The 72,089-nt window shown below is 47.0% G+C and overlaps 1 protein-coding gene across 1 annotated transcript; it reads right to left on the bottom strand.

Moving 5' to 3' along the window:
- Positions 1-16,755: 16,755 nt before the first annotated feature.
- Positions 16,756-66,646, bottom strand: LOC311591829 (gamma-tubulin complex component 3-like; the record flags this gene model as incomplete). The annotated part of the gene is made up of 22 exons (XM_084803447.1): positions 16,756-16,887; positions 17,573-17,689; positions 22,138-22,278; positions 25,415-25,546; positions 25,630-25,718; positions 31,332-31,467; positions 35,590-35,658; positions 36,537-36,672; positions 38,407-38,596; positions 39,783-39,885; positions 40,111-40,221; positions 48,236-48,402; positions 49,455-49,587; positions 49,844-49,912; positions 52,993-53,118; positions 53,742-53,860; positions 54,833-55,005; positions 57,063-57,274; positions 57,900-57,977; positions 60,555-60,622; positions 63,600-63,707; positions 66,574-66,646. The coding sequence occupies 22 exons, from the start codon at positions 66,644-66,646 to the stop codon at positions 16,756-16,758; spliced, it is 2,682 nt and encodes an 893-aa protein (XP_084659573.1).
- Between the last annotated feature and the right edge of the window lie 5,443 nt (positions 66,647-72,089).

Genomic DNA, 72,089 nt, shown 5'->3' with positions numbered 1-72,089 from the left:
TAGTGTTAGTGATAGGGTTATGGTAAGGGTTAAGTTAGGGTTATGGTTAGGTTAGGGTTAGAGTAAGGGTTTGGTTTAGGCTTAGGTTTGTGTGTGTGGTTGGTGTTAGGGTTAGGGTTATGCTTAGTGTTAGGGTTAGGATTAAGTTTAGGTTTAGTGTTAGGGTTGATTTTGGAGTCATCGTTAGGCTTAGGGTTGAGTTTGAGCTTAGGGATAGTGTTAGGTTTAGGGTTGGGTTTGGGTTAGGATTATGGTCATGGTTACGGTTAGGTTTAGATTTAGGTTAGGGTTAGGGTAGGGGTAAGGTTAGGGTTAGGGCTAGGGTTATTGTTATGTTAGGGTTGGTGTTAGGATTTGGGTTAGGGTTAGGTTAGGGTAAGTGTAAGGGTTAGGCTTATGGTTAGGGTGAGGTTTAGGTTTAGCATTTGGGTTAGTGTTAGGGTAATGTTTATGGTTATGGGTAGGGTTAAGTTAGGGTTAGGGTTAGGGTTAGGGTTAGGGTTAGGGTTAGGGTTAGGGTTAGGGTTAGGGTTAGGGTTAGGGTTAGGGTTAGGGTTAGGGTTAGGGTTAGAGTTAGGGGTTATTTTTATGGTTAGGTTTAGGGTAGTGTTAGGGTTATGTTAGGGTTACGGTTAGGGGATATTTTTATGGGTAGGTTTAGGTTAGGGTTAGGGTTAGGTTTGGGTTATGGTTATGGGTAGGGTTACGGTTAGGTTAGGGTTACAGTTATCATTATGATTAGGGTTAGGGTTAGTGTTACGCTTAAGATTAGTTTTAGTTTTAGGTTTAGGGTTAGGAATAGTGTTAGGGTTAGTTTAGGGTGAGGGATATGTTTAGGGTTAGGTTAGGTTAGGTTAGGGTTAGGGGTTAGATTCCGGGTTAGGGTTAGCGTTAGGTTAGGGTTAGCATTAGGGTAGGGTTAGGGTTAGAGTTTGGGTTAGGTTAGGTTTAGGGTTAGGGTTAAGGTAAGGTTTAGGTTTAGGTTAGGGTTAAGGTTAGGGTTAGGGTTAAGTTTAGTGTTAGTTTTAGGGTTACAATTAGGGTTAGGATAGGGTAAGGGTTAGGTTAGTGTTAGTGTAAGGGTTTGGTTTAGGGTTAGGTTTGTGGGTGACGTTGGGGTTAGGGTTAGGATTAAAGTTAGGTTTAGTGTTATGGTTGATTTTGAGGTTATCGTTAGGCTTAGGATTGAATTAGAGCTTGGGATAGAGTTAGGGTTGGGTTAGGATTAGATTTAGGGTTAGGGTTGGGGTTAGGGTTAGGTTACGGTTCGCATTAGGGTTAGCTTTAGGGTTAGGTTTAGCTTATGGTTAGGGTTAGGATTAGGGTTTGGGTTAGGGTTAGGGTTAGGTTAGTGTTAGGGTTAGGGTTAGGATTACAGTTGAGTTTGGGGTTAGCGTTAGGTTTAGGGTTAGGGTTATGTTAGGGCTAGTGTTCGGGTTAGGGTTAGGGTTAGGTTTATGGTTAGGATTAGGTTTAGGATTAGGGTTATGGTTATGGTTAGGTTTAGGTTAATGTTAGGGTTACTGTTACGGTTAGGGTTAGGTTTAGGGTTAGAGTTTAGAGTTAGGGTTAGGTAAGGGCTAGTGTTAGGGTTAGGGTTAGGGTCAAGGTTCGGTTTTAGGGTTAGTGTTAGGGTAGGGTTTGATTAGGCTTAGAGATAGGATTAGGTTTCGGTTTGGATAAGGTTATGGTTAGGGTTAAGGATAGGGTTAGGGTTAGGTTAGGGTTAGGGTTAGTATTGGGGTTAGGGTTTGGTTTAGGTTTATGGTTGTGGTTGTAATTGGGGTTAGGGTTAGGGTTCCTTTTAGGATTATGGTTAGGGTAAAGGTAAGAGTTAGGTTTAGGGTTAGGTCAGGTTAGGGTTAGGGTTAGGGTTAATATTATGGTTAGGGTTACAGTTAGGATTAGGCTTAGGGATATGCTTAGGGTTAAGGTTAGGGTTAGGTTAGGATTAGGGTTAGGGTTAGGTTAGGGCTAGGGTTAGTGTTAGGGTTAGGAGTTATTCTTATGGTTAGGTTTAGGTTAGGGTTATGGTTAGGTTTGGGTAAGGGTTAGGGTTAGGTTTAGAGTCATGTTTAGGGTTAGTGTTATTACGGTTATCATTAGGATTAGGGTTAGGGTTAGGGTTAGGTTAGGTTTAGTGTTAGGGTTAAGGTTAGGTTTGTGTTTTGGTTAGGCTTAGGATTCGTGTTAGTGGTAGGGTTAGGTTAGGGTTAGTTTTAGCGTTAGGTTTAGGGTTTGGGTTAGGGTTAGTGTTAGGGTAAGATTAGTGTTAGTGATAGGGTTATGGTAAGGGTTAAGTTAGGGTTATGGTTAGGTTAGGGTTAGAGTAAGGGTTTGGTTTAGGCTTAGGTTTGTGTGTGTGGTTGGTGTTAGGGTTAGGGTTATGCTTAGTGTTAGGGTTAGGATTAAGTTTAGGTTTAGTGTTAGGGTTGATTTTGGAGTCATCGTTAGGCTTAGGGTTGAGTTTGAGCTTAGGGATAGTGTTAGGTTTAGGGTTGGGTTTGGGTTAGGATTATGGTCATGGTTACGGTTAGGTTTAGATTTAGGTTAGGGTTAGGGTAGGGGTAAGGTTAGGGTTAGGGCTAGGGTTATTGTTATGTTAGGGTTGGTGTTAGGATTTGGGTTAGGGTTAGGTTAGGGTAAGTGTAAGGGTTAGGCTTATGGTTAGGGTGAGGTTTAGGTTTAGCATTTGGGTTAGTGTTAGGGTAATGTTTATGGTTATGGGTAGGGTTAAGTTAGGGTTAGGGTTAGGGTTAGGGTTAATGTTAGGGTTAGGGTTTGGTATAGGGTTAGGGTTCTGGTGGGTGTTGTGGTTAGGGTTAAGGTTTAGGTTAGGGTTAGGGTTAAGTTTAGGGTTAGGTTTAGAGTTGAGTTTGAGCTTAGGGTAGGGTTAGGGTTAGGGTTAGGGTCGAGGTTAGGTTTTGTGGTTAGGGTTAGGATTAGGGTTTGGTTAGGTTTGGGGTTAGGGTTAAGTTTAGGGTTCAGATTAAGGTTAGGGTTAGGGTTAGGTTAGGGTTAGGGTTTGGGTTAGGTTAGGGTTAGTGGTAGGTTTAGGGTTTGGTTTAGGGTTAGGGATGTGGTGGCTGTTGGGGTTAGAGTTAGGGTTCTGGTTAGGGTTAGGTTTAGGCATAAGGTTAGGGCTAGGTTTAGGGTTAGGTTGGGGTTAGGTTTAGGGTTAGGTTCATGGTTGGGATTAGGGTTAGGTATACGCTTAGGGTATGGTTAGGGTTAGGTTTAGATTGGGGTTATTGTTAGAATTAGGGTTAGGGTTAGGTTAGGGTTAAGGTTAGTGTTAGGATTAGGGGATATTTTATGGTTAGGGGTAGGTTATGGTTAGGGTAAGGCATGGGTTATGGTTATGGTTATGGTTGAGGTTAGAGTTAGCGTTAGGTGTAGAGTTAGTGTTAGGTTAGGGTTATGGTTATCATTAGGATTAGGGTTAGGTTAGGATTTGTGTTAGGGTTAAGGTTAGGGTTAGAGTTAGGATTAGTATTAGGGTTAGGGTAGGGATAGGGTTAGTTTAGGGTTAGGGATAGGATTAGGGTTAGGATTAGGCTTTGTGTTAGGCTTAGGTTAGGGTTAGGGTTACGGTATGGTATAGGGGTATTGATAGGGGTTAGTTTTTGGGTTAGGGTTAGGGTTAGGTTTATGGTTAGTTTAGGGTTAGTGTTAGGGTTTGGGTTAGGGTTAGGCTAAGGTGAGGGTTAGGTTTAGGGTTAGGTTTATTGTTAGGTTAGTGTTAGGTTAGGTTTAGGTTTGAGTTAAGGTTAGGGTTAGGTTTGGTTAGGGTTAGGGTTAGGGCTAGGTTTAATTTTAATTTTAGGGATAGGGTTAGGTTTAGGGTTAGTGTTAGGTTGTGGTTAGGGTTAGGCTTAGGTTAGAGTTAGTGTTAGGGAAAGGGTTAGGGTTTGGTTTAGGGTCAGTTTTGTGGGTGGGGTTTTGGTTAGGGTTAGGGTACACTTATGATTACTGTTAGGATTAAGGTTGGGTTTAGTGTTAGGGATGATTTTGTGGTTATCGTTAGGCTTGGAGTTGAGTTGAGCTTACAGATAGGGTTATGGTTAGGGATGGGTTAGAATTAGGGTTAGGGTTCATGTTAGGGTTAGTGTAAGGGTTATGATTAGGGTTTGGGTTAGGGTTAGGTTAGGTTAGGGTTAGGGTTAGGGTTAGTGATTAGATTTCTGGTTAGGGTTAGGGTTATGTTAGCGTTAGTGTAATTGTAGGGTTAGGGTTAGGGTATGGGTTTGGGTTAGGTTAAGGTGAGGGTTAGCTTTAGGGTTAGGGTCAGGTTTAGGATTAGTTTAGGGTTAGGTTTGTGTTAGGTTTAGGGTTCGGTTAAGGTTATGGTTAGGGTAGGCTTATTTTTAACGTTAGGGTTAGGGTTAGTGTTTGGTTAGTTTAGGATAGGGTAAAGGTTTGGTTTAGAGTTTGGTTTGTGGGTGGGGTTGGTGGGTGGGGTTGGTGTTAAGGTTAGAGTTAGTTTAGGTTTAGGGTTTGGATTAAATTTAGGTTTAGTTTTAGGGTAAGTGTTAGTGTTAGTGTTAGTGTTGGTTTAGAGTTAGGGTTAAGTTAGGGTTAGGGTTAGGGTTTGGTTTATGGTTAGGTTTGTGGGTGTGTGGGAGTTAGGGTTAGGGTTACCCTTAGGGTTAGGGTTAGGATTAAGTTTAGGTTCAGTGTTAGGGTTTATTTTGGGTTTATCTTTAAGCTTAGGCCTGAATTTGAGCTTAGGGATAGAGTTAGGGTTTTGTTGGGATAGGGTTAGGGTACTGCTATGGCTAGGGTTAGGTTTAGGGTTAGCCTTAGGGCTTAGGGTTGGGTTAGGTTTAGGGTTTGGTTAGGCTTAGGTTTAGGATCTTGGTTAGGGTTAGGGTTAGGATTAGGGTTTCAGTTAGGTTTAGGTTAGGTTAGGGTAAGGGTTAGTGTTAGGGTTTGGTTTAGGATAAGGTTTGTGTGTGGAGGTGTTATTAGGGATAGGGTTATGCTTAGAGTTAGGGTTAAGATTAAGTTTAGGTTTAGTGTTAGGGTTGATTTTGGGGTTATTGTTAGGCTTAGGGTTGAATTTGAGCTTAAGGATAGGGTTAGGGTTAGGGTTAGTGTTAGAGTTAGGGTTAGGGTCAGGTTAGGTTAGGGTTAGAGTTAGGACTAGGGTTTGGGTTAGGGTTAGGTTAGGTTAGGGTTAGTTTTAGTGTGAGTGTTAGGGGTTAGATTTCAGTTTTGGGTTAGGGTTAGCGTTAGGGTTAGGTTAGTGTTAGGGTTAGGGTTTGGGATAAAGTTATGTTAGGGTGAGGGTTAGTTTATAGTTAGGGTTAGGGTTAATTTAGAGTTAGGTTAGGTTGAAGGTTAGGGGTAGGGTTAGCTTTAGGATTAGGTTAGTGTTAGGGTTAGGATTAGTGTTAGGGTTAGGGTTATGTTAGGGTTAGATTAGTGTTAGTGTTTGTGAGAGTTTAGGGTTAGGGTTAGGGTTAGGGGTAGTGTTAGGGTTTGGTTTAGGGTTAGGTTTGTGGGTGGGGTTGGGGTTATTGTAAGTGTTACTTTTAGGGTTAGGGTTAGGTTTATTGTTAGGGTTGATTTTGAGGTGAGGGTTAGGGTTAGGGTTGAGTTCGAGCTTAGGGATAGGGTTAGGGTTAGGGTTAGGTTTAGGGTTATGGTTAGGTTATCAATAGGGTTAGGGTTAGTGTTATGCTTAGGGTTAGGGTTACGTTTAGGCTTAGGGTTAGGGTTGAGTTAGGATTATGATTAGGATTAAGGTTAGGGTTAGGTTAGGTTTAGGGTTAGGGTTAAGGTTAAGGTTAAGTTTGGGTTAGGGTTAGGTTAGGGTAAGGGTTAGTGTTAGGATTAGGGTTAGGTTTAGGTTTAGGGTTAGGTTTAGCGTTAGGGTTAGTGTTAGGGTTAGGTTTAGGTTTAGGTTAAAGTTAAGGTTAGGCTTATGGTTAGGGTTAGCATTAGCATTAGGGTTATGGTTAGGTTTAGGCTTACTGTTGTGGTTGTGGTTGTGGTTAGGGTTAGGGCTCGGGTTTGGGGTAGCATTAGGGTTAGGTTTAGGATTAGGTTTATGTTAGGGTTAGGCTTATGGTTAGGTTTAGGGTTATGTTTAGGGTTAGGGTTACGCTTAGGGTTAGGGTTAAGGTTTTGGGTTAGTGTTAGTGTTTGGATTATGGTTAGGTTTGTCGTTGAGTTTGTGGTTAGTGTTAGGGTTATGCTTATTGTTAGATTTAGGGTTAGGGTACGGTTAGGGTTAGAGTTGAGTTTCGTCTTAGGGTTAGGTTTAGGTTTAGGGTTAGGGTTAGGGGTATTTTACTGTTAGTGTTAGGGTTAGGGTTAGGGTTTAGGGTTAGGGTTAAGTTTGGGTTAGGGTTATGGTGAGGGTTAGGGTTAGGTTAGGGTTAGTGTTTGGGTTAGGGTTAGGGTAAGGTTAGGGTTAGGGTTAGGGTTAAGCTTGGGGTCAGGGTTAGGGTTAGGTTTATGTTTAGCATTATTGTTAGTGTTAGTGTTAGTGTTAGTGTTAGGGTTAGGGTTAGGGTTAAGCTTGGGGTCAGGGTTAGGGTTAGGTTTAGGTTTAGCATTATTGTTAGTGTTAGTGTTAGGGTTAGAGTTAGGGTTAGGTTAGGGTTAGGTTTAGCATTAAGGTTAGGGTTTAGTTAGGGTTAGGGTTGGGGTTGGGGTTATGTTCAGGGTTAGAGTTAGGGTTAGGTTAGGGTTAAGATCAGGGTTATGTTTAGGATCAGGTTAGGGTTAGGGTAAAGCTTAGGTTTAAGGTTAGGGTTCAGGATAGGTTTAGGGTCAGGGTTATGCTTAGGCTTAGGGGTAGGGTTACGGTTAGGTTAGGGTTAGGTTAGGGTTAGGGTTAATGTTCAGGGTTAGGTTAGGGTTAGGGTTAATGTTCGGGGTTAGGGTTATGGTTAGGTTTAGGTTAGGGTTAGGGCTAGTATTAGGTTTGGGTTAAGGTTATGGTTTTGTTTAGGGTTAGTTTTAGGGTTAGGTTTAGGTTAGGGTTACGGTTAGCATTAGGTTTAGAGTTAAGGTTATGGTGAGGGTTAGGGTTAGGGGTTAGGGTAGTGGTAGGTTGGGGTTAGAGTTAGGTTTAGTATCAGGGTTAAGGTTAGGGTTAGAGTTAGGGCTAGGTTAGGTTTAGTGTTAGGTTTAAGATTAGGTTTAGTTTTAGGGTTAAGGGTTGGGGTTATGGTTAGCTTTAGTTAGTGCTAGGGATAGGGTTAAGGGTTATATTTAGGGTTAGGGTTACAGTTAGGTTAGGGTTTAGTTATGGTTAGGGTTGAGGTTGGCGTTGGGGTTAAGTTTAGGGTAGGATTAAGTTTACAGTTAGGGTTAGGCTTAGGGTTAGGTTAGGGTTAGGGTTTGAGGTAGGGTTAGCTTAGGGTTAGGTTTAAGGGTAGGGTTAATTGTAGGGTTAGGTTATGGTTAAGGTTAGTATTAAAGTTAGGGTTAGGGTAGGGTTAGGGTTAAGTTTAGGGGTTAAGGTTATGGTTATGGTTAGGGTAAGGGTTAGCGTTAGGGTTGGGGTTAAGGTGTGGGTGATGGTTAGGTAGGGTAAGGTTTAGGGTTAAGGTTAAGGTTAGGGTTAGGGGTTAGATTTCGGTTTAGGGTTTGGGTTACTGTTAGGTTAGGGTTAGAGTTACGGTTATGTTTAGGATTAGGTTTAGGGTTAGGGTTAGGGTGAGTGTTTGGGTTGATTTTGGGATTAGGGTTAGGGTTAAGGTTGGGTTGGGGTTAGGGATAGTGTTAGGGTTCAGGTTAGGGTTGGGTTAGGGTTAGGGTTAGGTTTAGGGTAAGGTTATGTTTAGGGTTATGTTTAGGGTTAGGGTTGGGTTTGGGTTTGGTGTTAGGGTTAGGTTTATTGTTAGGGTTGAGTTTAGGGTTAGGGTTAGTGTTCAGGTTGGTTTATGATTAGGGTTAGGGTTAGGATAGGTTTAGAGTTAGGTTTAGGGATGGGATTAGGGTTAGTGTTAGGGTAAGGGTTGAGGTTAGGCTTAGGGTAGTGTTAGAGATATGGTTAGGGTTAGGTTAGGTTTAAGTTTGGGGTTAGGATTAGGATTATGCTTAGAGTTAGGGTTAGTGTTAGAGTCAGGGTTAGGTTATGGTTATGGTTAGGTTTAGGGTTAGGGTTAGGGTTTGGTTTAGGGTTAAGGTTAGGGATAGGGTTAGGATTAGGGTTAGCATTATGCTTAGGGTTTGGTTTAGCCTTATGGTTAAGTTAAGTTATGGTTTGGGTTAGGGTTTGGATTACAGTTAGGTTAGGGTTAGGGTTAGGGTCATGGTTAGGGTTAGGTTATGATTAGCGTTAAGGTTAGGGTTAGGGTTAGGGTTAGATTAGGGGTAAGATTTAGGGTTAGGGTTAGGTTTAGGTTAGGGTAGGGTTAAGGTTAGGGTTAGGGATAAGGTTACATTTAAAATTAGGTTTAGGTTAGCGTTAGGATTAGGGATTGGGTTAAGGTTAGGTTAGTGTTAGGGGTAGGAGTAGGGGTAGGGATACGATTTGGGTTAGAGTTATGCTTAAGGTTAGGTTTATGGTAAGGATTATGGTAGGGTAAGGTTTAGGTTTAGTTTAGTGTTAGTGTTAGTGTTAGGCTTAGGGTTTAGGGTTAGGGTTAGAGTTAGCTTAAGGTTAGTGTTAGGGTTAGGGAAAGTTTAGGGTTAGGGCTAGGGTGAGGGTTAGGGTTAGGTTAGGGTTAGGGTTTGAGTTTGGGTTAACATTAGGTTAGAGTTAGGTTTAGGTTTAAGCTTAGGGTTAGGGTTATAGTTAGGTTTAGTTTTAGATTTCGCATTAGGGTTAGGGTTAGTGTTAGTGTTATGGTTAGGGTTAGGTTAGGGTTAGGGTTAGGCTTACGTTAGCGTTAATCTTAGGGTTTAGTTTAGGGTTAGGTTTGGGAATGGGGTTGTGGTTAGGTTTAGGGTTCAGGTTCAGGTTAGGGTTAGGGTTAAGATTAGGGTTAGGTTTATGGTCAGGTTAGGGTTAGAGTAAGGATTAGGCTTAAGGTTAGGGTTAGGTTTAGGGTTGGGTTTGGGGTTAGGGTTACGCTTAGAGTTAGGTTTAGGATTAGGGTTAGGTTAGGGTTAGGGTTAGGTTAGGGTTAGGCTTAGGGTTAGTGTTAGGGTTAGGTTTAGGGTTAGAGTTAGGGTCACGCTTAGGGTTGGAAGTAAGTTTGGGGTTAGGGTTAGGGTTAGGTTTAGGTTGAGTGCTAAGGTTGATTTTGGGATTAGGGTTAGGGTCAAGTTTGAGTTTGGGTTTATGGTTAGGGTTGGGGTAGGGTTAGCGTTAGGGTTAGGGTTAGGGTAAAGTTAGGGTTATGGTTAGGTTAGGATTAGGTATTGGTTAACGTTATGGTTAGGGATAGGTTTAGGGTTATGGTTAGTGTTTAGGTTAGGATTAGGGTTAGGGTTAGGGTTAAGGTTAGGGTTAGGGATTCGATTTCTGATTAGGGTTATGGTTAGGTTTAGGGTTAGGGTGAGGGTTAGGGCTGATTTTGGGAGTAGGGTTAGGATTAAGGTTCAGTTTGGGCTTAGGGATAGGGTTAGGGATAGGGTTGGGTTAGGATTAGGGTTAGGTTTATGGTAAGGCTAGAGTTAGGGTTAGGTTCAGGTTATGGTTAGGGTTAGTGAGGGCACACAGAACTGACACAGCTCTAAGGTTCTGCCATCTGGAAGTCTAGTGAGTTGGGGGGGTGGGTCTCAGGGGTGCTGTGGAGGAGGCAGGAATCCCCATCACTCACACAGACACCAAAGGCACCCTGATTCCCCGCTGCACAGGATGCCAGTTCTCTTTGAGACATCCCTAACTCTCATTTCCTGGGCACCAGATGTGGCTGGACAGAACGGAGGACACGCTGACAGGTGTGCTGGGCTGACCTGGGCTCAAACCGAGGGGAGCCAGGTGCTCCAGTTGCAGCTTGGCCTGAGCTGTGAGTGACTGCCATGATGAGGTCATGGCAGCATCCACAAGGACAAGCCAGGGTCCATCCACAGTAAACACTTCCTCCCGGGGTTATGTGCCTGTAGGTGGCCCCTCATGCCCATCCCAGGTGTCCCTGCAGACTGGTTCTGGGTCCCAGTTGGACCCAGTAGCTGATGTCCCTGCATCCTTTAGTGGCAGATGAAGTGCCCATGCCAGAGGGCACTCAGTCCACATGGCATTTCTCACAGTGTCTGCGGCACACTGTAGGTGTATGAGGACACCAGCCGTTGTGGGCCTTCCTGTGCTGGTGACTATGAAATCTCCCACCCTCTGAAACTGCATGCATTGCAAGCCTTCCTCTAGTCTGCCCATGCCTAGTGTCTCCTCCAGGATTTGGGGACATGCCTCATCGATTATTTCCCACAAAACCAATGTCATTGCACATCCTGATGACTTTCCTTATATGTCACTGCACACATGTAGTCGCCATGAGGACTTTCATACAATTGTCACGCCTTCCATCAGAACTCAGTCCCTCACAGGTCAGATATAGCAAGCACATTCTTACTCCCCCTCAGATCGAGACTTGGATTTGAGGGCTGTGTAGTTCTGTCGCATTCAGGTTAGTGGCTAAAAGTCTAATTTCAAGGATCTTACCATGCAAACGAAAATATCCAAGGGGAAATAATGGCAAATCACAGTAAATCCTCACTACTGTGTTGTTATAAAGGCCAGCCGCCCCACACGTGTCAACTTAGATGCTTGTTAACGTGTTAAGGGTACTTAGGGTGCACAGATGCAGCTCTAGCTGGTGCTGTGGAAAAGGGACGCCTGAGAGGAGCATGCAGGCTTTCTGCTGGTCCCAGGGCCCACAGGCCACCCCAGGCTGTAGGGACTCCATCCTAACCTGCCTGGGCACAGACCTCAAAGACTGGCACCAAGCGCAGAGCTCCATAGAGACTCTCTTCTGCTCTCATTCTCCACAGGGTCGGTTAGTTTAAGCATCATCCTTCTCAGCGTCCCAGGCCTTATGACTCTGCAGGGCTTGACTCATCAGCTTGCCTGCCCAAGCTCATCACAGTAAACTTTTCCACCCACTCTTACAAACATGACCAATACCCATCGCAACAGGTGGTAGCTCGTTGAAGAAAATGGCAATGGTTTAAAACATGGTCTCCTCAACTGAGCCACACTGCTCACTGCTGTCAGCTCCACAGGGTATCTGTGGGGAAGAGACCCCAGGAGCTACAGGGAGCTTCTCCATCCACAGAGCCAGGAGGAGACCCCAGGAGCTATAGGGAGCTTCTCCATCCACAGAGCCAGGAGGAGACCCCAGGCGCTACGGGGAGCTTCTCCATCCATAGAGCCAGGAGGAGACCCCAGGCGCTACGGGGAGCTTCTCCATCCACAGAGCCAGGAGGAGACCCCAGGAGCTACGGGGAGCTTCTCCGTCCACAGAGCCAGGAGGAGACCCCAGGCGCTACGGGGAGCTTCTCCATCCACAGAGCCAGGAGGAGACCCCAGGCGCTACGGGGAGCTTCTCCATCCATAGAGCCAGGAGGAGACCCCAGGCGCTACGGGGAGCTTCTCCGTCCACAGAGCCAGGAGACCCCAGGAGCTACGGGGAGCTTCTCCATCCACAGAGCCAGCACCTCCACTTGTCACCGTTCGACACCCGATGGGGATATTGACACAGCGTTTTGAGCCCTTGTTCTATTTTTAAACGCTTGATTTGTGCCTTTTCAGTTGGATCTTATTCAACTAAAACTGTACTGTGTGCTCAGCTGAGGGAGAGAAAACATTCCCCGGGGCTGTGGCAATGTTTGCACAGACCTCAATTACAAAATTAACAGGGCAGATTGCACTGTCTGTTGAGCCCGGGAGATGACAATAAAAACCTCTAATGAAGGGAGACATGAGAAATAAGACAAACGGACAATACTCAAAAGAATGCCTTGTTTATTTATCAAATTTGATTTACTAGCCAGCTGTGTGACTTCAGTTTAGGGTCACCAGAGAGAAGGGCCTTGCACCACGGCAGCAGAGCCCCAGTCTCGAACAAAGCAGGAGGCAGGAGGTGGAGGTGAGGTAGTGACTGGTTGAGGCCTCCCACAGCCAGGTTGGGTGGTGCTGGCCCAAATCCAGAGTTTCAAGTGAGATTGAACAGCACTGCACGCGTCTTCTGTCTGATGTACACTTGGGGTCACAGGATTGGAGGAGGCAGGAAGGAGACTCGGTCTCACTGGTGCATTGAGGTCAGGAGGCCTGGCTAAGAGAGCCATAGATGGCCGCATCCCCATTCTCTAGCCCCATCCAGAATACCTCTCAGACCGGACTCTACGAAATCATGGAGGTCACGAAGGATCCGAAGGGAACCAGAAGCCTGACTACACAGACAGGAGCCCTGTAGGTCCAGCCCTACTGCAGAGCCAATGGCATGCTGGGAACTTGTACCTTTGCCCTGGGCCCTCAGCTTCAGGATGCCCATCCTTGTTACGTTCGGTCTGATCACAGGACGGCAGAGATCCTGGGGGACAGGATTATCCAACTCACTCAACCAAACAACCTCCTCGAAGGAGGCTGAGTGTTGCGTCTGGAGACGCAGAGACTGTGGTCTCCAAGCGCCAAGTCCCCAGCCTGTAGAGCCAGGTAGCAGCAGGGAAGATGCAGGCTTGGCAAGGCTCTCTCTGCCACACAGGAAATTAATGTGTGTGCAGACCATACCAAGAACACCCTTGAGCCACTTACAGTGAGGGTTTGAGATGAACTGTGGTGGAGCAGCCCTGGGCTGACTGCTAGGGTGTCAGGGACAGAGGGGCTCAGCAGGGGCAGCCCCCAACTGCTTATCCCACAAAGCCAGCCAAACTTGCTTCCACCCCAAGGGTGGAGGCCTCATAGCAATAGTTTGGATACTAAACTGCTACTTAAACTTCCTTTTAAAAGGTTAGCCTCTTTGTCAAAACTCAGGTGACTAAAGCTGTGTGGGCTTATGTTTGTGTCCTCTATGCCATCCCATTGATCTGTGTCTGTTCCTGCTCTGATACCATGCTGTCCTGCCATTACTCTTCATGCAAAGGGCTGAAGCCAGACAGGATGCAATGTTCCCTTGGGACTGCTGTCCAAAGTTCTGCCTGCACACCTCCAAGACTCAGATTTGTGCCCAGCATCAAAAACAGGTCCTTACAGGACAGAACTCAGGCTGTGACTCTCCAAGCCCCACAACGTGGTGGCTTCCTCTGTTCTTCACTCAAAGCCCAGCCCCCAGCTGGGGATCTGAATGGTCACTGCTCATCCCAGAGTCACCTGCTTCCCTGCAATGCACTCCTGCCTCCCCTAGCTGTCTGCACACCACTACCAAATGTTCCTCCAAGTGCCAGGTCGACATTGCCCATCTTCATCTTCAGCAAAAAATCCCCCCACCCCCACCCCCCGTGCCAGCACGGCCTGGCTTGTCCTGCGGGTAGAGCATCTTTCTGTTCTCCGTGTTATGTTGACCACATAGAACCCTGGCCATCACTGGCCACCTCACTGCTGCCTCAGGGATACCTCCTGCAATGTCTCTAAGGCCTGCTGTGCTGCCTAGGGCTCACCCAGCCCCTTCGCAAGCTGTAACCTGTAGCCCTTCCTCCAATCTGACTCCACAAACTCACTGACACAGGATGGACTGAAGCCCAAAGCGGTTCTCCTGTGCACAGAGGGAAAGCGATCAGGCCCAGGCCCATCACTTCCTAAAGCTGGTCAGTCCTGCTCCGTCAGAAGGGATACATGCAGGATATGTATGGGACCAGGGACATGGGGCCACACACGAATCATCATACAAAGTGCATTCAGAAAACCGGCATTAGGACAGTGTGGAAAGCCGGGCATGGTGGCTCACACCTTTAATCCTAGCACTCAGGATGCAGAGGCAGGCAGTCACTATGAGTTCGAGGCCAGTGTGGTCTACAAAGCGAGTCTAAGACAGTTAAGGCTAACAGAAAGACCCTGTCTCGAAAAAACCAAATAAGTAAGTAAGTAAGTAAGTAAGTAAGTAAATAAATAAATAAATGACAGTGTGGAGGAGAGCTGATTGGAGAGGTGGTAATCCCATCGCCCCCTTCCCAGTGTCCTCAGTACAGGTCCACTGGTCTCATCAGCACAGGCCAGGTTCTGTTAAGAGGTGTCCCCAGGCTCAGTAGATAACTGCTAAGCATCTCCTAAAGTGGTGCATATATGAGGAGATGTCATTCTGCCACACCCTGAACTTCACCAAGAAAAAGGTAGGAACAGGCAGAGAAGCTGGGAGAGCAAACGGAGTGTGTTGCCCTCAGAATGGCCTTTGTGTGTCCACGCTGCTCACGACAAGCAAGCCATGGCATGCAAGGTCGAAGTGCAAAGCCACAGTGGCACAAGCCATGAATGCCAGCCCCCATGCTGCCCACCATTAGCTGGTGGCCATCATTTAAAACCTAAAAAGAAATGGTAGATAGGGGATAGTAATAATGTATCTAGAACATTATCAATTCAATAGATAACATACAACTGATGACTAATAGGTTGCCTGGGGAAGGAACAGCCACAAACCTGGCCCCATTGCCTGGCCCAACACTTGGACAACATAGGCTCTGCAGGGGCTGCTGGCAGGGGGAGTTACAGTCTGCTCAAATCTAGCAAAATCGCCCTGAATTACCCCATAAGACAAGCAGATCAACACTGCATCCTGGCAACACTGGGGTCCCCATGTACTGTCTGCTTCTGGAAGACCTCAGGGTTGGCACAGAGGCTGCAGGCAACCGGCTTCCATACAGATTGCATGGGCATGGTGGTTGCAGGCTTTGCCGCCCTCTTCCCCAGTGACACACAGTGGGTACCACCACCCAAACATCCATCACCTCCCTGCCGAGACTCATGCCTTCTGTCCCTCAAGGAGCTTCTGGGTGATGCCAAGGAAGGCTTCCCGGGGCACATCTCTGCTCAGTTGTACAAACACAAAGGGTACCACACGCTTCTGGGTTCCCCCAGCCCAAGCCACCACTGCCCCTGTGTGACAGAGAACAGCAAGCTCTGAGGACTCCAATATGCAAAGCCAGGCCTGGCACTCACCTGCAACCCCAGCACTAGGGAGGCCTAGCAGAAAGAGTCTGAGTGTGAGTGTGAAGATGGGTTTTCAACAAGAACTGTTAGGATGACCCACTGAACTAAAACTTCCAAAGGGCGGGGCTAAGACTTTAAATCTTGCTGGCAGCCATGATTTCTTCCTTACAGGAAAATGAGTGGAAGGGTTTTAGGAAGAGCTGTGTGCACTTGAAGAGGCTTTCCTGCTTCTGATGCATTGGCTGCTGTGCATGATACAAAGTGATACTTCACCTCAGCAAAGTGTACCAATGACTGCAATGCCTGGAGACTAAAAACAAAAAACAGTTCCCCAGGTCTGAAGAGTCCAGAATGGTGGCTCGCGCCTTTAATCACAGCACTTGGGAGGCACAGGCAGGTAGATCTCTGAGTTCGAGGTCAGCCTGGTCCACAGAGTGAGTTCCAGGACACCCAGGGCTACATGGAGAAACTCTGTCTTGAAAAACCAGAAGAAAAAAAAGAAAAAGAAACAGAAGAAAAAAAAGAAAAAAGGGACAGAGCCATGCCTTGCCTCAGCAGCTGCACTCCAGACTCTTGTCAGGAGTTTTCCATACTGTCAGCTCGGCTGAGCCTGTTTTGAAATTTGTCCTGTAAATACCTGTGCTCTTGGGTAAATGTGTTTAACTGTAAATTTTGACAAGCAACCAAAACTCACTGACTGGAACATTTTGAACATGTTTTAAAATTGGATTTCCGTATTTCTTAAGTATTTAAGACAGAGAAAAGCAGAGACACACATCATCCTTATCAACAAAGTCATAAAATTTTATGTTTCTGAAAATCCATTTTCAAAATGTTTTCTCACAGATGTGTGTCTTCTGAGAGTTGTTTTCTTCCTCACTCACTGTCAAAACATCATTTGTAGCATCTACCCAGGAGAGGTGGGTACAATGTTCCATGCTTTTCAAACTATCTGCCCAGGGGCTCACTCAGAGTGCCATCTGCCACCACCCATAAGACTGGTAGAGTTTTTTTTTCTTCTCCCCCTCTCCCCTTTTTTTTGGTAAGACGAAATGCCTGTTGCATAGCTCTGTCTCCCTGCCATGCCAGCATGAGTTCACTGGCAGTCCCATTTGTGTCCCACAGAAAATGTGTACCCACTCTGAGGCCACACCTCCCTCTCTGCATGGTGAAGGAGTGAGTTCCTGCAGCTGTCAGCAAGCAACAGTCACCGGGAAAAGCCTGGCGACACACAGCAAGGCCTGGGCCAGCCAGCCTCTCCTGAGACAGGAGCCACCCAAGAGCAGAATGTGGGCTTCTTCTGAAGCCTAGACCTGGAGCCCTGGGAGTAAGACAAAAGCAGTGCTCATGGTCAAATGACACTGGAGATTCTCTGAGAAATAAACCACACACACAATTTCCAGAAGGACCTGGTATAGGTATCTAAGGTACAATTAAACTAAAGCTGTGTACTAAGGACTGGCCTTCATTGTGGACTCACAACTGTCACACCAAGACCTGTTAGTTTTTTGTCTTTTTTTAACTGACAAATACAAACTGCATGGTGGAAATAAGATGTCCCAATGCATCAAGACTACATTGTAGGTGAGCGGCCTGCTGAACTCGGTAACATCACAAACACTCAAGTCCGGTGGATAGTGAGACTTCTTTTATTAGACATATTGCTGGAACACTGTGGCCTATGTGCAGCTCCCAGCTGCCTGGACAGACTGGGCTTGCGTCGGCAACTGCTAACCCCAAGACAGGCTCATGGGTGGGAACTGTGCCGCCCCCTACTGCGCAGAGAAACCGGATGCCTGGGTTCTGGCTTTGTAATGTTCATTAAAGTCCAACCTGAAGCTGAGCAACTGGAGACTTTCATCAGAGCTGGTCGTCAGCAGCACCAGAAACTGCTGAACAACGCCCTAGGAAGAGACCACAGGAAAGGCGGTTGGTCAGAACCATGTCCTCCAAATGCCGCTGCTACCAAGAAGCCTCGAGCAGGGACTGAGCCTGTGTGGCTCCCATCAGGAGTAACTATTCGTACAGCTAGATGGGCAATGCACACCCTGTATGTGAGAGCAGCTGACCACTGCCATCCCTCTGCACTCACATGCTACAGGGACAAGCAGTCACTGGGCCTGCTCTGTGCAGAAAGCATGGTGTTCTACTGCTTGTCTTTTTCACCTCATCATCATCACTCAAGCCCAGAACCATTGCTGGGGCTCCACCCCACTGTGAAAGGCAGCCTTCCGGTAGGACACAGTTCTGTCAGATGTTGATCTAGCAAAGTCACTGTGACCATCCATGGCTTAGATCTCTGAAACAAGCCTACGCTCTGCCTACACCATCCAAAGCGACGGCACTCAATGCAGTCACTGTGAAAAGCATGAGAAGTCACAGGTCCCCAGTGCCCATCTCCCACCGAGCCTCTTGTCCCAGCTGTACGGCTGGCCTGAGGAGAGCTCATTCAGATGAACTGGCAAGGATGAGTCCTCAGGGGACCACCAGCTCCCACTACTCACATGACAAGAATGAGCCACAAGACCAACCCTCTAGAAGCATGCACTAGTAACAAAAGAGGAACCCGTGGTGCATGCTCATACATACCTGGTAAAAGTGCATCAATATTCGCAACTGTGAACACATTTTGGGTATGGAGTCCTGGAATTCTTGGATCCTCCTATTTTCCTCCTCTTCCTCTGCCGCCGTCACTCCCCACTGGCCCTGGAATTAGAAGCAGCAGCAGGTTTAACTGCTGGGTGCCTGCTTGCTTTAATACTAACAGCATCGTACGTTCAACACATCGCTAGCCAGTCTCCTCCTGGCTTGGTGTGCCTGACACAGATGCCCCATGAGCCTCCACATGCCCCATTCAGACAATGAGCATGAAGGGAACTTGTCAGTCCTGAGTGCTGGGTGCTCTTCACTCGCGTGGGAATGCCCCCCTCTCCTTGGACTGGGGTGTTTCCCAGAGACACATCCACTTATTCTCCCGCTAACAGGTCTTTCTCAGCCAGGCATGCATGTAACCTGTAATCCCACCTGAGGCAGAGAATGGGTAAGTTGGAGGCCAGACAGAGCTGTACACAGTGAAACCATATCTCAACACCCCTTCCCCCCAGAAAATGTTTTTCAGGGAATGGTAAACTTGACAGAACACAGTTGCTCAGCCAGTCTATTCTCTTTTCATCAATGAACACAGTAGATTCCACGTATGAGACTCTCTGATCTGAACCTTGGCATTTCTGGCATATGTCCTGGACGGGGAAGCTGTTCATTTTGCTAGGGTATCTCACATGCATTAAAAAAATATTTATTATGTATACAGTGCTCTGCCTGCATGTACACCTGCAGGCCACAAGAGGGCATCAAATCACATTATAGATGGCTGTGAGCCACCATGTGGTTGCTGGGAATGGAACTCAGGACCTTTGGACGAACAGCCAGTGCCCTTAACCTCTGAGCCATCTCTCCAGCCCAATCTCACATGCATTTTATCTGATTCAGAACTCACACTTGTTCGTTCTGAGTCCATAGGCCTCAGGTACTTCACATAGTCTGGCAATGAATGGTGCTGTTGTAACTTGGCACCGTGGCCAAGTGGGTGGGAGGCTTCCCAGCAGCGCCAACTGTGCTTTTGACAGCTTCCTCCCCTTTAGCGTATCCAAATGCAGTCCACTTTGGGCACCTAGAGCCATGAGTTTCAGTCTATTTCCACAGACTTAGGGAAAAGACGATGCTACTTCCTTCTCGATGTCTTTACATGTGTGCCTTCCCCTCTCATTAGGCATTAACTAGACCAGTCAATAGCTTACAGACCCACCATCTCACAGCCCAGGCCTGACATGTGAGGCCTGCCAGAACAAGGACTGTGTCTGACACTGTGATGTTTTAGCCAAAATTTGGCTTCATTGCCAGTGTCCTAAGATGTTGAGTAACACTGAACTTAAAGATACTGAACTAATTAGTTAGAAAGTTGCATGGACACGCTTCAAGAGAAAAGGCAGCTGTGGCTGTTACAGAGCTCAGCACCATGAAGGAGAAACCCGGTGGCCTGCACTGGGACATCAGGAAAGTGTTTCCTCGGGGTTAGCACACAGAAGCTGACAGACCTGTGGGCCGTGGGCAGGCTACACTTCTAAATGAGGGCTCTGTCTATATCCTATGATTTTCAAAGTGTAAAAGAAAACAAGAAGGAATGAGTGGTAGCAAGCAGCTGAGGTCAGGCACCATTAGACAGGGCTGAGGTCCCCAGAGGAAGCAAGCCCACAGAGGCCACTCTGTCAAGCTGTGAGGATGAACTTAAGCTGTGGTAGAGACCACAGCGTGTGTGGATGCCAGGATCATGGGACACGTGCCAGGAAGAGCAGCAGGTCCAAGCCTGAGAAGCTGTGTGTGCCACAAGTGGAAGGGCTGAAGGAATGGGCTGCCTGAGGCCTACGGAGCCCAGCCAGCTTCATCATGAGCCCCAGGTGCTGGAGATGGAACTGCAGGATTTGGTATTAGCCCTGCTGGATTTAAGGTTTTAGTTTGATTATGCCTTGCTATGCCCTTGATTGTTTCATTTTTAAGTTTGAATGTTTATTCTGTGCCATTATATGTTAGAAGTATGTAAGTTGTTTTTGATCTTATAGGAGTTCACAGTTCAGTCTTTGAATTGAAATATTGAAAATTTGCAAGACTTTGGAAACTTTTAAAATTAGACTGTATTTTAAATTATGAGAGTAACATAAAATTTTGGGGGCAGTTGTAGAAGGTATGCTGGCTAATATTATGTCATCCTGATGTTAAGTGAAGTGATCTGAGAGAAGGGAACCTCAATTGAGAAAAACGCCTCGATAAGACTGTACTGTAGAAAAGCCTGTAGGGCACCTGATGTGGAAGGACCTGGAACTGAGAGCTGACAAAGCCCGTCTCCCCAAGATGCTTTTGTTATAACTGGAAAGGAAACTAAGAAAACCAGGGTCCACGGGGACTGGCTCCAGGGGCCTTACTGACACCGAAACTCAAGGAAACCAGGTCATGTTCGGTCCGTGTTGACAACATGCAGAACACACGGACCTTTGGGGGCGATCTCACTCTGACCGACACTGACACGAGAAAACAGACTCGGCACATCTGATTTCTAAACACCCGGACAAGCTCACTTACTCACTTCATGCCCACAACCTCTTTACAAAAGACCCTGTTTCTCTGCCCTGCCTCCCTGCCATGCTCACACTGGTGGGACTGTCGGTGCACGGTGTGCCAAACCAACAGTTCCCAGTCTCACTTTCACCTTGGGAAAAGCTCTCAGCACTTCAGACATGAGCAGGTCTGCCATACAGATCTGTAATCAGAGTTTACTTGGAATTATGTTCCCTTTTCCTCCTTATAACTGCAAAAGTAAGTTATAACAACTTTATTAGACTACTCCAAAGAGATCTGTATTCTTGGAGTAACCTCAAACATTCAGTATTGTGCCCTCCATTTGGTATGTCAATAAGTAAACATCTTGGCGCTCACAGCCACGTTCTATCACACAGAGCGCAGCATCAGAAATGAAGGCAGGGACAACATGGAATCACTGCCTCAGGGGACAGGACGGTGTTGGTTCTGAACACACTTACCTAGAAGGACAGTCTCTCAGGGATGGAATAGCCACTTTCTTTTCCAATTACTACGGCTGGTCCTGGTCCCAGAGCCACACTGAACACAGGGGTGTGTACAGGAATGTGGGTGTCACAGACAGCAGGAACTAAGTATGCTAATGCTAGAACCAGGAGTGTCAATGTATAAAATGTTTTTTTTAACTGAAAGAAGTAAAAGCCCTTCAATCTTAAATTTGAATTGGAAATATCATAGTAACTGAAGTGGTTTTGAGAAGAAAAGTGGGAAGAGAGTAGAAAGGAGCGGTGAATTGCAGGCAGAAGCACCTCTGGGTCTGCTCCACCAAGCAGCGGCATGTCAGAAGGCAGAAGCCAGCCTCCGCAGCAAGGCACTCAGGATCCTGAAACCCTTCCAGGAGCTGGCTCCATCCTTCTGAGCTCAATGGACCCACACTTGAATGACTACTGCAGGGTTATCTTACCCTTTGAATTTAAATAAACTTGGCAGGCAGTTTCAGTTGTACAGCTCTCCCCAGACACGCAAGTGTCTCTGGGTGAAGCACACTTGCTAACCCTGTACTGAGTGGGTACCATGCCCCTTCCGCTGTGGACAGCTGAACCTTGTGAGCTATCACTGCACACACAATTGGCCACCATGCTATCATCAGAACAATAAACTCTGTTTGTTTGGTTTTTTGAGACAGAGTCTCACTATGTAGCTGTGGCTGTCCTGGAACTCACTGTGTGGACAAGGCTGGCCTGGAACTCATAGATCTATCTGCCTCTGCCTCCTCAGTGCTGGGATTAAAAGTGTGCACTACCACTGCCTGCCTCAGTGGGCTGTTATATATAGCTTAACAACTTTCCAGATGGGTGACCCTGAGATCACACTGCATATCACGATTGCTTTACAAGTCACGTCACAGATGGCAACTCTACCAAAGGCAGAGATGGTACTCAATAGCTAGGGCGGAATCCTGCATTTCTCAGCCATGCACAGGCTGCTAGGCAGGGATCAGGAGATTATGTGTATGCCAATCAGTGGCTCTTCAGAATTACCTACAAACCACTGTAGCCATGAGATACCCCAGTGGCACCAAAAGGACACACACACTCCTGCTTCCAAACTCCACCCTTTGGTGTCTGTGATGCAGCTGCCAGACCCCTCACATGGGCATCACATAACAATACTCAAAGGTAGAACCAACCTAACTGTACTTGCATTACTCCAATCCTAGGCACCCAGAAACAGCAGAGATAGTTCCATCCCGATTGACTGATGGGTCTCACTAACCCCAGGCCACTGGGAACACACAGAAATATCCCAAGGAAACAGCTCATGTGGCAGTACTCCCATCCCAGTGCCTGATCCCTCAGCTGTGAGTCTCACAGAGACACTGGGACACCATGGCCACTGGTATGGCAGCAGTGGTGACCTCTCCAGCTGACAGCGCACAGAGCTTCCTCTGACTCAGGGCAGACACACGCAGCCTCAGTCTGTGGAGATTCCAGCAGAAACACTCTGGCAGCTACGGCCGCTCATAGTGACTGGCCAGGAGTGAGAAAGCAGTTTAAAACCCAAACCTCGAGTTCACACTGTTTCTTCTTCTCTTCAAACTGCAGCCGCCTCTGTAGCTCTTCCAAAGCAGCTCTGTACATGGCATCTTGGGCATTCTGAAGTTCAATTATCTGATCGAACACAGCTCTGAGTTGATTTAAAAGTACCTGGAAAGACACAGTGTTTTTAAATGAACAGAGCCTCAACACGCTAGTGAGGCATCTACTTACTGATATACGTGTGCGTCTCCTCTAAAACTCAGGGAAATGGTCCCCAATGTAACCATGTTGAGCAGTAGTGACAAAGAGCACTTGGGATGAGGCCTCCACCCTGACAGCAGTGACCGCTGTTCACTGGTGCTGCCGGGTTCTCACACGACTGATGTGCCTCTTGAGAGCGGGATGTTGTAAAGTAGCATCTGCTGCACAGAGTGTGACCTGAGGACGTAGACACACTGACTACCAGTGTGTGCTTTGAGTGTACAAGTGTGCACACATCTCCAAAGCCTCACAGCACCACAAAATGGACAGGCTCCTCCTACTCCTTACAGTGCCTTAGTTACTACTCTGCTGCTATGAGGAGATACCCTGACCACAGCAACTCATAAAGACAGCCTTGAGTTGGGCCTTGCTTAGTTTCAGAGGGTTACTCTGTGATCATGGCAAGAAGCAGGCAGGCATGGCCCTGGAGCTCTACATCCTGATGCAAAGGCAGCAGGCAGTGAGAGAGACTGGGCCTGCTGTAGGCTTTTTGAAACATCATCGAGGCCCACTCCCAGGGACATGCCTCCCCCAGCAAGGCCACACCTCCTAATCCTTCCCAAACACTTCCACTGACTGGGGGACCAATCGTTAGAACATATGAGCCTCCTCTTTCAAACCACCACATGGTGGAAGACATGCCTCAGGCAGCTTGGAGAGAAGATTATCTCCACAGTTAATGACGCCCTGTCCTGCTGAGATGCCGGGCAGCACCACTGACACTGAGCTTACCTAGGCACTCATGCGAAACAGGGCCTTCAAGCCTCACAGAAATGCAGGGAGACAGAAGGGCCAGGTCAGGTGACGCCATTACTACAGGCAGCTACTTGGCTAGTGTGAGGTACATGCTCAAGCAAGCGTCCTCCTGTTCTCTGTCAGAATTTTATTTTATGGCAAAAGTAGACAAAAAAGAATGGAGGTGGTCCTGCTTACATTCTAATAAGGATGTAATTCTCTAGTTTATTTCTCTATTGCAGTCATGCAAAGCACAGCTTAATTTTGGAACACTGTATTGCACTCAAGGTCACTAACTGATGTGTCCTTTAATAAAGTGTACACTGTGGCACTCCAAGCGCCTACAGCTTGCACCTTGTCACTGTGCTGCTTGGGATATTTTCCTCAATGCTGCATAAACAATGGGATACACACACAGAAACACACACACACACAACTGTCACTCCTCCCCCTCCAAGTTCACTATGTATTGTAATAACTGATTTTCTCACAAAGTGACATACTGAAAATACCATGTTAAAATTAATACATCCATAACAGATTGTCTTGCTCTGTTCTATGTAACAGATTTATTTCTTAGGAACAAACAATGACAAAAACGCCCAAAAGCCACGGGTGGCAGTTCATATCTATAATCTCAGCACTCCACAGGCTGAGGCAGGAGGATTACACTTCCAGAGCAGTCTGAGCTACAACAGCCGATTGCTTCATTAAGCAGCTATGAGGGCACAAGATCAGGAGGCAGGGCTCCATTAGTGAAGCTGGCTGAGATGCACCACAGACTATCTCTGTCCAGGACCATCTCCCGACAGGCAGGCAGCACAAGCTTCTCTGGACTTCCCTCATATCCACAGCTCTTCTATCAAGGCAAGGATTAGGATGCTCCTACTTGTCTCACAGACATTTCCCATTCTTGGATGAGCTCAGTCCATGTTAGCAGAGCCCTGGAGGGCTCAGGGTGACGGTGTGGGTACAGTCCTTAGTAACACCAACATTTTCTCAAGAGCAATACACAGGGTGACTCACACCTGTCTAACTCATGCAAAACAACATCAAATATGACTTCAACAGCTTGAAGAGCAGCAGCTACAAGTCAGTTACCATGGTGAATGCTATAATTCCCACAAAGTCACATTGCGCCTCTGAAAACAGGAGAACCCTGGATTCACAAGAACCTGCCGTCTGTCTGAACACTGAAGCTGACCCATGTGTGGGTGCTCCATGTCCGTGGCACAACACGGAGAACAGCAGAGGACCTGCGGGTATCATCATACACTCTCAGGACATTGATGCCATCACATTCATAACAAACATGTGCCAAGTGACAATGCAACACCCACTGCAACACAGATACTGCATTTAGCAAGAATGGCCAACAGGACCACTTCTGATGCACACCTCATGAGTTAGTAGTTATGGTCAACATATATTAAGCATTTCTATCACATGACTTCTGTATCTAGAAAACAAGTTCCACATAGAAGTACCTTTGAATCACCGTTTGTTGCACATATAACTCAATAATTCTACCCACCATAGTGGGCTAATGCAGACTAAGAGGAAACAACACAAAAGCCCTGGGAAAGCCTGGGAAGAAGCATTCCCCACAAACCCAGAACGTGTCTGGAGCAGTGCCCACTGAGAAATGCTCAAGACCTCAACCTGAGGGCCAGTTTACCTGCTTCAAGCTCAGAGATGGTCATTCTCCACCCAGACCTTTAAAGGAGATCAGAGCTCCAGGAAAGCCCTGCTGCTCAAAACATGTAACTTCCTAGAGTGGGGGCTCACTACAAGAAAGGAAAGCCTGGGGAAAGCCCGGCCTATGACATGCTCGTGGCTAGTGCACACAGTCTGTTTAAAGCCATGCAGCCATATGCCATTAACTAAAACCACTGCCCCTAGACCAAGAGAATGAAACAGTAGACTCAGTGTATCTAGACACAGAAGGCCGAGACTGACGCCCAGCATGAGGAAGGGGGAAGTTCTAATCTCTCCACTCTTTGGGATTTTCATGCATGCCACCACTGTTTTGCTGTTTCGATGCCTTTCTAGTGTCCATCCTGCTATAGCTCCACAGGACATCGTTCATGACGCCTCCTCCTATTCCTTACACCATCAACAGGGCATTGCTGCTTGCCCTGTCATCACAATCATGTTAGATGCTACAGCACACTCTCATATCACCAATGTTATTCCAATTCTGTTAGAAAGCGACCCTCAAACTCCAAGTTTATTAAGCTTTTCTCTCAGATGTGGCGGTGCCTGACACCTGGCAGTTCCAGTCCTGGTTTGCAGGAGTGAGCCTTACCCTGGAGTCACTGTCTAGGAGACAGCGGGAGGTGATGGTATCCAGGAATGCCTCATGTGCTGCAATAATGTGGTCCAAGTCCTGGGCCTGTTGCACTCTGTTCCAAAGCTCATCCCAAGAGCACTCGAGGACCTGAAAGGACAAGCTGAGGTGTTGGGAAGGGCCTAGTCATCTCCCAGCTCTGAGCCACATGGCAGGGGCAGAGGCCGGCTCACCTCGTAGGTCATGTAGTACTGCATCTGATGGATGAAGTGCACCATCTCAGAGGCCAGGATGTGGCACTGGTGAAGTACGCCGGAGAACTCTGCAAGACACAGAATGTCATCAGGGCGGGGACGCACTGGTGCTCACGTAGCCCTCTCTGCCTGCAAGCTGCCCACTAATTCCAGACACTGAGCAGGAAGCGGCTTCCTGCTCATGCCTGTGCTTCAGCTAATGGAGTGTGCCTTGTGGGCAAGAGCATGTCTCGGCAAGCACACAGACTTGAGTTCAGACCCCCAGCACCCATGTAAAAGGCTGGGCATGGTTAGGCATGCCTATAATCCAGGATTGGAGTGTCAGAGGCAGGAGCACCACAAGCTGGCAAGGAGGAAGGTGTAGGACAAGAGAGAACAGCAGATGTCTTCTTCTGGTCTCTGTAACTGTTCACCAGCACTCACGAACACACACAGCTAAGTACAAATGCTTATTTTATACAAGTGAGCATCACACATAAATAGAAGCCTTATTTTATGTTTTCTCTACAACTGGTCCATCCACCACCAAGGCATAGCTATTTCCCCTACTCATCTGGAGACCAGAAGAGGGCTCTGCTGTGCCCACCGGCACAGGACCCTCAAGAGAGCAGCACACTCCACAGGCCTCGCCCACACTCTGGAATCTGTATCTATGAATACAGCTGTTGTATAGTAATTATTTTGAATAGAAATGGTCCCACCAGACAGAGGAGGGGGGTTCATGAGACAGTAAATATGCCTCCCCAGTCCAGAGAAGCTGAGAGGCCCATCTTCCTTACAGGAGGAGGCTTGCCAACCTGTCAAGCGGCCTGCATGTCTTCAGGGACACATGTCTGCAGAGCTCCAGGAATATAGCCCGGGTTAGCTGTACCCAAGCCAGGGTGGGTTTTCAGTGATGTGGCTGAATGTGAGTCATGTGTGCTCCTTCAAGCAGCTCCTCATCAGTATAACCCAATAAACTCACTAGTTGGCCAGGTTGGACTCAAGGTCACGCTACTCTGGTCTGTCTAGAGTGAGCAGATGCTGCTTACACATGCCGGCTGTACATCTGACGAGGAGGCTTTGCTTCTCGGTTTCCTGGACAGGGTGTGGTTTTCTCCACTGAGGCTGGGCTATCTAACCTAATCCTCTAGCCATACAATCACCTTGTTCCCCATGCAGAGGACAGAGCCACCTGTCACAAGGCACTACAAAGTTATACACGGTCATAACCTCAGAAGAAAATACTCTGCAGAAGGACTCTGGTTTTCACCAAGAACTAGCATGAAAGGGCTCTGCCTCTCCGACCTTGATGGTGCATGTCCCAACAGACCCTTAAATACAGCGGTGCACTCTAAAACATCCATGGAACTGGGCGATGGCACCTCACATCTGTGCACTTTGGGTGCATTCTGCAGCATCCTCCAAGCTGGGAACCGGCTGGATGAGCTCTTTGCATTCACTTTACCCCAGCGCTCAAATCCTGCCCACAGAACCTGCATGACCAGGGCCATACTGAACAAAGTTATCACATGTGCTCTTCCTTCAGTTTTCACTACACAGTGGACATATTTTTCTTCCTAGGAAAGCCTGTCACTTCATTTTCTGAAGGAGACATTCTTCTATGGTGACACCTGACAGTGAGGTCACTGCCTGCTGAAAAACACAGTTTCGAACACAGATCCTCTAGGCATGACTGCAGTCTGCTACCCACACGGCTGTCCTTTCTGACCGAGGATTGAAAACATACTGCCAGCTCTATGCAGCTCTCAGAAGCATGGGCTTGAGTCAAAGGCACAGCACAGTCCAGTACCCCTTAGGACTTAACTCGTCCCTGCTATCCTCAGCTCTACCCATACCCTGGAAATGCATACAGAATACAAGCTTAAAGCAAGAAAAATCCTCCCAATTCTAAGAATGGCCTCAGTGCAACACCACACTGAGCGAAATGAACATATAAGTGTACCCTAGTGGGTTAAAACACAATCTTACACACACAGCTAGGAAGATCTACTGGGGCTGGAGAGATAGCGCAGCAGTTGCGAGCACGTCCTGTCCTTGCATGCAGTACCTACATGCAGTTTCTCACCACCCACACAGCAGCTCACAGCTGTTGGTAATGCAACTTCGGGAGGGCCAACAGCCTCTTCTGGCTCTGAAGAGAGCAGGCGGATGCACACACAGTGCACCTACACAGACACAGGCACACTCTCAACACACAATGCAGACAAGCCAATCTCCTTCCTAGGGACAATTTTGGTTGTCGACTGCCCTCTAAATGCTCCTGAAAGACCAGAGCAAGCTGACCCAGCTCTGTGGCCCAGGCATGGTCAGCAGGGCATACCTGCAGCAGGAGACACCTTGCCACCCTAAGTCCTAGATTTCCTTAAAGAAATACCCTAGTGTGATCATCACAGTTTCAAGATCTCCTCCACAACTTGCACTTCCCATGGTGCTGCTGTTTAAGGTGGCTCAATCAAGTATCTACCCACTTCTGGCGCTGCTGTTTAAGGTGGCTTGATCAAGTATCTACCCACTTCCCCTGGCGCTGCTGTTTAAGGTGGCTCGATCAAGTATCTGCCCACTTCCCCTGGCACTGCTGTTTAAGGTGGCTCGGTCAAGTATCTACCCACTTCCCCTGGCGCTGCTGTTTAAGGTGGCTTGATCAAGTATTTACCCACTTCCCCTGGTGCTGCTGTTTAAGGTGGCTTGATCAAGTATCTACCCACTTCCCCTGGGGCTGCCGTTTATGGTGGCTTGATCAAGTTTTTACCCACTTCTCCTGGCTGCTGTTTAAGTGGCTCAAGATCAAACACTTAACTAATTTAATTTCCAGTGCTTTGGATTTAAAAGATGCTTCAAAAACCAGCATTTTCTGCATGTTTTGTGTTCAACATCCAATTGCCTTCATATCTCTCCTGATGGCATTCTGTGTGTGTGAATTACAGGTAAGAGTCACACACACACAGACAACAACTCATTGTTAGACTCAGGCTGGATGCTGATTTCTTTGCAAATTTAATCCTGGCCACCCTAGGCAGTGGCACTGTCAGACCCAAGGCAGGCACGAGAGCTGTTCAACTCTAGACACAGAGACTCATCTGTCCACTGAAATTGAGTTACCCACACATGAGTTTTGTAGAGGAAGACACCTAAGGTACCACCTTTGTAAGATGTATTACTATTAAATACATCACCACAAAGAAAACAGCTGCCAATCAGACCAGCTTGTGCCTCAAGTCTGTGCATCAGTCTGTGGCCTCAAGGCACTTCTCAGCATCTGCCCTGCTCCCTACCATTTCTAATGCATACTGCCTCTCTATGCTTCAGTCCAGAACCACTGTGCCATCCATATTTCCAAAGGCGAGTGACCATGCTGTGGCTGGCACACATGCAGGCAGTGCAGTCCCTGATGGCTGCAGTGAAGACTGAGCAACACTTCAGAAGTGATAGAGTACGGATAAACGAAAAACCAACAGAAAGAATTCGGGGATACCTTGGCTTCCCGTGGCTTTTCAATAGACAATGAGCTGGCTCAGCCTGCATACTGCTACTGTTTTCAGTAGGCACAGGCTGAACACAGAAGACTGACTCATAGGCACCCATTCCACCCTCTTGTCACCTAAGTGTCCTATAATGCAGTGACCAGAAAACTGTCATCTTTCAAGTTCCTTTATAGGTTCTATGCTGAAGGAGACTTAGCTTCCCCCACAGGGCCTTCCATCTTTGATTCATTTTAGCTTGTTCTTGACTCATTTTTCTCCAAGACTTTCATTTTTGCCTTCCAATAAGAGAAGCCACACTAAGTCCTGACATCAATTGTAGAACCCTGGGCCAATCACTTCCCTTGTTCAACCTTGGACTCTCTCCACTGGAAAGGAAGACAAGTGACAATGAGGTCTCCATGTGAGACCTGAGAGAGTCTGTGACTGACTGGTGATGATACACCTAAAGGGGTGCCTCCAGGGCAGGCCCAGCACTAGGCAGGAGCACGGCCTCACTGCAAACTACCAGCAGGAGCAGTCCTGCTCAGTAGTCAGAAAGACAAAAGCGCGGACTGTTATCTGTCAGTCCAGTGTAATACAGGGCTTTATGTGCACTATTTGAAAACAATTGTCACTTACATTTCTTTAGATTTATTTTTAATATTTAGTGATAAAGTTTATTGTATGAGTGTTTTACCTGCATGCATGCATACGCACTGCATGCATTCCTGGTGTCAGAGGCTGACAGAAGAAGGCATCAAGTCTTCTGGGACTGGAGTAATAGGTGGTTATGAGCCACTATGTGGGTGCTGGGAACTAAACCTGGGTGCTCAGCAAGAACAGCAAGTGCTCAACACCACAGCCAGTCTCCAGCCACTTACTTGCATCTCTTGAGCTCACGCAGGACTATTGTCTTACACAGAGTGGACTGCACTGCCACCAGTCAGTGTGCTTTGTCACCAGCTATACCAGAGGGTTAACACTCTTCTACACTCCTCTAAAAGCCCGATGTCCACGAATCAGTGGACAGCTTAAGCAGAAGGAAATGCAATTGCAGGGTCAGGCCTGGGGCGGCACACAACAGGACACCTTAAGGCACAAGCCTTGCATGACCTCCTGTGTGAAGACACTTGTTTCTCCCTGAGGACCAAAGAGGCCAGTTTCTTTGTGGCAAGAACATTGTGAAGAAGACAGTATGCACCACTCTGTTGGCTTCAGCATGTGAAACAGGAAGCTAGCTGCATTCCCTTTACTTCCTTCTCAGCTACCAGCAAGGAAACAGCCATCACTGAGTACAGAGCAGTGCTGAGAGCCTCGGTAAAGGCCACTCTCTCCATGGCCACACTGGCCTGGTGGCCAGCACTGCTGCAGTCTGCTGTAGCCATCGCTGTCTGGAGTCAGCCTGCAGCCCACAGCAGTGATGAGGAAACCTCTTTGTTCAAACAACTGCTCGATCTTACTTATGACTAATTTTACTAATCAAAGGGCAGATTTAGCTCAGTTGTTCTTTAGAGAGGTTTATGAAATGTTTTCATAATTGATTTCAACATAATGAACTCAAAATTATCATAATTGAAGTCATTCAATATTGTAACATTAACACAATCGACTAAATATCTAAGTGTCTAACTATAGTTCTAAATTATAAAATACAAAACACGTCTACATCCTGGATTATGGTCAAAAGAAAAATTAATGCTTCAAAGAGAATATAATTAAGGCACTAAGTGAATTTTGAATGAACCAGGGACCTATTGAAAGGTTTTCCTTCCTTGACTATGGGTGATTAAAAAATTAAGTTAGGGGCTAGGGATAGCTCAGTGGTCTTTCAGAGAATCCATGTTAGATTCTCAGCACCCACATGGCAGCTCACAGCTGTCTGTAATGCCAACTCCAGGGCATCCAACACCTCTTCTGGCCTCCATGCGTACCAAGCACACACATGGTGCACATACATAGGATCAGGCACTCACAAATAGAACATACATTATTATTGTTGTTGTTGCTTTTGTTGTTATTTTAATTAAACTACACCATGGACATTATTGAAAAACAAACATGATTTTAAAAGAAACTTTATGGTACGGGGGAAAAATCCAGTATGACTTAATTTTCTCTTATTCTGTAATGAAGTCAAGACACAATGACCTTTTCCTACAACAGTGGGTCCTGTCAGCTCCGTTCTCAGCTGGCCTCACTGGCCTCCTCTGCCTTTACCTGGCATGTTCCTCAGGAGTTTCGCATTGCACATGTGTCCTTTCCATATGTCAATGAGGATGTACTCCATGCGCTTGGCCCTCCACAGGAAGTTGAACACTCTCAGGTAGTGGCTCATGCATTCTCGCGTGAACACCTAGAGAGACAAGATAGGCTGCATCTCATGTGCAAAACACTCTCCTAGCCCAGGCCTAGCCTTCCCACAATCAGCAAACACACAACTCCTGCCCAGTTTACAAGGGACCTAGAGTAAGGAAAGCAGTGCATCTCAGAAGAAGCAGGCTCTAACAGCAGCCACCTGATTACTTACCAACCAGCAGCAGGTGTGATATGTTGTCAGTCCTGTAGCTGGAGACACCGGCATGAAGGTGGTGTGACCAGCAGACTGCTCACCAAGACTTTTCTCCCCACACAGGGTGGAACTCTCTGTATAGACCAGGCTGGCCTCTAACTCAGAGACCTACCTGCCTCTGTCCCCCAAGTGCTAAGATTAAAGGCATGCACTGCCATGCTGGGCTTTGTTTGTTTGTTGTGCTTTATATTTGCCTACATGTGTGTCTGTGAAACCATGTGCTGGGCATGCCTGGTGCCCTTGGGGACCAGAAGAGGACACTGGATCCCCTGGGACTGTACTTACAGATGTGTGGATGCTAGGATTAGAACGTGGGTCCTCTGGAAGCACAACAAGTGTTCTTAGCCACTGAGCCAACTCTCTAGCCGTAACTCAGCAGGACTGTAAGCCCAGCCCAGCCCAGTCTAAACTTGAACACATGACTGTAAGCCCCAAATCCTAAGCGACAGACAGAGGAATCACTTGTTTTAGTAACGACATCTCCAAAAGTAGAGGCAAGCCTAGCGGCACCTCTACCCTAACAAGTCTTTCTGATCCTCGTCACAGATTTACAGACTCCTTCCGTACCTCTGCTCAGTACCATGGTTGTGGCTTCTCAAGCAAGTAATGTGTCCTGGTAGAGAGACTGTCTCAGCCCTCCTCCTGTTGTCCCTCCTGTGCTGGTCAAGGTGTCAGGTTAACTACAAACAAATTAGTTCAACTAAATGCCCCACCTAGCACTAGACAGTGAAGGAAGCCTCTGTAGCGCTGTGGGCACTGACTCTGCACAGACCTGCAGTGTGGAGACAGGGCCAGCCTGCTCTGAAGGATCTCTGATATCCAGGAAACCTTGCCTTGTCTATGCCTGTCCTCCGGCCTTTCTATGAGAGCCTGCAGTGCTCACCCTACCTTTTGACCTCACCATCTGTCTAACTACTCCACACAGGCTCCTAGAACTTTATGCTTGCTCCTTTCACCTTAGCATGGGACTCTTACCTGTAAACCAGCTTATCTTGTGTTCCGCTGTGTGCCTCACACATATCATGTAACAACGGTCAATTCATGCTCCCTTATGCCACTCAATAGCAGGTTTTGGAAGGTACTTGATGGTGATGGTGAAGAGGAGGAGGAGGACAAGGAAACAACTCCTCATAGGAGTGACTGGAAACTGTTCCGAGTTCCAAAATCAACCACAAGTGCCTGGGGGATTATCTGCAAATTGCTTGCTTCCTACAGTATTAATTATCTTCGTGTGACTACAGAAGCTGATCTGAACTGGATGTCATGAGTCAATTGTAGGATTTTCTCTCTACACGTACACCATAGAGTAGCCCCTGGAGTACCATATTCTCACTGATTTCAGAAGTTCAGTTAAGCCATGGTCTTTCGTATACCAACTACTTAAAAGGAAGACATCCCGGTTCTGACCTTAAAGTAAGAGTCACCACAGCACTTTTACTAGCTGGCTGGTTCCCCTAAGGGAGACTACAGCCTAGAGATAAAGTAAGCTCCAGACTCCTCATCTGTAGAGACTCAACAGTGAGCAAATATCCAGGCTGTCAGTGTGGGACAGCAGCCGCCCGAGGCCCTGTACTCGGTGACCCTTACCAGGCTGAGACGCTGCACACAGTACTGCTGCAAGCCCTCCAATTGGTCCTCTGCAGCTGGAATCAAGACTCCATGACCTCATCACACTTAAATCTGGATGGACTCTACCACAAATAACTTGAGACTTAGGAGAAGCAAGGTCAACCAGAAATACTTCACATAGTTAAGGAGCTGCATTTAGCTAATGCATTCTTCAGTAACCTGGGTTGTGAATTTCACAATGTCCCAAATTAGACTTACCCAAAAATTTCACTGACATTTTATATCTTAGAATTAGTAGAACCTAACAGTGCTATTATACAAGATATAATTATATGATTGCTACAAGATATATCCCTACTATAATTAAATTCTGTTCAAAAAATGACAACCTCAATTAATGAGAATAGAACCGCAACAGGTAACACACAAATTCACAAGAAAAGCAGAAAAAAATAACTGTATTTATAAAATGGGCTTCCTTTTATCTTTTGTGTATTTTTTCCGTGTGTGTGTGTGTGTGTGTGTGTGTGTGTGTGTGTGTGTGTGCCTGTGTAACTCAGCTGGGCCAGCCAGCTCACTCTGAGGTCCTGGCTCCTGTGCACTGGGATTGCAGGAGGTCTGCCATTTCCACCCAGCACTCACGTGAGAGCTGGCGACCTGAACTGCAGTCTTCAAGCTTGTACAGCAAACTCACCGCACCATTGCCCCAGCCCCTCCTGTTACAGCTCAGTATGTTCTGTGTGCAATCAAACCTGACAGACAATGCCTAATAGTGTATAATACCATGCCTGTTGTGACAACAAGGATTGAAAATTCGCCAGCCACAAACAGAAACAGCACAGCAATGCTTCCCCACACTTTGACCTGCTGAGCCACCACACAGCCCAGAGTCCCTTCTCTCTATCTGGCAGCCCAGGCTCCTGTCACAACTTAGCTGTGTGTGACTGGGCTGTCACAGATGTGTCATTAAAATAAAGCTGTGGTATATATTTTCTTCTTTAGTCCTTCTAAAACTGTATTCAAAACCTGAGTTCTAGCTATACACACACAGGTACAGCTCTGACATGCCAGTGAGGTGTGTAATGAACCCATCGAATAAGTAAGTAAGCACATGCCTAAAGCACACTCAGCCTGCCTCCTTGTAAGGCACTTTCACTCTGTTAATAATCAGTGCAGTTATCTTTACTATGGCATTTTGTCTTTGTAGCCTGGGGTTGGAACTTGAGGCCTCGGAGCTCTAGCACTGAGCTGTCCCTAGCCTTACAACTATCCTTTATCGTGAAAATGCATAATGCACATAAGCTAGCTATGCAGACAGCAGGAAGTCCTGAACAATTTGCTGACACACCATGCAGCGATTCTCAGTAACCACCACTCAGGACACATGCCCAGGACAAAGGCCACTAAGAGAATGTTGAAAGATTCAACTCATCAACAGTTGTTGTTTCAAACTATTAGCTCTGACCTGATCAAAGTCATGGTCAGGATTAATGAGGCTAAGAACCTGCCTAACAGTTCTCAGGCCACATGCCACAGGCCACTTAAGACACGTCTGTGGCTGCCATTCTGTGAATGTGGCTTCCATGGAATCACCGCATAGCAAAGGGTGTGACTCATCCCACAGAAGGGGCAGGCATAAAGCCACTCTGCCACAACCACTAGAGAAGGGATGTTAGAGCCCAGTCACCCTCAGCAAATATCCCCAGTAACAGAAGGGACACAATGCACTTCCCCAGCATTTCAGACACAGAAAGGACTAAGTCTCAGAGGCCCTGTGCTCAGTCCTAAAGAGAGAGACCATGGCTAGAGAGGCAATTGAACCACAGACATGCATGACGACTCCTCTAGCCGAGCTTCTGCGATGTGGTAGAAGAAATGGCCCTTCTCAACAAGTGAGTGGAAATGCATGAACAATGCGACAGGTAGCAGCTCATCAGCTTAAATGAATGCTAAATATCAAATTTCATCTAAGTAGGAAAAATACGATTCCCCTAAAATATACTCTATGCTTCCTTTCAAATTATCCTAAATTAGTTGCTGCAGTCTAAGAATAATGGCATAAAATGAACAATGCATTTATTAAGCACTTGCTGAAACCTGTGACAGAAAAAAATGATATTTCTAAGAATTCTTAAAATAATGGAGCATTTCAGCACTCATTAATAATTATCTGAAGCAGTCTTGGCTTATGCAACTCATTCAGTAGGTGTAGCCTAACACCACAATTACTTTGAACCTCAGTTCTTAGAAAAGAAAGCCAGTTGGAAACAATGCAATTCCCAGCAATTCAAACAGCTGTGAACATTGCACACAAGTACACAGAACGGCCGATCTTACGGTAGCAATTGGTCCATCGACGTGGTAATCCAGGCTGAAGACATCCCATCCAGTGTCACCTGGAGAGACCAAACAGTAATAAAACAAAACAGCAAATAACTGAAAGGCTTTGTACTTATTGCCAAAGAACCTGTCAACTCCTCAAAGAAAAGCAGTAAAATAAGGTGCAGGCTTTAAAAGCACTCTGCTGTGCAAGCAATGATCAGCCTCCTCACTGGCACCAACGTCCAAGTGGCGAGAGGGAGTGGCACATCCCCGGGGCTCTGCGATCATGCAGGAGGAAGTGGTGCACACTCCTGGGGCTTTGCGATCGTGCAGGAGGAAGAGGTGCACACTCCAGGGGCTCTGCGACCATACGGGAGTAATTGATGCTGTTCTGAATGAACCTGTGAGTCTCTAGTATTGACTAGCAGGTCAGGCAGGGAGCACTCACACTCATAACTCCGACTCCAAGTGCAGCCCTCCTGAGGAGCAGCTGCAGTCCCAGCCTGCTCCTTCAATTTACTATTAAATCTTCCTCACTTAACTAAGCGCCTGTGATGCACCCATGCTCTGTGGGACCCATCTCACACACAGCATCCAACTTGGGAACTAGCCTTTCAGTAACATGTGGCCTAATGAGAGGGACTTGCTTCCTCTAAAACAGGGCAGAGCACACCCAGGATGTTTAGTTTCCAGGATTGACCAGACTTGTGCCTGACATAATAGGAAGATACTGGAGAGGGCACTGAGAATCAGCTGCCCCCAGCACCCTCATGTGCTCCTAGACCCCTCACATGCTCCCAGCACTTTCATGTGCTCCTAGACCCCTCACGTACCCCTAGCCCCCTCATGTGCTCCTAGCCCTCTCATCTACCCCCAGCCCCCTCAGTGCTCCCAGCACCATCACGTGTCCCAGCCCCCTCACGTGTCCCAGTGCCCTCACTTGCCCCAACGCCCACATGTACCTCCAGTAGCCTCACTTCTAGCCTCTTGAGGATCTCTGGGCTATCAAACTGGGCGTTCGTGGCTCTTACAGCAGTTTCAAGAATCCCCGTCAATTTATGCTGATATAAAGTCGTTGCTGGGCGAACAAGTTCTGGCCTTAAGAAATGTGTTTGAAATTAAAGATAATGTTATTTGATATTTTTAAAAATTATTAATTAAAAAAGTAAAAGTTCAAAAATGGAAAAGACAAATGGGACAGATAGACACAGTTATAAAAGTATTATGGTCCCCAGCAACCACCCTGTGGTCTCAGTTAGGTTTCATAGAAATCCTTTAAGGAGCATAGGTCTAGAACCCTGTGTGTGACCACCACAAAGACCACAAAGGCAGACACTCTGCCGAGCCCACACCATGCTCTTGGTGTGTTTTGTCTTTCTCTTACCCCCATGCATAAAATCTGTTACAATACCATTAAAACCCTAACCATGTTTCACTAAAGAAAGCTTCGTGACATTAACTTCCAACAGGGTTGCAGAAAGCATTTCTTCAAAACAGTAAAAACATTAATTTTCATTCAGCTTGGCTAAAGGTACTTATTTGTGCTACACATTGATAGTTTTCAAGTTATGACTGGCCTACAGATAAGATCTTTATGATTCCCTACAAAGACCAAACATCTATGTACCTAAATATAGACTTCATAGTTCCAAAGGGCCCAGCACTAGCACACCATTAATTACCTCAGCACCAGCACACCATTGCCTCAGAACCAGCACAGCATTTCAGTGCTAAAGGCTGTGCTTCCCGACATGAAGCCCCCACTCTCCTGACTAAGAGATGGCCGTCATCTCAGGTGTGCCTATGCAGTGCTGGGTGGAGGCAAGGAGAAAAGGCACACATCCTCAAGTGGGCCTGCAGCCAACAGGAGATAGATGGTGGTCCTTACATGTAAGTCACACCTTTGAGAGGAGACATTGTGACATAAGATGACCCCCGTAGGGAAGACAGTAACACGGGAGATGACCTGCGGTGCTCTCCAGACTCCAGCTTTGCTGTGCCTGGCTAGGCTGCCTGCACATGTGCCAGTCTGCACCCCAGGCACTTTTAGGCCAGCACCAAGGGAACATCCTCCCTTTAACAACTCCTCACCACATTCCCTTTAAACTAACTCTCTAAGAAACCCCCTCAGTCCTGGTATGGAAATGCTCTGCAGCCATGGGATTGTAGCAGCCATACCAACCAATGACCAGCTCCAACCAGCTCCAGGCAGCTCCACCAAACAACCCCCCTGGTGGAGAAGATGGACAGCTGGGCACTGGACTTCCTGGGAAGCCAGAAAAAGCTAACTTTTTGGTGTAAAGTAACTTGCTATATTTTTGTCCTACAGGGAACAGTTAGTTTGTACATTCTTAAAGGAACCACCGAGACACAGCAAGTAACAACACCCTTCAAATGCCTCAGTGAAAGCACTGGCCTACTGTGGCATGTGGCCCGTTCACCACCAGTCCTGTCCAGAGCCCTGAGCCATACCACATCTAGACATTCCACAACAGGAGGATGGCCACAGGGAACAGTGACAAGACAGCACTTTGTCAAGTTGCAGAAAACACGTGAACCAAGAGGCCAACTTAAAATGTGTATTTGTCCAATGAACTTCAGACTGAAGCCGAAGTTCACTGTGACCACCTTCCAACTCCATCCACTCAGGGGCCACTGCACATGTCATGGTGCCCACAGGGACACCACACACATCTGATGGTCTGTTGGCAACAGAGGAAAAAGTAAGGCATGAGAGCCATGAAAACGTCATCCACTCAGCTTATTTTAAACAAAGACTTTGTAAGCAACTCATTTGCTCTGATGCCACCTATTCTCAGGCCTTCATCTCACTTTAGCAAATCCATCAGGTGCCATATGAAGTCTCCCTGGCCGAGAAGCAGGTAGCGCCGCATGGCCTGCATGTGCTCCAGCAGACTGTGCTTTTTATTGAGGACATCTAACAGATATTTGCTGGTCTCAAAATAAGCAGCATCAATTTTCCCTTGAAATGTGTTTTCCAAGTATGTGAATAAATCTGCAGCTGTAAAAACAAAAGGGACAGGCACACATCCATATGTAACATGTATCTTAACAGAGGAAGTCAAGGCATTTATGGAACCAGAGCCAACCATCAATGTAGACCCAACCCAGCCACGGCCAGTGAAGGCAGCGCAGTGCTGAACCTGCAAGGCCAGGATCCCCGGGACCAGGAGTAGATGCTGGCACTTGGACTTCCAGGGTCCCTGCCCAGCACTGCATGCAAGCATAATGACCGCACTGCAGGCTGTAGCTAAGGAAGCCTCACTTGACGTCAGAGCCTCAGAGTCCCAACAGGACTGCAAGACCCCGGGGGACCACCTGCATGTCTTCCACCTCCTCTTCCATGTCTTTCTGAAACATAGGTAAACCCAAATCTGGCTCTGGCTCCCACCTCTCCCCCAGACTATCCCCGAGGCCATGCAGAAGTCCGCATGTGAGCTGCTTATGTGGGGAGCTGCCACTCTCGGTGGCTACACAGGCCGCCTCCTGACCTCAGAAGCTCCTGCCACAGCCTCGGCCTTGCCCTTAGCCAGCATGGGGAGACAGGTGCTTTCCAATCCTCTGGATTCTGCTCCAGCCTTTGGCCACTTCCAATACAACATCTTATGCAAAGCCAAAGAATCAAGACGGCAAGATGGCTAGAGAACAGGAAATAAGCTGACGGGTGATCACTGAGGCTGAGGCAGGCAGCAAGCAGAGGGGGGCAAGGGAGGGGAGCACATCTCTAGCAGCTGGCAAACGAACCTTAGAACGCAGGCAGAGCCGGATCTCTGCAGCCACAGAGTCATAAATCTTGCACTGCCTTCCCATCTGCTTCACTTACTTACTATCCTTTCATCACCGCGGGAATAAAGCAATGAAAAGTATTAAGGAGGAAACAGTTAACTCTGCTCCAATGCTACTAACTCCATATTAAAACATTTGAGCATCCACATAGCAATAGATACTTCATACATGTACATGTATGCTCTGTATGAGCACATTTTAGAAATCCAGGTAATGTGTAAATGCTATAAATTAAAAAGCTTTAAGCAACAGATCATCACCACCAGGGTCACTACCACTGCCTACACTCACCACCTCACAGCGTCATAACCACATGACGTCACAGACACCATCATCACAATCCCAGCACTGTCACCACCATCACAATCTCAGCACTGTCACCACCATTACAATAGCCATACCATCACTGGGAGACTCTGCAGACTTGGTCACAGCTATCATTTTTGTGGTCTGATCATGACAAACTTGATGCAAGAAATTTATTGACTTTCCTATCAACAGGACCTAAAAAGGAAAATAAGCTATGATTCACCTTTATACAAGTTAGTGACCCAAACAATTCAAATACTCACACATTACATATTAGCTATGATTTAAAAACACAGGACATGAGTGCTAGGTCTGTATCAGGTGAGTTCTAGGAGCTGAAAATTAGTCCTGTCCCACAGTCAAGCATTCGCAGTCACAGCATCAACAGGAAGGGCAAAGTGTCTTCCAGCCCAGCCCTACCTTCCTGGACTGGTCCATTGTAATGAAGGAAGGGATCATCGATTTCCTCAGTGTGTACTTGTCATGCCACAGCCGGTCGGTTTTAACAGTTGGATCTGATGCCACAAAAAACTAAGAGGAAAAGAACACTAGCATTAGAAATATTTATGAGAAATTTACTTACTAGTAACAAATTATTATGAAGTTATCCATAAATAAGTACTTCAGACACAAGGAGCCCACTCACTTAGACAATGAGCTTGTTTGACACCACCACTCTGGACAGAAAGCTCTCTAAGTTGACTGTGTTCCCAGACATTTAAACCCAAACTACAATAAAACCAAACTGCACCCTGCCTTAGAGACAGGAGCGAGCCTTAGCATGAGGACAATGAAGCCCCTCACTGGCAGCCTCCAGGAACCACATCCTGCAGGTTCTATGGGCTCAGGGGGGTCTTCTACCTTGGTATCCACATGGAATTCCAAGGCTTTCTCAGCAGTCAACTCACATCCAGTGGCCCTCAGTTTGTGTGCTCATGACCACCTTCACCTCACAGAGTGCCACCAGCTGGAACAGCAGCACCTGAACACACACACTAGTCACAAACTGCCACCTACAGACAGAGCCCAGAGCACTCAGGACTTCTCACACAACAGGCCAACCGAGAGCAACCAGCCGAGGGGCAATGAAGAGACTTCCTCATGTGACTCTCCCCTGGCGCCACCTGTGACAAGCCCACTTCTACCTCATCCCACCAAGTCACCGCTCATCTTCTCCCTCCCACACCTACATCCCAGAAAGGACATTCTGTAGCAGGAAGAAAATCCAGCAGCCATAGCCTCTAGCTTATCTACAGTACGAAGAGGGCACTTTCATTTTCAGCCACAAGGCTTCATACGTACTGTTGCTCCAGTCCCTACAAATTTGTTTTCTGGAAGCAGAACTGATCAGTCTGTATGTATGTGATGCCACACAGACCTCCAAAGCCTGTGCTGCTAGCGCCCCCAGCAGCAGGGAGCCCTGTACTCTGCGCCCTTACTAAAGGAAACTGAGCTACTAATACAGGTGCCCTTAGGTGCTCTCCTCCTGTGACCTGTCTCTAACCTAGATTTCTATTTTGACTTTATTAACATACATATTCTTCATACATTATACATTTAAAATTAGGAATCACTGCACATTACAAATTTAGCCTTCCCAAGTTAATCATCTGCCAGTGTTTGCGGTACGTTCCATGGGTGTGTGTGTGTGTGTGTGTGTGTGTGTGTGTGTGTGTGTGCATGCACGCGCCCTGTTCCGGTTTTGTTGTTGCTATTATAGCTTTAGGCTTCCTTACTCTGGTACAATCTTCCCATTTCCAGATTATAGAAGTAGCCTTTTATGTATTATCATTTTATTTTTATTGTTTTGTGCTATTTCTATCATTAGTTTCTCGAAATAAAGTATTATCTTTTTATTGGTAAAATCTTTTTGAAGTATGTTATACTTTTAAAAAAGATTTATTATTTATACTGTATTCTGCACGCATGTGTGTCGGCAAGCCAGAAAAGGGGACCAAATTTCATTACAGATGGTTGTGAGCCACCATGTGGTTCCTGGGAATTGAACTCAGAACCTTTAGAAGAGCAGCCAGTCCTCTAAACCTATGAGCCATCAGCCCAGCCCCTGTTATCTTCTAACATGCTGCTAAACGTGGAAGGCTATCTGGAGTGGTGGTCCATGTCTTTAATCCCAGTCATGGAGGCAGGCATGGCTCTGCAAGCTCTCGGCCAGCCAGGGCTACATAGTGATATTCTGTCTCCAAAACAAACAAATAAATAACTGAAAGCTAAAAACTACTAGATACATTAATTCTAACAGTGGTTTATCTAGGGTTTCCTACTTAGATGAGCATACAGTTGATGACTAAAGCCAGTGTTGCTGGGAAATGTCAAAAAGCGAGTGAGTTTGTCCACCATCTATAATGATCATAAAGCTTCCCACTAACTGTCACAGGTCCCTGAGAAGTAGAGGAAAAGCACTAATCTTTCCAGGAGAAACAAGATGCAAATTTACATTTATGAATACAGGCCAGACTAAGAGATATTCAGGACTTCAAAGAACACTTTAAGAACTTGTTGAAAATAATTTAATGTCAGAAAGTGGCATTCATTATTTACTTCCAAGAAAAATGATGTATGACATGACACAGTCCAGTTGAAACTGCATAAACACAAATACTACTCACTGGTGATCAGATTACTCCACACATGTGCCTTTCTCTGCTAGATGTGCTTCTACAATCGAAATGTTTAAACAGCACAAATAATGTGCCAATCAGAAAAACTTTAATAATTGATACAGTTGATGTTTAACTGATTTTGTTTTTAGATAGCATCGTTCTCTCAGACCCGCCCATGATGCTGGGGTCTCACGCTTGACTCTGTAGGCCGTACTTGTGAATGCTGGCTGTCGTGGGGTCACAGAGCAGGGATGAGCTGTTTGCAACTAACTAACTGGTCCGATGTACATTACCTTTCTACACAACCAAGGCAGCTCGGGGAGACAAACACTGCTGTGCTAGGTTACCATATAACACGTACTGAAATTAACCCTGAGACAAATCTGAAATGTTCTAAGCCCGCTGCAAGCATCTCCCAGTGACCATCACTGTGCTACAACTGCCCTTTGGCTTGCCATCCAACAGATGACATTAATTGCATGTAAATTGTATTTCTCTGTTACTCACTTAAACACAAGAGCTAGTTTTTACAGACAGCACACCAATTTATCCTGATAGTTGGAGTGCAGCTGGGTTTCTATCAGTGTGAACAATAAGGATTTTAATTTAAACTATAAAAAAAGCTCCCAGACAATTCAGTCATCTTTGGAAGTCACAAACACATTGCTTCTTCTAGGGCACAGGAGCGTGCACTCACTCTACAAGCAGCTAGTAGTGAGCACAAAGGGTGTGCTCATCTTTAGGATACAATGAACTGGGAGACATATATGGTATGGTGGCAGAGGAAGAACCGAGGCCAGAACATAATTGCAGTAAGCCTTCGTTGTATTGATGCATTTCCCCCTCAAGGTCCTTTGATTTCTACTATTATGTCAAACACAGAAAGAATCTAGGAGAAAAAAAAATTGTCATTGTACCCTGATTTCTCATTAACTGCTAGACAAATGTGCACTTCCTACCCGAAACAGGAGCAACAGGGAGATTTGCTTAGTGTGCAGCTTAGTCCCCAGACACTCCCACAGCAACCTGCCTGCTAAGGCAGCCAGGATCCAGCTTAGGACTTGAAAAGCTCACAACCCCTTCATCCAGTCAGCTTCCCTGTATCACGAAGGTCATGGACTAGGCAAACACTCCAGCTACAGTTTCAAGCAGCACCAGGCTCCAGTTTTGTTGGCTAAACTTATCCCTAAGTATTGAATGCTTTTGATGTGCATGCAGCTGTCTTCTTGGCTTCCTGTATGTAGCATTTGCCAGCATAAAGAAACACAAGGATTTCTGGCACTGATTGGCAGTCTGCTAGTTTGAGAACCTTAGCACTAAACCCAGGCGTGCCTCCTTTCCAGTGCACTTCTCTGCAGTCCACACTTGGGGTTTCTCTATGCTAAGACCATGTCGCCTGCGAAGATCATCTCTTCCATTCTTTTCTACCGGATTGGATCCCTCTTCACTGCTGTCTTGCTGGCACACATAGAATGCTGAGTAGAAGTAGGATATTGGTACCTTGTGTGGGTCTTTATTCAGGAGCAAGGTGGACAGCCTCTTACCAGCCCCAGGCATTAGCTGCTACTGTTCCAAAGACAGCTCTCTTCTGATCATGGCTTTGGTGTTTTATTGCTGTGTTGTACTGAATGTCAGCAGACGTTTCTCTAGCATGCACAGAGCAGACTGTGTCCTTTACACTCTCATCATGGCCCTTACTCTGACGGACTATGGCTCTTACTCTTATGGACTATGGCTCTTACTCTGATAGACTATGGCTCTTACTCTGATGGGCTATGGCTCTTACTCTGATGGACTATGGGCCCTTACTCTGATGGGCTATGGCTCTTACTCTGATGGGCTATGGCTCTTACTCTGATGGGCTATGGCCCTTACTTTGATGGACTATGGGCTCTTATTCTGATGGACTATGGGCCCTTACTCTGATGGACTATGGGCCCTTACTCTGATGCACTATGGCTCTTACTCTGATGGACTATGGGCCCTTACTCTGATGGGCTATGGCTCTTACTCTGATGGACTATGGGCCCTTACTCTGATGGACTATGGGCCCTTACTCTGATGGACTATGGCTCTTACTCTGATGGACTATGGCTCTTCTCTGATGGACTATGGACCACACTCTGTATTACTAGGATGAATCCCTTTTGGTAACAATTTTTTCAATGTACTCCTGGTAATTAGTGGAGGCTTTCTACATCTGTAGGTAGTCCTGAGAGATGTGGTCACATATTTACCTTGTGTGGTACTGTGATGGCTTCATGAAATGATGGAAATGTCCCTCCCTGTTGCACTTCGCCGTCTGGGGAGGCTTGGTGGAGACTCTGCAGCTGTCTGTCAGAACTCCCTCAAAGACCATCTCACGCATGTCTCAGTCTCCGGGGATCTACTGACCTGCTGGAGGTCTGAACACATTCCTTGTGACTCAATCTGGGAGTCCTGCTTCTGGGAGCTAACACACCTGGGTCATACTCAGAGCACTCTCTTCTCTCTCTATTTCTGCCTGAGACTGTCAATGCCTGCAGACTCAATCACCTGCCACCTTCTGGCCTTCTCATGGAAAGGCAGCTGCTGAGTTCCTGCTGTTTCCTGCTGCCATTCTACAATAGCATGTCCTGTTGCTCTCTATGGACCTGTTCATTACATTTCTCATCAACTGAAAATGGACAATAAGTGATTTGTCCATCAGGTGCATGGACAGGCTCAGGCACTGTCTTTTCCTTTCCTTACTCTTTCTGTCTGTCAAACAGAAGGCCTCATCTCACTCATAGACAGTGGGTACATCTCTCTCCCTGCTCAGGCCTGCTGCAGAACAGTCTTAGGCTTTTTGTTGCTGTGACAAAATACCTGCTAAAACAGCTCTGGAGAGGACAGGTTACCCTGGCTCCTGTGTCAGGGGTTGTAACCACAATGGTAGGCAGGATGAAGAGCAAAGGATGCCTCTCCACTGCCTTTCTGTTCCCTCTGGTGGAACCTGGGCCCCAGCCTGCCTCTGGGATGCTGCTGCTCACTAGATCCCATTGGGTTCCAGGCAGGTGTACCCTACTAACTAGTCCCCACTGGGCTCCAAGCAGGCGCACCCTCCTATCTAGTCTCCACTGGACTCCAGGTGGGTGCACCCTCCTAACTAGTCCCCATTGGGCTCTAAGCAGGTGTACCCTCCTAACTAGTCTCCACTGGGCTCCAGGTGGGTTTACCCTCCTAACTAGTTCCCACTGGGCTCTAGGCAGGTGCAACATCCTAACTAGTCCCTTTGGGCTCCTTCTCACAAACACATGCAGATGGCCACCTGCTGTGCTTTACCAGGTGCTTCCTAAGGCCACTGAGGCTGGCCACTGAGACTGACCGCAGGAGCTAATTTTCAACTCACAATGTCTACACGGCTCCCCTTTCAGTTTCTCCTTACCAGTATTTACACCTTCTTCTTCTGGCCCGGAAGCATTTCCCACTGCAGACAGTCCATAAACTACAGCTCACTTACAGCTACTGAGTTGGCACTTGAAAAAAATTCAGCTTCACCATCAAATTCTAGCTCACTTTGGCCATGTTGAGAAAGAATTAGCTTATGCGAGGGCTAAAGAGGCAAAAGCCTCAAGTTTTTATTACTCAAAAACCAAATATACTACCAAATATGTATGATAAATCTATTATTTGCAGTTTTTAAAAAATGTGACTTAAAACTTAAATGAAAAATATTTAGAGTTCACTAGAAAATGAAGGACATCAGGGACCTATATTCAGGGCAAGAGATGGCCAAATGTTCCAGAGACTCACTCTAGCCTCACCTATTCCCAGAATGCCCTTGACAGGCCCAGACTTTATACAGATCTAGGGGAGAGGGAAGGCTGAGTGAGGAAGACCCAGCAGCAATGGAGCAGGGACTAAGTCACAGCAAAGTGGACTGAAGGGACAAGCACAGCAGCCCTCACCACATGGCACCTAAGCTCAGAGAGAACCGCTACCTGTCAGTCATGCAACAGCAAAGAAGCAATGCAAATAGCACCAGGGCCAAAGCGTCACATGGGCAGAGGAACTGGCACACAAAGGACTAGGGACTTGGTCTTGCTGGTGCCTGTGTAAACCCGAGAATTATGAATTAGCACGGGGAGGTGTGAAAAGATTGGTGAGTCATGTGATAACATGCTAATTCTCAGGGAACACAGGGGAAGGACCCATACACAACTCATGGAACTTTTCTGGATATTTTAAATTAAGTCAAGAGCAAAGCATGAAAAACATAAAATAAAATCTTTCAATGGGATAAGAAATGAGGTTACATTTGTTGAGTGACAAGATGAACCTATTCTATCATGCTCACCAGACCAAGACACTCGGTAACTTCTAAAACCCAGGGCTAGAGCGATGACTCAGTGAGTAAAGAAAAACAAACAAAGCCTGGACAGAAGCTAGATAGACAGCTCAGAGCTTAAGAGCAAGTGTCGCAACGGCTGAGGACGCACGTTTGACTCTCACCACCCACACTGTGTGCCTCACAGCTCCTAAAGCTCCAGCTCCAGAGGAGCCAAAGCTCTCTTCTGGACTCTTGGGCACTGTCCTCACACATGCAATTTAAAATAAAAGAAGGTTCTTTGACTCTTTTTCTTCGGTTTGTTTTTATTTTATTTTATTTTATTTATTTATTTTTAGGTGCTCATTTGTTTTCTAATATATGAAAGCATATGGATTTGGGTGAAATGGGAGGTGGGAAGGACATGGGAGGAATTGGGGGAGGGATAATAATATAATAATCAGAATATATTATATGGAAAAAATAGAAAAAAAAAGCAACACCATTAGAAAACAAAAAAACAAAACACAAAAAAAAACTCTGGGTATAATGACACCTACTTGTAATCTGAGTGCTGGAGAGAGAGAGACAGGCAGATTCCTGGGGCAGGCTGGGTAGCCAGCCTAGTTTACTCAGCAAGGTCCAGGTCAAATGAGAGACCCTGTCTCAAAAAGTGAAGGTGGAAGTCGTCTGAAGATCAATACCCGAGACGGCACACATGTGCGCGGGCGCACACACACATATACACACACAAAATCAAATCTTAGAGTCTCACTCATATTCCAAGCAACAAGGTATCTTCAGAAGAACTCAAATGAACACTGTGCTACATAACAGCAAATCAGTGTCTGATAAAAATAAGGAACAATTATGTACCGCACATTTCAGAACTCCAGACAGAAGCCTGGTGATACGGGTTACTGGTGGAGAATTTGTCTAAAAAGCATGTGACCTGGATTCAACTTCCTCTCCTGCACTCACTTCCATGGCAAGCAGCAGAGGTTTTACCATGAATGCTGTATTTAGTGTGGTGTCTATGCATTTCTTAATCTCTTAGCATAAGTGAATATAGAATAAAACTTTCATCAGGTTTCTGTTTCCATTTCTTAGTGCTACTGACAGCACTTCTGAGTGTGTTGTCGCTGGCCCTGTTCCCAACCACCACAAAGTCCTCTAGTGTCTGTTGGCTGAATGGTTCTGTGTGTCAGAGATTTTTAGGAACACGCGTGTTACATTGCAACTTAACTACCTGTATTTCAAAAGGAAAATAAACCTAGATGTAATAATAGCTTGCTTCACTCAAATACTTAGTACCAAGCTGACAAGTTTATAAAATAACCACGTGAAGAGACACCCACCCCAGTGCATCTGCAGGCCCTAGGGTGGTGCTCTGCCATCAGTCAGCCGGTGATCTGGTATCCGCAGGCCCCAGGGAGACCACGCTTTGCTGTCAGTCAGCCTGGACATGCACATTCCCCCTAACCACGTGACTGTGCTGATCACAGAGTAGCACCGTGCCAGAGGTGCATGGCCTTCAGAGGAGGCACAAGCCTGTTCAGAGAGATGATACTGGTCAAGATAGCCGCACTGGAGGAGGTGGCGCCCACAGCACTTAGCCCCAAGCCTTGGTACTTACTTCATGGTATGTGTCCTCCAGCTCCCCATCATAGATCCATCGGTAGAGGAAGCTCAGGACAGGGTGAGACACTAAGCTCAGAATGTGCTGCACCAGGGACTTCATGTAGGGATCCCCTGTCTTTGTATAGGCATGGACAGCAGAGGCCAGCTCACCCCCTTTCCGTCCTAGGAGAAATAAGGAAAAAAATACACAAAAATAGCCAAACTTGAAGTCATGACACAAGCAATCACTTAATATTAACCAAAGACACCAAGTGACAGTGATAATATGCCTCTGCTTTCTTCAGTCAGTACGAACCTTGTGTACCTAGTAACAGTAGCAGCACAGCATGGACACTGAGATGCAGAGTGTACAAACACTCAAGCAGGAGTCAGCCAACAAGCTTTTCAGTTGTAAAACTGACTACGAGTGACCAGCTGCCCCGTCTAGAGTCTTAAGATTCACACTTTACTCTGCAATTTAGCTCACACCTAAGTACTCATGAAAAGCAAAGGCTCTAAGGACAACATGACAAGATGTGGGGTGTGGCACACATGCAAACAGCCTGCCAGCAGCAGTGCAGCTCTGCAGCAGGACCCTGAGGAAGGCCCAGGAGCGGCAGAACTGGGTTCTAGCAAGGCAAGCGCGGAGATGGCAGTGTGGGTCAGAGGCTCCTAGTCTCATACACATTGCTCTGGTGTGCAAGCAGATGAGTGATGAGAGACACCTAGGAACCCAGGAGCGAATCTTACAGCAACAATTGCCGCAGACCTGTGTGTGCTCACTGCTGTGCCCTCAATGTGAGGCTGTGTGTCCTGTGTGTGCTCACTGCTGTGCCCCTCAATGTGAGCCTGTGTCTCCTGTGTGTGTTCACTGCGGTGCCCTCAATGTGAGGCTGTGTGTCCTGTGTGTGCTCACTGCTGTGCAATCAATGTGAGCCTGTGTCTCCTGTGTGTGCTCACTGCTGTGCAATCAATGTGAGCCTGTGTCTCCTGTGTGTGCTCACTGCTGTGCCCCTCAATGTGAGCCTGTGTCTCCTGTGTGTGCTCACTGCTGTGCAATCAATGTGAGCCTGTGTCTCCTGTGCGTGCTCACTGCTGTGCAATCAATGTGAGCCTGTGTCTCCTGTGTGTGCTCACTGCTGTGCCCCTCAAACAGAGTAGAATCACAGACCCTACCACAAGCAAGTTTTGCACCAAATATGTCTAGAAGCACAGAAAGGAGGCGCTCAGAGGACCTTGGCAGTAGTCGACCAGCGCAGCAAGGGTCTTCAGCCTTATTTTGGGGTCATATGTCCAAACCAGGAGGCGCCGCAGAGTGAGGCTGCTCTCTAGTCCCAGAGTCACACCTTGATCATCTTCTAACTGCAGCTAAAAAACAACAGGGAAAGGGTGAGCAAAGAGACTGAGTCAAGTCCTCACCCCAGAACCTACGCAAATGAAAACCAGGCCCGGCTGTGCAGCAGTCAAGTCAAAGGTCCTCCTGTAAAAGCACAGCACTTTTAGGCTACACACAGTCTTCATAGGGCAGAGAGGTCCCTGAAATGAGCAATCAACTGGTTCAAGGATGCTACAAGATGCTGTCTACAGTTTTCTAAGTCTTGAAGGAGTCACCAGGAGTTCTTACCTGGGAGTGCAGGACAGAGAGGAGCCGGTAGTACTCTTTGAGCTCTTGGTGCAAGGCTGCACAGAAACTCTGTGTGAGAAAGACAAGCAGGGCTGAAGCATGGCCGTGCGCTCACAGTGGTTCAGTCTGAGACAAGAGTACACCACCACGGAGCTCAGGGCAACTGCGCTCCTGCATCTGTAGCGCTGATTTTTAGTAAGAAGCAGCTTGAACCTTGCAGAAAGAAACAGGAGGGATGTGGCAGGTTTCAGTAATGCCACAAGCATGGTCACTTTAGAGGAGGACCCTTTTACATGGTGGCCTTTCTAAGTTTCTGCAGTTGCAACAACTTTCTTGAATCCACTTCCAAGCAATGGGGACTTCTACTAGCCCCGCTTTTGGCATGGTTTCCTTACCGACCCAGTGCTCTCTGCAACTCCAGAGTTCGCTCCACAGATGCTGCCAGAAGTGGTAAAAACGGACCCACTACCTGCAGCCCAATGATAAGACCCTCTTGGCATGAACCCGAGGCTATAAACAGAGCACACAGCCCAAAGTCTGCTTGCAAGTCAAGCTACCAAACAGACCAGCAAAGGCTAAAGCCTAGCATCTTTAAAGAAATATTCAGGCCCCATGGCTCCCCATACACCTTAATGCAATACACAATCCCATAAAATATGTGCCTATTTTGCCACACAGAAGAATGAAATGCTCTTTTAGCTATAAAAAAAGAACATAAAATACAAAAAAACCCTTCTGGTGATAAAAAGGAACATAAAATGAACATTTTCATTTCCTGTAGCTATAAAATTAGCACACCAACTTTATAGGCACACAGCCAACACTTCAAAAGTCAGACTTGTGAGATGAACTGCCCCAACCTAGGGAACCACAAAGGCCTTTGAGAGAAATGCTGGGGTCCCAGTGAGGGCAGACACCTCCAAATTCCCACCACCACCACACACGAAAGCAACCAGCTCAGGGCACAGGCGTCCTTACTAACTTGTTAGCTCCGCTAACATTCAGAGAGGCAGCAATGGGGCATTTGTTCAGGTACATCATCATGTTCTACAAAACCGCCACCCCAGTCTCCAACCGGGCAGAACCACAAACATAGACAAGGTTAAAAATAAGAACATAAACAGTTTATCAACTGACCAAGAGCTTAAGCTGCTGTCAGCCATGGAGAATGCACTCCTGCAGACTGCACAGCTGAAACTACAGGTGGTCTGCATGCCAACGCCACATAGCCGGGTTCTGTGAGCGCGTCCATCTCCCACAGCCCGAGGGAGTGGGGCTGGCTGGGCTGGACCACCTGGGCTTGCAGAGGAGGAGTAATGACAAGAACTGTGCTAGGAGCCAGTTCTCCTTCTGCACAATCCTGTCCCATCTGGACTATGACACGGCTCTGCTGAGGCCTCAGGGAAAATGCACCCAGCAAGTACCCATGACAACAGGCACAGACACACCCCAACAGGGATACAGATCACCCCAACAAGAGCACTCAAATGGTCTAACACGGGCAGCCACGGCTTCTTGACTTCAGCAGCAGGACACACAGGGGCTACATGCAGACAGTGTTGTGAACACCACCCCACTAGCGTGGCCAATAAGATGAAAGCACAGGATTTAAATGCCTGACTGTAGGACCCTTATGATGCTACTATAGTGATAACATAGCTAAGGCACGTCTAGCAAGTTGTCAGGACCCGGAATATACAAAGTGTGAAACCGCCCAGTACAGAACTGGACATTCTCAAAAGACACAGCCAATGGCACTGAAAAAATATCCACAACTCCCAATTATCTGGGAAATGAAACCAAGCCCTGAGAAACACCCGAGCTCCAGTAAGAACGGCCACCATCTGGAAGATGAGGAAGGGGAAGCCAGCACACTGCTAGGTGGGTGAGCACTGGCTCCTCAAATAACTAAAGGAGGACTTCCAGATGCCCACACCCACCGTAGGCCTGTGTGGGTGCCTGCAGCACTATTCACAGCAGCCATATGTGAAAAAGTGCCAATGCACAGAGAGCTACACTGTGGAAATTCACACAAACAGAAACATTTGAGACTGTTACACAATCTGCCATACAACTTTTCAGCCAGAACAAGGAGTGAACTAAGTAAAGGTGACAGGCTCCACCTAGCCCCAGCCAGGCGTGCTGTTAGTGTCAGCCCTCAGAGAACAAGAAGGGCAGCGGTCAGCCAGCAGAACCACGAGGAAACTCTAGGCTCAAGCCTAGCACTAAGGATGCATTCTCTCCTCACTTTCTAGTACAGAAAGGAGCTTTGGTGAATGAACAGTGTGCAAGGTGAAATGCTGTCAATCATGAAGCCAAACTTCATCCCAAGGCATCACTTTAAAGTCATATTCCTAGCCACCAGCCACACTGCCCCTGCCACACCCCTGGCCATCAGCCACGCTGCCCCTGCCATGTTCCTGCTGAGTTCCTGGCCACTACCACATTGCCCTGTTACACCCCTGGCTAATAGCCACACTGCCCCTGGCTAACAGCCATGCTACCACTGCTTTGCTCCTGGCCACCAGCCACGCTGCCCCTGCCATGCTCCTGGCCACCAGCCACGCTACAGTACCTCTGTGATCCTCTCAGTAAACTTCTATAGATACCCTTGACAGCAATTCCTGAATAAGAATCCAGCTTGGACCAAAAGCATGGGCCACCAAAATCTGCAGGAGGTCAAGACTTTGGAGGTATTCCCACACTGACTTTTAAATCCACATTCCCCTCAAGATCCAGCAGCCAGGAGGGGAAGGTGGCTGCTTCAAGTGGTGTGCAGCTCCATCAGTGTTCCAGCCTTACGTAGGCAGGCAGTGACAGCAATGGGTCCCCACATTCCACACCTGTCACACTAGAACCATGGACGCCTGGTCTGATCACAGCTCCAAGGCCCTTCCTATGCCTCGGAGGTGGCAGTGGTGGGCACAGCGCAGGCCCAAGCTTCCCACTTGCAAGTCTCTTTCGTCTGGCCTTGATGAACCCCGCCTGCCATTTCCTCATCAGTCCTCAGGCCTCGTGTTCTCAGTGGACCCTGACTGACAGCATCAGCAGTTACCAAGGACACTTTCTGCAAGAAGAGCCCAACAGTGACTTCAGGCTCTGGCGCGGAGGAGAACAGCACTTCAGACCTGCAGTGACGATGAACATACCTGACCTACAAGTCCAAATGAGCGGTCCAGACTCCTCTGGTCGACATATTTTCTGATTTTATTATGTAACCATCCCAGCTCAGCAAGCCGGACTGCCATGTCCCTCAAAGATTTATTTAAGTTTGCCTAAAAAGTAAACACAGCAAAAGTAAAACTCAAAGACACCAGTAGAATTCACCATCAGCTCTAGCCACCTGTTCAAATATTCTAGCATTAAACAGCAGCCCAAGGAAGATGGAAGTAGCTACCACACCACCAAGAGGAAGAAAGCATGGCAGCAGGGAGGACGGAGTGGGAGGACACCAGGCTCCTTCTGTGTCACTCTGTGGAATAGCATTCTGGGGCCTGCCCACCAGGGACCTTGACAATCCCCAGACACAGGGGAGTGATGACCTTGTCCTGTGGAGAGGAGCAGGGCGTACATCCACAGGAGCAGGGATGTGGGAAGACTGCATCAGGAATGCTGTGTCCAGGACAGCACACCACACTGGCCTCTGTTTCTTGGGTCCTCTACCCTCACTGCAGCAGCCCCAGCAGTGGACTCATAAGGAAAAGCAAGCCTCACCACAGGGGGCCTGTGATAGATCCCAGGAGCCACAGATGGTCAGGGCAAGAAGCAAATCCAGCTGTGCCACTCATTCTGTCCCAGATCTGCCAATCCCTGGGGATGCCAGTCAGTAGGATGCTCGTTCTGACTCTAGTGACTTTTCTTATCCCTGAGCGCTACAGGCGGCACTCGGCTACCGTACCTTCCCTTCCACTTTGTAGCAGTTGTCCGTGCTGCTCATTTTGATGTACTTGCCATCGATGCCCTGGAACACATAGAGAAGGTCCCTCACAAGAGCCGCTTCAGTGACCTCCAACGAGCCTGCAAAAGATTTGTAAAAGACAGTAAGGAACACTCTCTGTGTGACACGCCTTGCACGACTGACTCGCTGTGTGCCATACATTTGCTCCCAGGCCACATATGCCAACTCGGTGAGCTCAAGAGGCAGGACAGATGCCAGGGCCTTCTGAGGGGGAGGGCTCCTGCAGTGCCCTCCATGGAGGCCTCAGAAGACAAGGCCACCAGGCAGATCACCTCCTGCGACCACCAGGCAGATAGGGAGAGGAGAGCACAGCAAGGGGCTGTGTGACACCAGCTTACTCCATGCTTGGCCCTGAGGACCCACACTTACACAAGGGAGGCTAATGTGGTTGAGAAGGTGCACGTGTGAGTGCTCCATGGGACAGCTGCGTGGGCAAAGGCTTTCATGTGCCTGAGTTACAAATTACACTGCCCCCATGGCAGTAGCAGCCACAGCCTCAGGACCAGCAGACCATGAACCACCAGCAGATCCTGCTCCTCAGTACTGGTGACTCTACCTGCCAAGCACTGCTCCACGGTGTACACTCAAGAAAAGCACTCACAACCCCCTTGACTGCCTAATGGGACTTTAAATCCTTCAAACCACCACTGAAACGGCCAGTGAGTTTCCTTCACACTTGTGCCGCGCCTAGCTCCAGCACCCTGATCAAGACAGACACCATCCTCCACAGAGCGGGGACTTAACCCCAGAAATCACTTTCCTGAAGGACTGAGTGGCTACCCAGGAGGAAGAGAGTGAGGTGGGAGGACAGGGTCTGGTACAAGGAGGTACAGAGTCCAACACCGAGGGAACCGGCCAGTCAGACGACAGCTGAGAGTGGGCGGCAGCAGAACTAACAGTGGGCAGCGTGCAGTGAGCTCACGAGGCTTCTGGCCCCACCAGGGTCTGGCGCCTCATTCTATAAAAACTAGCATCAGGTCCTGGCTAGTGTTGAGAGTGAAATGGCTTCTCGATGCCAAGACACATCTTACCACTCGAATCCCCTTCTCTCCTTGACCTTGTCATGTTTCGAGAAAGAGCACTGGGGAGACCCTTGGAGGTAGCGGTTTGTGAAGAAGGCTGATTTGCAGTCAGAGTCCACGTAAGACGAGGCCCCAACTGCGGTCGAAGGCCAGCCCCAACTCCTGGAGCTTGATGAGGCTGTCTAGAGAAATAAAGATAAAAGCATTTATGACTTCAAACAACCAGACTCCACAAGAGACAGAAATGTTCCTAGGAATTTTCTTTACTTTATTAACTAGCTACATTAATTTATAAAGCTGATACCAGGGCTCTCCTATACCACCCATCTCCATAACAGTCAGCTCCAGGTCCCTGGCACTGTCCTGGTACCGATCCAGTGTTCAGACCCGCTCCCAGCTGCATAGCTCACCTGTCCACCCGCATTACTCTTCCCTATTTGATTTTTCTACCAACACACAGCAGACATCATGCCTACACATAATCAGTTAGAAACTCTAAATTAGTTTTAACTTCAAGATCATGACCTTCATTAATTTAACACTTCCTCAGTTGATAGGTTTCAACACCTGGGCCCTGTCCCATCCACTGGTCACCAGCCCCACCCCACCTTGTGTGCAACCTATGCAAACAGACCCTGCACTTTTAATTCATTTGGAGAATGCGCAAATACATGAAATGCAAGGCAAAAGTCCCCTGGAAAACATCACAGGCACTCTGTGGAAACCTAAGAACCTGATGCTTATTTCTAGTGACAACTGTAATAAAACTACTGCTTCCTAGAACACTAAAACAGCCTCGGGCTCAAAACTGCACCTGCTACTCTAGAGTCTATACAGTACTCTGGGGAAGCCATTCTCCTCCTGCAGTCCCCTCGGTATGGGGAGCACCATCACTCCTACCCTGCAGTACCCTCGGTATGGGGAGCACCATCACTCCTACCCTGCAGTACCCTTGGTATGGGGAGCACCATCACTCCTACCCTGCAGTACCCTTGGTATGGGAAGCACCATCACTCCTACCCTGCAGTACCCTCAGTATGGGGAGCACCACCACTCCTACCCTGCAGTACCCTCGGTATGGGGAGCACCATCACTCCTACCCTGCAGTACCCTCGGTATGGGGAGCACCATCACTCCTACCCTGCAGTACCCTTGGTATGGGGAGCACCATCACTCCTACCCTGCAGTACCCTTGGTATGGGAAGCACCATCACTCCTACCCTGCAGTACCCTCGGTATGGGGAGCACCATCACTCCTATCCTGCAGTACCCTCGGTATGGGGAACACCACCACTCCTATCCTACAGTACCCTTGGTATGGAGAGCACCACCACTCCTACCCTACAGTACCCTTGGTATGGAAAGCACCACCCCACCTACCTTGCAGTACCCTCAGTATGGGGAGCACTACTAGTCTTCCCCTGAACTACTGTTGGTGGGCACAGACTTACTAAAAGCATTCAGTAATACTGTGCATCTGAAAAGAACTGTAAACGTAAAATAAAAGCCTAATTCAGGTCAAAATTGTCTATGTAATTTTTTTCATAGCAGCACTAAGCACTCTAATTTCTAAGGTCACAATTGAGACCCTTTCAGCCAAATGCGGGCTTTGGGTCAGCTGTTGGTAAATGGTACAGCTCATCACAGGGCAATGTGTGGTGCACACAGCCCATGCTCAGTACCTGCTGTACAATATAAGTCAAAGTGACTTGAGATCCCACCGTGCTTGCACGGGAAACAGCATGCTTTTGACGCTGATTCTCTGACCACAACACTGTTCCACCGTGACAACCAGCAATGACAATGGCAGGACGCTAACACTGCCTGTCTTAGGCGCATATCCTTGGCTTCCATCCTCTTTGCTCCCAGCACTAACCATAAGTCTGAAAATCACAACCTAGGACAACGCACCCTGCTACTTCTTCAAGTTTTGAGTCCAACAGAAACAGCCTAGCTAAAAGCTTAGGGTTTACAGACCTACAGCCCAACACCCTGGAAGCCTGGACAGGACACACACAGCACCTAGATGCTTCTGGTTCTATCATGTTGCATGTGCACATGCGTGTGTGTGTGCAGGTATGTGTGTGTGCGTGTGTGTGTGTGTGTGCGCGCGTGCATGTGTGTGTGTGAGTGCGTGTGTGTGTATGTGTGTGCCTATGTGTGTGTGAGAGAGAGAGAGAGAAAGAGAGAGAGAGAGAGAGAGAGAGAGAGAGAGAGAGAGAGAGAACACTCAAATTACCCAGGGAGGAAAGGCTGCACAGGTGTGGGGCCACTGAGGCCACACATGCCGATGCTGCTGATTCCGCTGCTGCCCAAGCTGCCAGCGCTCTGCGCCTGCGTGCTGCGGTCCTGGAGGCTCAGGGGGAGGCTCTGAGGCCTGGCATGGTAGTAAGGCATTGAGTGAGCATCTCTTGGTAATGGTTGTGCAAATAATGAAGCGTAGCTAATTACCTGAAATGAAACGCACCGTAAACACACAGGCAAGAAACTGTAGGGCACCGTGCCCAACCTGTAGGGATGCTGTGCCCTGTCCCCGTGCTAGGGACGCTGTGCCCCTGTCTTCTGCTAGGGACGCTGTGCCCCTGTTCCTGTGCTAGTTCTGCCACTGGATCAGCAAGTCAGCGAAGGTACTGCTGAGCTGACAGGGCCAGCCCCCTGAGCTCCTGCGGTTACACAAGGAGGAACAGGCCCTCCACCCACACTCCTCAGCTCCTTGCCACTCAAAAGTCTGCAGAGAGTCTCTCATACTAGGCTCTGCAGCAAGGAAGAGCCAGAGGCTCCAGGAAATGCACATGGGAAGGCTTACAGCAGGAAGCCTGCTGCTGTGACAGTGACAAGTGCTCCCAACTACACCAACCCTTCCAGGCTGTTGGTCCTAATTTGAGGGTCCACTCTTTAGCAGCTGCTACACCAGAATAACATAGTTTTGAAACACATCTTCTGGAAACTTCCGTTCAAAAAGAAAAAAATGACTTGACCACCTGGCCTGTAGGCTTTTAGCTTTTCTATTATTTTCTTTCCTATGAAAACATGGTGTGACCAGCCTACAAGACACAGCTAGGGCCCGCTCACCCACCTTGCTGGCTTGCTTGCAAGGATCCTCACTAAGGTTCAGCAAGAGGTAGAGGATTGACCATGTATTTTTCAAAACTCCCTGTTTAAAGTAAAAATAAAATATTACAAGAGCTATTGTCTCAACTTTGTTTTCCCTCTTATACTTATTTCCCAAATAGGCATACACTTTAAAATTCACCTGGTGACATTCACTCTGAGCTCACTTCATCAGTCATAAATGGCACTATACTCAAGAAGACTGGAAGTGACTCTGTGACCATCACCCAGGTCCTTAACTCCCTGGAAACAAATCCCAAATTTACCCTGCTTTGAATTAGTAAATCTTAACCAACAACAGTGATGGTTTAAAAAAAAAAGAAAAAACTATTACCAAAAACATGTGGATAAAGCTGGGTATGGTGGCACACACCTTTAATCCCAGCACTCAGCAGGCAGAGACAAGCAGATAGCTGTGAGTTTGAGGCCAGTCTCATCGACACAATGAGTTTCAGGTCAGTCTGGACTATATAATGTGACTTTGGTCGGGGAAGTGAACTGGTTTTCTAGATTAGTGTCCCATTTGGAGCACAAAAGAAGTCTGTAGAAAAGATAAGCTAAGGATGGAAAGTATTCCACCCCTGTGAGCACCCTGACGTTTCTAATGGAAACAGACATGCAGGCAAATGACACAACTAGAGAGGGTCCCCGGGGAATCTCTAGAAATGTGGCCATGACGAGCAGGAACCACAAACAGATCCATGGGCTAGAACTGCAAATACAATGAAAACGTCTGCAGGTGTGGACAAGGCCTGGGGGCCTTTGCTGCAGTCCCCAGACACTGCACTGCACTGCGCTGCACAGGGGATCGGCTGGGAGAAGACTGCAGCAGCCTGGAACAGAGGCAGGTCTCACAGGGCCAGTGACGGCCAGGCCCTGTCTGCACCACATGACACACTTCCTCTGACTCTGTCTCTGTCTCTGTGTCTGGATTCCATTTCTCAGTCAATAACAGCAGCTGCCATTCGCAAATAACCACAGCACCAAGCACTCTAAGTGCACCACTTCCTGTCATCACCACGATGCCAGAGACCCACTCTTCACCCACAAAGGAAACAAGAGCATGTAGAAAACCCCAGGACTCAAACCTGGCTGCTAGGCGTCACCGGCAGGCAGACATAAGACTGCTGAGAGGAGTCAACATGACAGTGGACAACAAAGCAGGAAAAGCAGGCTGCCTAAAGACATGGATACCCAGAGGCACCAGCAAAAAACAAAAGGAAGGCTCCCTAAACCGCAGAGGACACCAGGCTGTATGTCTCTGAGGGGGCATGTCCCTAAAGAATGTGCCAGTGGAAAAACAGCGGGAAGACCTCTGCCTCTGTAATTAAAGTGAAGGCCAGAATCCCAGCTCTCACTTCAGAAAGGGTGTGAATGGGAAGAAATTGGGGGGGGGAGCCCCCCAAGTGAACTGGTGCATACAAAATCTGACAATGACATGTTGGAAAGCAAGCCATATATATTTTAACTAAAGAACATGCGCAGCTGAGCTGACCTTCCCAAATCAGCCTCCCCAGTTCTGAGACACAGGAGTGTGTTGCCACACTGGGCTTAAGAGCGGCCTCTTTTAACATAGGGAATAGGTAGTGACAGACAGATAGATAGATAGATGACAGATGATAGATAGATAGATATAGTTGATAGATACAGATAGTTGATAAATGATGGATGGATAGATACAGAGGTGGATAGATAGATGATAGGTGATAGATAGATAGATAGACAGATAGATAGATAGATAGATAGATAGATAGATAGATAGATAGATAGCTTAGATGGATGGATGTAGACAAGCAAGCATAGGAATAAAGAGTTTCAAACAAACTTTTAGAAAACAACCTTCTTAAATTTCAGTCTCACAAGTGCATCACCATCCAGTGGCCACAGCATCACACAACAGGTTTTGCTGCATCAAACTATCTCCATGATCCTAGCGAGGGCAAGCAGCTCCCTAACTACAGCACATAAACTCCCCTGTCACCTCTGCAGTGCAGAAGTCAGTCACAGATGGAGAAAGACTGAAAACAAGAAAAAGTGCTGCCGCTGTTGGGAACCACCTTGGAAGAGATGGACTGCACACAAGGCTCTCAAGTCTTCCTCCTAGGCTCCTCTGGGTCCTTAGTCCTCTCTACCGGAGGAAGAAAGCTAAGTAAACTCAATTCCTTGCAACCAGAAATCACAAAATCTCAACTGTGGTGCAAGTATCTTTGTGAAACTGACAAATCTTTATCAAAACATTAGATTAGGAAACTATTCAAGTATCAGGACCCAATCACAAAAGGGTCAGAATTGTTTTCCCTTCTGTTTTTCACTCTAGCAACAAAATGTGTTGCTCATGTAAAACTGCATGAGGCACGGAACTTCTGCTGTGGGGCCAGGTCTGACATCCACCAGTGCACCCACTCTTGGCAATGTCATCAAGACAACTTCAATGCAAGCTGGCGAGTCCATTTCCTATGCAACAGACAATCGCCAGCCGTCCAACAGGAAGTCCAACTAATACTTCTAACCCTGAACCTTTCAGCTGCAGCTGAAAGCCATTACTGATTGCATAAAGGACAGCATGCAAGGCCACCACACACTCCCAAGCCACTCTCATTCATGGACTTCCAGAACATACCTGCGAATGAAGTTTTCTGTGGAGCTCTGAAAATAATGCGGCATCTACTCCTCTCCTTTGTCGGATGACTGAAAATTTTAAAAGGGGATTAAGCCTATTAGTCACACACACCCTGATTCAGTGTTACGAAAGCATTGCATCTGTGCTAATAGACTGAGACCGCTGAAAAGAATACTGAACTCAGAACCCAAAGAACAGGTCAAGGAGACTTAGCAATCATTTGGTCAGCTCACCTTGCCTGTCTGACATGGGTAAAACATGGAGACTCTCAGGCTGGGTTGTCTACAAATACTGATCCAGAGTGAGGCAAACTGTTCTCAACTACTAACTGAGAAGAGCTACCAGCAGAGAGGGATGGGGCATTGTCCAGGAAAGCATGAATTCACAGGACCACCAGACATGCAGTTCATCTGACTTAAGCCACACCCTAGCCAGGTGGTGCATGCTTTTAACCCTAGCCCTCAGAAGGCAGAGGCAGGCAGGTCTTAAGTCCAAGGCCAGCCTCAATGACCAGCCAAAGTTACATAGGGGTGATACCTTGTCTCAAAAATGGTCACACTCTAACATTTCTGCTAAGCTGTACACCAGTATTCCATATTGCTTCATTATGAAATAATGACTGTTTCAAAAGAAACATCAATGCATTTATTATGAATCTTATTTTCTTTTCTTTTAAATTATTTATTTATTATGTATACAGTGTTTTACCTGCATATACAATTGCACTCCAGAAGAGGGCACCAGATCTCATTGTAGATGGTTGTGAGCCACTGTGTGCTTGCTGGGAATTGAACTCAGGACCTTTGGAAGAGCAGCCAGTACTCTTAACCTCTGAGCCATCTCTCCAGCCCTTTTTTCCCCTGCTTTTTCAAGACAGGGTTTCTCTGTGTTAGCCTTGGCTGTCTTAGATTCACTTTGTAGACTAGGCTGGCCTCAAACTCACAGCGATCTGCCTGCCTCTGCTTCCTGAGTGCTGAAATTAAAGGTGTGCGCCACCACGCCCAGCTTATTAATCTTATTTTCAATGTTTTTATTGTTCAGTTATTACTATTACTATGTGACTTCCTTGAACATCTATACTAATGACATAACTAAGGCACTGGCAAGGAGCTCACCAGGAGGCTAGGAAATCAAATTCACAAAGGAAATTACACTTCTAGGACCCAGCAGTAGGGGTCTTGGTGGAACTTAAAATGTAAGCAGTTTGGAGCTCAGAGTTCACATTTACAGGGGAGCTTGAGTTTCAATATTTGGTAACAGGCTGGAAACCCCAGTTATGCCTCTGCTTATGTAACTATTGAGGCCAGGAGCCTTGTGGGTGTCTGAAACCTCCACCAGTATCAAAGCCCGTATCTTTCACGCAGGAAGCACTTTGATGTTCTTTAACATATCTGATTTACAGGGCTCAGTGTCCTTGTGCTTTGGGGCCACTAAGGAAAATAAGGTGGCCCACCATGGTGGCGCACGCCTATCACCCTAGCTTTTCGGGGTGGGATAGCCAGGTCTGAAGCTGGTCTGGGCTGTGAGAAGCACAGAATAATGATAACACAGCCCTTCCTCTGGGGGCTGAGAAGGCGGCGCCGTGACCAGTGTGACAAGGTGGGCAGCAGCAGCGCACGGGCATGCTGAACTAGGATGACTCCTAGACCGAGCAGGAAGGAGTGGGGTGCTACGAGACGTCAACACATTCCCTAAGGCGGTAAGTCATTTACAATCTATACATCGTTTGTTTCTGGGGTGTACTTTCTTGCCACTGTTTTTCAACCATAATTGACCACGAGTAACTTAAAACCAAGAAAGTAAAGCAGCTGACAAAGAGGGCCACTGTAAGCTCACACTGAGCTGAGCCAAGGCTGCCTTTCTAGTTTCCTTAGAACCACACTGCTCAAGTCTTCAACAGGAAAGGCACTAGATCTAACCGTGCTGGGGCCACAGCCTCGGCTGTCCACAGCCAGCAATCCTGGACTTTGTTACCGCTCTGCCAGACAACACCCACATAGATCACTGTGCCGTACAGCTCCTAACACAGCACAGTAGGTCCCTGTGTTTTGCACACTGACTTCCTAGGAGTGCCATTACCAGCCTGGCAAACAGTTACAAACAAAATCAAAGGCCACTTCATTTGGACAGTTTAAGAGGAGGCCCCAGTAGGAAGCAGCTACTAAGATCCACGGTAGGTTTTTAAGGCCCTCTGAAAGGCCCTGACTGTAGCATGCTCGCACGCCCTTGAAATGTGCTCTCCAAATCAGGACCAGTCAGCTCTCCTACAGAAGGCTGATGACTGCCTGCCACTCAGCGAGCCTAGATGCCACTCCAGAGGCTGAGAGGGGGTGACAGAGCCGACCTCACCAAACCCAACTGCTATTACCAAACCACATGTCAAGAATAGAGAACCTTCTTCTCCAGGGGCCACCACTCAAAAGAGCCTGAAGTGCCATCTCAGAAGAGAAATGCTCGCACAGCCCTGAATCACAGCAAGACTGATGCTGACAATGAAGGAAGTGGTGATGCCTCACAGAGAGGGCTTAACTATTAACGCTACACATTGGAAACCAGAAAACAAGGGGTGAAGTCAGTCCCCTTATCTTTTGTATACTAAAACTAGATTGCAGTGTTATGACGCATTTAAAACAAACTTCCACTATGTTTTAGTAATGCAAATGCCAAGAAAAAAAATGAACTGTCCTTATTTTTATTAGTACCTATAATTAAAACAAGCTTGAGGCCAGCATAGATTCACATACACGTGTATATATGGGCATAGGTGCAAACATGCATATAAGGATATACACATGCATACATGCAAACACGCATATCCAGACATACACATGCACACATGTATGGATATATAAATAAACACAGACAGGCATATGTACACACACATATATACTCACATATAGATGACCATACACACATGTGCACATGTATACATGCACAAATAGATGTAGATATATAATATGTATATGCACATATACATGTCACATAGAGTCTTTAGGTTTCACAAGTTTCATAATCTAACACATAATAGTCAAGAAAAATACATACGTTCTTTCTTGATTTTTTCAGCAACTAGAAATTCATCTCTTTCAACGGTGGGGGTGAAGTTGCTACCAATGACTCTCACAGCAAACTGGAACTGCTGGGCAACATCAGCTGGAAGGTGAGCAGAGGCTACGAGTTATAACTGGACAGTTTTCATCACCAGGGCACACAACTCAAGACAGCAAACCACTGTCCCCAGTCTTAACTACGAGGGCAGAAAAGCCATATGAAATCAGTGACTTGAGTGAAGAGTTCTATAAAATTTGGGAAAAGACAGCAGAGACACAGAAAAATCCTAAAGGAAAACTAAACTGGACTGGTAGCCATTTCAAAGGGAGTGACTGAAGTCACAGAATGGGCGAGGTGCTTGGAAATACGCTGGTCAAAGGCCTCTGTGCAGCTTCCAGCTCCCAGGAAGACAGAGGCCGAATCTGTGCACATGAGTTACAATGTAGATGTGTCTCTGCTTCCTTTAAAGATACATAAAAACGAGAAGGATGCAGCTTAGCTAATTAAATGTGCCCAGGCGGAAGTGAAGCTGGAGGGATGCTGGAGAACAGACAGGTGCACAGCACTAACTCAAGGATGAGGATGCCCGCCCGATGTCTGCAAGGCCAGGCATGGGTCAGGAGGCAGAGCTGTCTTTCTTTTCTGTTGCTCTGATAAATTCTCAAACCAAAGCAACTCAAGGGAGAGTAGGTTTATCTGATTCACAATGTTAAGTTACAGTCCATCACTGCAAGGAAATCAATGGGCAGGGACATGAACCAACTGCTCACAGTACATCCAGTGAATAAAGTAATGAATTTAAAATTGTAAGCAAGCCAGCAACAGTGGTGCATGTCTGTAATCCCAGCACTCAGAGAGGCAGAGACAGGTGGATCACTGTGAGTTCGAGGCCAGTCTGGCCTACAAAGCAAGCCCAGGACAGGCAAGGCTACACAGAGAAACCCTGTCTGGAGGTGGGGGACACACAACAAAGCAAAACTAAAACTGTATGCAGGTGCTCAGTCCCCTTTCTCCACGCTCATACAGCCCAGGCTCCTGTCTAGGAAATGGTGACACCCACAGTAGGCAGGACTTCCCACAAATCAAGAAAATTCCTATGGACATTTCAGCAGGCCAACCTAGACAATCTCTCAGTGGAACAGCCTTTTCAGGTGATTCTAGATTAATCCACCTCTTGCCAACATGGCACACAGACATATCACTTTAAGCCACACCCTTCTACTCTTTGTCCCCAAAGTCTCATGTTACTCTCTGAAGTGGTTTGAATAGAAATGGTCCCCATGGGGTCATATACTGGAATGCTTGGCCATTAGGAAGTGGTGCTAAGTGCGAGGGATTAGGAGGGGTGGCCTTGTTGGAGAAGTGTGTCCCTGGGGGTGGGCCTTGAGGTTTCAGAAGCCCAAGCAGGAGGTGGCTCTCACTCTTCCTGCTGCCTGAGGATCCAGATGTAGAGTTCTCAGACCCTTCTCCCACACCATGTGTACCTGCCCATCACCATGAGTCCCAACAGGATAACAGACTAAACCCCTAAAACTGTAAGCAAGCCCCAATTAAATGTTTTCCTTTTTAAGGGTTGCCATGGTCACAGCGTCTCTTCACAGCAACAGAACAGGGACTAAGACAGACGTTGGTACTAGGAGCAGGGTATTGCTGTGACAGGCCAGGCCATGCTGATGGTTGGTGGAATGTGCACTTTGGGACTTCGGACTGGAAAGCAGTTATATGTTTTAAGTGGGGCTTACCAGGCCATCCTAATTGGAACAGGGAAGACAGTAGTGCTGAAAACAAACCAGATTATAACTGCCTGGTTCAAGAAGTTTCCAAAAAGAATATTAGAAAGTGGCCTACAGACCATCCTTATAATATTTTGTCAAAAATAAGTGAATAAATAAATAAATAAATAGTGCCTTGTTTTGCCCTTGTCTGAAAAAAATCTGCCCGAGGGTAAATTGAAGAGTTTCAGATTAATGGCATTGGCAGAGATTTCAAAACAGCCTAGTATTGATTGTTGCATGGTCATTAGTGGCCAGTCAATCTTATGCAGATCTGTAATGAAAAGGAGCAAGCTGAACAAGGGAAAATACCAATTGTACAGTTTGAGGAGAAAAGAGACACCAGGAAGTGTAATGGAGCTAAGGCCAGTGCTCAGTGAGATAAAAAGCTTAAAGGAAAACCCGATGCTAAAGGGAATAAGGGGGAGCGGTGACCTCAGGGCAAGACCCACCCAGTTAAAGAACTAAGGAAAGGCTGAAGCAGTGAACAGAAAACAAAACAAAACAAAAATCCCAGAAAGCTGGTGAAAATGTATTTGGACAAGGCAGCAAGTTCCAATCCTGGCAGTTTCAGCCATGTGGTTTAGTATAAAGGGTAGAAGAAAAGGGTTATGGAATCTCCCTCCACAACTGAGGAAAGATGCAGAGGCCAGGCATGCCAGGTGTGTCTGCATGGAGACCCAGAGAGGCCATGCTGTGAAGCTGTGAGGGTGAAGCCAGAGTTAAATGTTTTCTTTAGAACAAATGACATGGGGGCTGGAGAGATGGCTCAGAGGTTAAGAGCACTGACTGCTCTTTCAGAGGTCCTGAGTTCAATTCCCAGCAACCACATGGTGGCTCACAACCATTTATAATGTGACTTGATGCTCTCTTCTAGCCTGCAGGTTTACATGTAGGCAGAGCACGGTATACATAATAAAGATCTTTAAAAATGAAAAGAAAGAAATGACACAGACATGGTGTCTCTTTACAACAGAACACTGACTAAGAAGCCCCCATAATGTCAATGTAAAATACAGTCCAATTTTAAGTCTACAAAGTCTTGAGATTTTTCAATATTTTGAAAGTTCAATTTTTTCTATAAAATCAAAAACAATGTATATATTTCTAACATATAATGACATAGAACAAACGTACAATTTTCAAAATGGAATAACCAAAGCAAAACTCCAAATCCAATATGGCCAAAACCAAACCCCGTAGCTCCATGTATAACACCTGGGGTTCGTAATGAAGCTGGCTGGGCTCCGCAGGCTTCAGGCCGCCCATTCCTTCAACCCTTCAACTTGTGGCATGCACAGCTTCTCTTTCCAACTTAGTCCAGTTCCACTTCCCGCCTGTAGCTCTTCTTGGCACATGTCCCATGATCCTGGCATCCCCAACACTAGCCACTGAGGGCTTGCTTCTCTCTGGGGACCTCAAACCTGCCAGCAGCTCTCCCTCACTCCTTCCTTCTTGTGTCTTTCATACTTTCAAAACCAACAGCACATAAAGGGAGCCATCATCTGGAGGTGTAGCATACACCCACAGACCATAGATGCATCAACTCCTGTGTGCTGCCCTTGACGAAACACTTTCCTGATGTCCAGTGCAACCACAAGGTGCTGAGCTCTGTATCAGCCAAAGCTGCTTTTCTGTCTGTTCTTCCTTGTTATAAACTTGAAGCTCGAACACACATCTAACAAATAATTTATTGTTTTTAAATTCAACTTCACTCAAAATCTCACAGAACTGGCAAATGAAGCGAGACCTTAACAAATCTTACAGGCTTGCCCCTGAGCCACCTTGTGACTCAGTCCTTCTCGCAGTGCTCATGACAAGGCTTCCACTGTCCTCATATTCTCTCACTATCCGAGATCCAAAGAGAAAGCCCCGAAACTCTCCTCATGGCACCTGATGGCTTTTCTAGCCCCAAATTCCATTGTTTCCATATTCTTCCCACAAACAGTTCCAAAGACACAAAGCCACACAGTCATGCCCTTGGCCCACCCTAATCTAGATAACACCACAGTCATGCCCCTGGCCCACCCTAACCTACATAGTCCCCACAGTCATGCCCACGGGCCACCCTAACCTAGAGAAAGCCTCATTGAAACTCCCTTCCCAGGTAATTCTCTATTGTGTCGAAATGACAGTTAAACCTAACTATCCACAGGGGCAAATGTCAAGAAAAAAAACATTAAGCCGGGGATGATGGCACACGACTTTAATCCCAGCACTCGGGAGGCAGAGGCAGGCGGATCGCTGTGAGTTCAAGGCCAGCCTGGTCTACAAAGAGAGTCCAGGACAGAGAAACCTGTCTCGGAAAACCAAAAGAAAAATTAAATACATGATACACACTGCAGAAGCCTAGAGAGGTGCAGCAAGGAAAGGAGTGTCATTCTCTCAAGGGATAGGTAAGAAGGGTAGGAGCTGCATATGTGGAGGAAAAACCAGTGTCCACCCAGTATCCCTGACAACCACTGATCCCATCCAGGCAAACCTCAAAGTATAAGACATACAGCAAGTCAGCAAAGACTAGTGATCAAAGTCAGAGTCTGGCCTCAGATGCGTAGGAAGCTGAGAGGAAAGACAGGGGCAGTTTCAGTTCCCAACAGCAGCCAGGTCCCTAATAACCCTTCCCCAGGACTCAGGACCGAGGAAGCTGAGAGAAAAGACAAAGACGGGCGAAGCTCCCAGCAGCAGCAAGGTCTCTGGCAGTTCTTCCATGAAAAAGCCCAGCACCTGCCTTAAGTACCATCAAGGCATACGGAACAAACAGAGATGCATACAGAGGGGAGGGGCGGGGAAGGGGAAGAGGCAGCTTCTGGGCCCGCTAGTCTGCTCAACACAAGAAAACAAGAGGGCCTGTTCCAAATGGAAGGGAGGGCAAGGACTGGAGCTAGAGGTTGTCCTCTGCTCTCCACACACGCATGTGCTCTCATTCTCACACACGAATGAACATGCCTGTGCGCGTGCTCACACACACACACACACACACACACACACACACACACACACACAGATTTTTTTAAGTAACTGCAATTAGCCATCATATTTTCTCTAACATTAACAGAATTAAACCAGAAATCAGTATCAAATCTGAAAAATCACCAACAGCCTTAGTTAAGGCGACTACTTCTGTGATGAAACACCGTGACCAAAAGCAACTTGGGGAGGAAAGGGTTTATTTGGCATACATTCTACGTCACCTCTCATCATCAAAGCAAGTCAGGATGGGCAGAAATCTGGAGACAGGAGCTGATGCAGAGGCCATGGAGGAGTGCTCTTTATTGGCTTGCTCCTCATGGCTTCCTCAGGCTGTTTTCTTGTAGAACCCAAGATCGCCAGCCCACGGATGGTCCCATCCACCACTAATCCCACCACTTAATTCACTAATTAAGAAAATGCCCTACAGGCTTGCCTACAGCCCCATCTTAAGGAGCCATTTTCTCAATCAAGTCTCCCTCCTCTCATGACTACAACATGTATCAAGCTGACACTGGGCAGCCAGCACACCAAGTATTCAGAGCCAATTAATACATAATACATATGCAAAAATGAAAATAAATTCAATGAAAATGAAAATCAGATATACTACAGAGACTTGAAGTCAGTAATTTTAGTCTATACAAGAAAATCTACAAAACAGAGCAACTAAACTGAAAGTATGCATTAGGGAACAATAAAACTGTGAGGTGACAGGGGCCCTGATCTCACAGAAACTTGGAAAAAAGCTCTAATATCAATGCTATTCATGTGGAAACACCCACTCACAGCAGAAAAGTCAAATTCTTGGTCAGTGAGAAAACAGAGCTTCTAGAGCAGAGAAGCTCAAGCCAAGCAGTTATGGCCAACATTAGCAGCCACAGATCAGGCTATCCCTGCCATGCCTGCCACCATTTGGTGACAATGGCACTTCAGCTCTTCGGTCTTCATCTCCAAAACACAATCCTATCTAATGGTGGGGAAAGCATCAGACAAGGGTACTAAAATAAACCTTAATCTTCAAAACTGCCCCCCCACACACCAAGAAAGATCCAAGTTCAGAGGAGCCCAAGGAGACCCAACTAAGAGGAAGAACGAGACCAAGTGGACTCTCACTAGAACCCTGAGGATTAAGTAACACCTGAGGGAGCCTAAAAAGCAGGAGCTTGGTTAATACTGTGAACTGGAATTCCCAGAATGGTCACATCCAGGTTAAAGATTCCACAAGACACTCAGGTGGGTAGTGCACACCTTTAATCCCAGCACTCAAGGAGGCAGAGGAAGTCGGATCTCTGTGAGTTCGAGGCCGGCCTGGTCTACAAAGCGAGTACAGGACAGCCAGGGCTACACAGAGAAACCCAGTCTTGGGGTGGGTGAGGCGAAGATGCCACAAGGCTGATGGGCCTATTATCACTTCCGTGGCTACAGAAGCTGCAATGGAGCAGGTCAAGAGCTCACCCCTCATAGGGCTCACTCACTGGTCACCTTGGCATCTGGCCTGCCATCCACCTTGGTGACTATCAGGTGTTGTGGAATACAGACCCCAGCCCCCACCAACCCTCAGGTGAGAGTGTCACCAAACAGGACCTGAGGCCAATAACAGCAACTCGCCCCTTTGCTGTACCCAACCTACCTGACCTTCACCCAGATACATGTGAAAAGCACCTTGACTCATGACTTTGTTTCACTCTGTTGCTACACTTTATAAAACTGTTACCATGTTACAAGGCATTAGGGGTAACCTGAATCTGTGTGCACAGACCATGGTCACTTATGTTTAGCTCCAAAATAAATCGTCTCTTCCTCCCTTTGAAGTGACAGTTGTGCTTCTGCATCAACAATTATAATGTACCATTTCAGACTGTGACACTGCACCTTGGTGAGCAGCATGCTCCTGCTTCTTGCTTCACCACTAGAAGAGATGGTGTTGGGCAAGAGATCTATGTGTGTACAGTTTTCTCGTAAATCTAAACCATTCTAAAACACTAGGTGCTTTTAAAAATATAACAGCAGGCCCTCTCTTCACAAACCCTGGCTCTAACTGTTCTGGAACAGCTCGTGCTATCAATATTATTTAAGCATCCATTTCAGTACTTTCTTTCTTCAAGACAAGAATAAAACAAGTATAGTTTGGGGAGAGGTGGTTCCTTTTGTAAGCTCAAAAATTAATCTCATCTTGTACCATATAACAAAAAACTGACTCATTTCACACAAAATAATATAATATAACCTCTCCCAGGGAAAAAGATGAAAAGAAAGAAATCTTTATGACTTTGGATTTGATAACAGTTCTTCACACAACACCTAAATCATGATCATTTTAAAATACGTTTTCTCTTATTTATTGGGTGGGGGGTCCTGAGGGAAATGTGGCATGCTAGAACTCAAAGGACCAGCTGGATGTCCTGGTGCAGACCTGTAATCTCAGCACTCAGGGAGGGAGAGGTAAGAGGATCGCTCTGAGTTCGAGGCCAGCCTTGTCCACAAATCAAGGCCAGTACAGCCAAGGAACACAGAGAGAACCTGTCTTGAAACAAAGAAACAAAAATAAAATTAAAAAAAGAAATCACAGGACTACTTCCCAAGCCAGTCCCAGCCTGCACCCTCGTGCAGGAGGCTGTCTGTCTTGCTGCTTTAATCACTGAGCAGCAGACTGGATACTAGCTGGTACTTGAGCTTCCAGATGATTCTTCTGTCTCTGCCTCCCATACTGCCTTAGGACTGCTGTTATTACAGACACACACCACAAAGCAAGGCTTTGTACTCAGGTTCTGGAGACTATAGGGCAAGCTCTTTTACCGGCTGAGCCATCTCCCTGCCCCTCCCCCTTTCCAATATGAAGAAGAGAATTCACCAAGATGTTGAGGCGAGGGAGATGGCTCAGCAGCTAAGAGCCCTGTTGCTCTTCCAAAAGACCAGAGTCCAATTCCCAGCCCATGGCAGCTCACAACCATTAGCAACTCAGGTTCCAGGGATTCTGCATCCTCTTGTGACCTCTGCAGTCAATGCAAATGCATAGTGCACAGACAGACATGCGAGTAAAATACCTATACACATAAGTATTTCTAGAAAGCCTTTAAAAATACTAATAATTTTGCTCTGCAAAAAAAAAACAACTGTTAAGAGTTAAAATACTGGGGCATGGAGGGGGAGATTTCAAAGCACAAAACAATAGACTCATACCTAGAAAAATAACATTCAAAGTTATAAAAGTGGAAGACGCAATCCAGCAAGAACACAAGTGAATTCTATGAAGGAAACAAAACTAGACGCAGCATTAGGAAGAGCTATGAGTGTCCAAACAAGAAGTCAGGACAAGATGCTCAACAGCATCAGGCAAGGGAAATGAAACAGTAAACTACCACCACACACCTGTCAGACCGCAACACAACACCAACACAGACTGCGACAACAGAGAATGCAGTGGACTCAGCAACCCCAACTCCATTCACAGCAAAGGCAGCAGGATCTTCAAGGAGCTTTATGGAATACTACATCCGGCATCTCTCTGAGAGACCAGTGAGTCCCAAGGGACAATCATAAATGGGGGGAGGGGGGCCAGAGGACACAGAATTTTGCTAAAAAGCAGCGCTCCAATCACCTGTAGGCTGTGAAACTTTTATCAATCAAAAGAAACTTTAATGTAAAATTCAAATTTAAAAATCCATAATGAATAACTTCAAAATTCAGTTTTAACTATGAGCTACTTTCTGGAAGGTAAAAAATGTTGGACCCAATGCAATAA

The sequence above is a fragment of the Acomys minous genome, assembly GCF_964271855.1.
Source record: "Acomys minous genome assembly, contig: scaffold_93, whole genome shotgun sequence".
Lineage (NCBI taxonomy): Eukaryota > Metazoa > Chordata > Mammalia > Rodentia > Muridae > Acomys > Acomys minous.
This window is presented reverse-complemented; position numbering and strand designations above follow the sequence as displayed.